Genomic DNA, 71,402 nt, shown 5'->3' with positions numbered 1-71,402 from the left:
CGGTGGAATAGATTCTCTCGAGCTCTAACTCCGGCGAAGGCTCCGGTCGTCACTCGGAATGGATGAAGGAATGAAAAACTCTTAAGAATATCTTCTCACGCTTTTGTCTAGATCACAAGGATCTACCCGAAGGTAGAAGCTCAGAAGCCCTTCAGGCAGGTGACCTTGGATGATTTGAAGTTCTGCTCTGCGAATTCTATTTATAGAGCTTGATCGTCGACAACATTAATGGTCCTTCTTTGAAATTCTGCAACTAACGGTGTGATGGATGTGATGGACCTGCTCTGAATCTCTGCTACCAATGGCATGGTAGGTGAAATGTCAACATCATCTTTTTTATAATCCCAGTGTATGCGTTCATGCTTGCATTCCACCAACCTTGCGTTCATTCCTCTATTATGGTTATACTTTGTAGCCGCAACCTCTATGCGATGGGCGCATGCGGTTAATGGCCACAATATCCATACAGTGAGCACATGCGATCGTGTATGCGACGCCTCTATGATGGCGAGATTCACCGCATGCGATCGATTCCTGAGTTTTCTACACAAACAAACAATTAAATGCATAATAACGCATAATAGTGGGTTAGCCAAGATTCTTAATGTCGATCGATGCAAGCTCATTTTCTCATGAATTCTTAGTATAATCGCTGCATCTTCTACTTAACAGCCCGCATAATTCTAAATAAAAGCCCATTCGTTAATCAAAATCAGTATCTCATACATCAAATCGATTATATCACATATAATCAAAATACCTCTTGTAAAATTTAAAATTTTCAAATTAACACCAAGAACTGATCCTCAACTGAATCCATTGAGCTACTAAAGGGACCTCATGGACCTGTAGCTCGAAGCTCCAACGGTACGTGAATAATTGACTAAACTCTTTAGTCACAGGATCTACTATCTGTTAACTGTCAGGCACTTCACTTAAGACCAACAGCTGAACTCTCCTTACCACAGATATATTATGTGTCCATCTTAACCAATCAGTAGTGCGACAACCCTTCACAGATCGCTCGTAAGTACAGCTGGGCCAGTAACCGTTATGCCCCTGTAGTTACATCTGTCTCTTTAAGTACCACTAATCCCTCTAATGAACATAAGTCACAGTCTTACTATGACTGAGTCTTCTCTTCCAGAGAGAAGTTGTGGCCACTATGTTCAAGCCCCGGAACTAGCCCTTAAGGGAGAAATCTCTCTAATTATCCCTGCTTCGGGAAAGAAGTGAATTCCATCTTGTGGATTAAGTTCCCAGCTCCCAGATTAGACAAGTCCCCAAAAAGGTAAGTATGTTGAGGTGGCAATCTGGCCACTCTCATCCATACTAATCAAAGAACTGCCCTCAAAGGCAAAAGTTCCCAAAACACTCAGGATTGAAGTCGTGTCACCTATGGTCGTTTAGGTGAGATGTAAGTCTCTAGTATCAACAGCGTTATATATAGAGTCTAGTCATCTCGTGGTCTAGGTCTTATACAAACTCTTTGTATAGGACACCCCCGCTCGCATGTCTCCACATGAGTGGTCAGGATCAACCATCTATAGTAGTTTACAATATTTGCAAACCTCTACAAAGCGGGTCATATCCGTAGTGTCACAAGGATCAGGTATCCCACCTTAATCCTTATACTGCAGACCTATTTAGTTTATCACTTAAGGCATGATCCACTTGTATATCACATATACATGCTTAAGTTCACATAAGATAACCAAGGAGCTTTGTTTATTGGATATGGGTAAATGTCAGAATTAAATAACACTTATTTTATTCATTGAACAATGTGTATCTTTACAAAACAACGAGACTCCAGGAGAATTAGGACACCAATCCCAACAATCTTCCACTTGTCCTAATGACTCGGGAGACTAATGTAAAATACAAAATAAAAATGTACAATATACAATAAACTAGGGCATACCCCAGTATCATCTCCCACTTGTCCTAGACAAGATGTCGTATGTCCCGCAGACCTAGACTCTCCAGATGACCCTCGAATATTTTAGCCGTGAGGGCCTTTGTAAAGAGATCAGCAACGTTGTATCCTGTAAGGATTAGATCCTTATCTCCATATACAAGCATGTAGTCCCTCGTTCTCCGAAGATACTTGAGGATCGTCTTGATCGCCGTTCAGTGATCAAATCTGGATTGGACTGATACCGACTGACAATCCTTACTGCATAGCAAATGTCGGGTCTGGTACACAACATTGCATACATCAAGCTTCCTACAGCAGAAGCATAGGGAATCCATCTCATCTCCTCAACTTCTTGACGTGTCTTAGGACATTGATCCTTAGACAGAATGATTTCATGCTTGAAGGGTAACAAACCCCTCTTGGAATCCTACATTCTATATCTGATCGACATTTGATCAATGTACGATGCCCGAGACGGGCTAACCATTTGTTCTTATGATCCTAAATCCTGAGAACATACTGTGTCTTAACCAAATCTTTCATTTGGAACTGGGCAGCCAGCCACTTCTTAATGTCAGTCAGATACCATACATCATTCCCAACGAGTAGGATATCATCCACATACAGTACCAAGAAAGCTACTGAGCTATTGATGATCTTCTTGTAAACACAAGGCTCATTAACGTTCTGGTCAAAGCCAAACGAATTGACAGTAGTGTAAAATCTGATGTTCTAAGATCTAGATGCTTGTTTCAACCCATAAATGGACCTATTAAGCTCGTAAACTCTTTGCTCTTGATCTGGAACTACGAACCCATCTGGTTGAGTCATATAAATGGTCTTCTAAAGCTTACCATTAAGAAAGACAGTCTTGACGTCCATTTTCCATATTTCATAATCATAAAATGTGGCTATGGACAGGAGAATCCTAATAGACTTCAGCATGACAACAGGTGAGAAAGTTTTCTCATAGTCAACTCCTTCAACCTGGGTATAACCCTTTGCCACGAGTCTAGCCTTAAAGGTTTGCACCTTTCCATCTACACCTCTCTTTCGCTTAAAGATCCACTTACACCCAATAGGTCTTACCCCATCAGGTGGATCAACAAGCTTCCAGACGTTATTGAAGTACATAGACTCCATTTCCTGGTTCATGACCTTAACCCATTCATCTTTGTCAACATCCTTCATTGCTTTCTTAAAAGACGACGGATCCTCAACCCCATCATTCGTAATGATGTTTTGGGCTTCAATCAAACCCATGTAGTAATCCGGTGGGTTCATAACCCTCCCACTACGTCGAGGAAATCTCAAATATTGAGCTAGTTGACTAGACGTTCCGACATCAATAACTCTTGTTGATCTATCGGCTTGTTTAACGACTCTTGTTGAACCCTTAGCAGTCTCAATCTCACTTGAGATCTCACATAAAACGAGCTTACTTTGCGGCTTATGATCCCTCGTGTGATCTTCTTCCAAGAAGATAGCATTAGTGGAAAAAAACACTTTGTTCTCACTCGAATCATAGAAGTATCCACCTCTCGTTTCCTTGGGGTAGACTACAAAGACGCAAACCTTCGAACGCAGTTCTAACTTCTTTGGGTTAGTTACTAGCACATGTGCTCGACAGCTTCAAATCCCAAAGTGGCATAAACTACCTTTACGACCTCTCCATAACTCGAAAGGTGTTTCAAGAGGGAATGTTGTCCAGGATATAACATGCAGTCTGCACTGCATAACCCCAAAACGAGTCTGGAAGATGAGCATAACTCATCATAGATCGAACCATGTCCAACAAGGTCCTGTTTCTCCTTTCTTATACATTATTCTGCTGAGGTGTACCAGGGGTCGAGGACGAAATTCCATGTTCTATCATATAGTTCTGGAATTGGAGGTCCATATACTTGATGCTTGATGTCACACCCCACTCCAGATTACTCTCTTAACCTGGATGGAATGGTGACTGCAGCAGTCACCAACCCTTTTACTAGCATTTACCGCCTATCTAACCTATTAAATTTTGCTCAAACCTGAATACATACATATCATCAATATACGAACATATTAACACAAAACTTAACATATTTACATTACAGGTTTCGCAGCATTGTTCATATATGAATATTACAACTTAGTGAGCCCCATCTAAAATACTAGTCACTAGACAGACACATATGTACTAACTAATACAGGTCTTCAATTACGCTTCCTTCAACCTATTTCATTGAGTGGCAGCAGAAAAGTCTTTTGGGAACTGACTGCTACCTGTAAGGAAAAAATTTGAAAACATGAGCTAGAAGCCCAGTGAATGACTTAATAAAAATATAAATCTCATGCTTAAACTAAAAGCTTGAAAACATAATACGGGAACTAAAATATGTCAAGCAAACGTGTACATAAAACCTTTAAAACCATTGTATTTGAAACCTGGATCTTAGTTGAGAATGAACATTCATCGCTCTAATTTCCAATGCCAAGCCATGGCCAGATGAGACCCCTACTTCGATCTCTTCATACTGAACTATGGCTAGGAGAGACCCCTACGTCGATCTCTTTAAATATACCGATGGGCATCTCAAGCAACTTCCTCTAAACATAAACATTAATAACTACTCTTAAACACCATTAAACATCATTATTCCCTAGTTGAGAACGAGCATACATCGCTCTAACTCCCAACATCTGTTATCGGCCAAGAGACCCATACTTCAGCCTCCCTTTGCTGGTATATGGCCTAAGAGACCCATACTTCGGCCTCTCATTCAGAACTACCTACGTGCACGTGGAGTTTTCTATGTACCGTCAACACCTTAGGTACATTTATTCAGATACCTTCCTTACCTTCAGCATCCGGCTCACTTAAGCTATCGAGTTCTCCAAGAGCATTAAAAGAATAGTTCTCAAATATAGCATAGAAAACTCTTTAGGATACCTTCCCTACCTTCAGTATTCCTTTTCATTATGTTTAGGAATGTTAACGCATGTTCTTTGACAACCTTAGGTATTTAAACATAGTACATCAAGCTTCATTCACCCTTAGCTTTAACCCTAACGTATGCTTCATACTTTATAAAATAAGTTGGCTTGAATCATGTTGAACTAGCTTGTAAAAACCATTAGCATGCGTTAGACATGGGAAACATACTTGAAAAAATCATACATTAGTAAACATCATGCGTGGAGCATGCTTTCAACCATAGAAATAAGTTGCTTGGAATCACATAAAATTTAGCATGAGAATAACTTTGCTCAATCCCTCGACGTCGTATTACTTACGTGCACGTGGTTATAACTGAGTACCATCATGCCTTAGGTACTTAACTAGGATACCTTCTCATTGTCCTTCAGTATCCTTAGGATACATTCTCATTGTCCTTCAGTATCCATCGTATAACTAGTCATAAACATTTAGTTGAAAACTAAGGCTTAGTGCTCAAATCATCATACTAGTTCATCATGAAAATGGAGTTACTAAAACATGCTGAAAGTATTTGGACAAGATAACATACTTAAATCATGTCAATTTCCATGGAAAACATGCTTTACTTAGCATGAGAAATAACTTCAAAGAAATCATGGTTTCTAAATCATTAAAACATTAAATCATCACATAGTCACTCACAGCTCGTCAGGGCTCTTAACGGTTTATACGCCTCTCCTAGCTCTTCTTGGCCTGAAAGGACATAATTCCTGGTTAAATTCCTTAGAATTCTTAGCAGAATACCTCAACTAGTTTGTTTACTAATGTAACTTTCCTCAACAAAACAACATTGCATCGAGATAACTATTATGAGTGAATTAATCCTTATGAGTGAGATCCTCATGAGCGAGATCAAGCATATCATTAGCAAAACTTCAACTTAGTGATACTCATCACACCAACGAAATTTAGCCCAAATTTCCAGCGAGATTTCCTTATTGAGTGAGATCTTTAGCACAAAATTAGCGAGATTATAATCCTGAGCGAGATTTTCATCCTCCTTATCTCGCTCTCGCTCTCCACGGTGAGCTGTTTGCTTGTTGTTCCAAAGCAGCTATCTGCTTATGCACAAATTTTCTGCTTCAAATTCAAAAATTCATAACTAAAAGTCCTGAACTCTTTTCAAGAAACTTCCTTTTACAAACTTGTTTAGAATCAAGTTAGCAACATTACACTAATTTCAGCTCAAAATTCTCCATTGTTTGATCTGGAGATTCAAACATTCATTATTGGCCCCAATTCAAGTAGTTGCCTGCTTGTTCAACAATTACCAGTTCAAACTTAAAAAATATATAACTCGATTTCTAGGCCTCATATTAAAAAGTTTCATTCTACAAAGTTGTTTATAACTGAGTTAAAATATTACCTCAAAATTTTAGCTCAAAATGTTTCATAATTCGTCCTGGAGCTTCAATTCTAATGGCCTAGATTCACCCGAGAAACAAACTCTTCGTCTTTATTTTGCCCCTCTGGCCTTATTATGGCGAGTTTTCCCTCCAGCAGCACAGCTACAGAAAATAGACACATAGAGCTTTCGAATGCCACTAGAATTACACAAATAGCCTAAGTAATTTGTCCAAACCGACCCAATGAATTCGACCTTCTTGCTTATATCACCGCCCAAAATCCTGCATGAACCCTCCTTGTGCCACCTTGCCCACTATTGGTGATGAAGGGCTAGGATTTAGCAAATTTTCTTTTGCTAACTACACTCACAATATTACTTCAGCACTACACCTCATTAGATGGCATGGTCTCATCCATATGCTTATTATGCATTCCATCATCAAGCATGACCTTCCTTAGCCTAGCCGAGTTTTGTCCTACTTTTACACTTAGCTACCCAAGAGCTTATTTCTTCTTGCTTCCATCTTCTATCCTTCCTAAGACATGGCTTCATTTAGCTCATTAGAAAACATCACACTACTTACTCTTACTTAAAGTAATTAGGGTTCGTGTTTTACACTTGATTTTATGAAGTGAATTACGGATGATATGCGATGGTGAAATTGCGTTGAGCACTCAAGTTTCCTCAGCGAAATCCAAGTGTAAATTCCACTGAGTTTCCTGGTAAGTCCAGGGTCGAACTCGGGGACTTGTGAAAACAGGTTGCGTTGGTAATTTTTATGAAAACTTTGTGGTAACAGGATAAATAAATAAATTGTTGGGATTATTGTTTGCATTAATGAAAAATAAACAAATGCGGTGGAGTTTGAAAATAGTTGATTAAACGGGAATGCGATCAATATGCGGTGAACGGGTTGAGAAAATTTCGGCTAACACTTCCTAGGATGCGTTCATGCTATGCGATCATGCAACATGCATACAACAGTAAACCACCTCTCGGTGCAAATGCCACGGCTTCTAAGGTTAGAACGCATGCGATATATGCACTAAGTATATAGGACCTACACATAAGCCTCTATTCTTAATTATGCAATGACACACACAAATAAGGCGACCACATAATATCATTCCCATCTCTAGGATGCATGCGATACAGGTTGACAAACAGAGCTTATCTCTAAGTCCCTATCTCTTGTTTATGCAGTTCTAATCTTGCTCTCTCGAGTCCAGATTCTAACCTAACTCTCTCGAGTCATTAGGTTCTTTCTTTAGACTCTCTCTCGAGTAGCTCTAAAGGGTATTTGGCACAGCATTAAACAAGACAATCGCAAGCAATGAACTTCCTAGGTCATGTTAACTTAGTTCTTCTCAACCCATTCGACTAGTTTAGCTACTCATGCGTGTTAAGAGAGCGAACAAGTGTAGAAATAGAACTTCCATTGTGTAAATATAAAGATGAAGTACAAAATAACAATACAAGTATAGAATAAAGGGCCTGGTAGCAATCTCTTGCTACCCAGGCTTTTACACTGTTTTTCTACTCGTGCTCAAAAGATAATCTCGCTCTCTCGAGAGTCGGCCCGCTCTCTACTTCTATGCCTCAAGGTTCTCTCTCGAGTTACCCTAAGCGATCTCCGGCGTCACTACTTTTCTCTTGCTTCGCCTTAAAACGAAAGAAAAACTATAAACAAAGACGAGCTGAGCTCTCAAATTCGTAAACTAGTGAACTGATTAACTGATCAACCGATCAACCTCTTTTCTGAAGGATGCTCTTAGTATTTATAGAGCATCCAGGGTGAAAGGTGGCTTCTCTCTTCTGATTGTACAGATGGGATGGCTTTAATTCTAGACTGATGCGTCAAATAATTGTCATCGAAAAGCTTAATGTACTTGTGATCGTTATCGGCTATCAACTTAATTCGGATTTGACTGTCATCAGCTTTTTGTCCCATCGCGATTAATTAGCCTTTCACCCAGATGTGCTCACCATGTTGCACTAACCAAGTTGTAGCGATCCTTCTCGGGCGAATATTTGCGAACACGATCACCGCAAAGCCTTGCGATAATGCTGCACTCGACCAATGATTTCCTATGATCGCAATTTCCACCTTGCGTCATCACATATTCTGCACAAAAATACAAAAATCAACTGTTCTAATGCGATGAACGCATGCGACCGCAATATTATGAATCTGATGCTTTTTTTATGTAATTTAACATGTTTTATCAACGCAAGCCAACATTGTTTAAGAACTTAACACTATGATAACGTGCATTTCTGCTCATTATCAATACTCACCACCACGATCAAATCGTAGTGTTTTTATCTTCTTACCTAACAAGTTTTCAACTTCAGCCTTATACTCCTTGAACTTGTCAAAGGCTTCAGACTTACGTTGCATTAGGAATAGATACCCAAACCTTGAATAATCATATATAAAAGAGATTAAATATTCATACCCACCTCGAGCTCTAACATTCATGGGACCACAGAGGTCTGAATGTATAAGCTCCAGGGCTTCCTTGGCTCTGTAACCTTTTCCAATAAAAGGTCGTTTGGTCATCTTACCTTCGAGGCATGATTCACATACCGGCAAGGAGTTTTCTTCTAAACTCTTTAGAAGTCCACTTTGCACCAATTTCTCAATCCTATTGAGGTTGATGTGACCTAACCTAAGATGTCAAATATGGGCATTTTCCTTTGGAGAAACCTTTTATCTTTTAGTTGTTGTTGCCATACTGAACATTTCAGTGTTAAATAAGGCTTTTATGACTAACGACCTTAGTACATATAAGTTATTTTCCATTGAACCATAACCAATCTCCATTCCATTCTTGAAAATAAATACTTTATTCTCAAAAAAGGAGACGGTATAGCCTTGTTCAATGAGACAAGAAACTGAGATTAAGTTCCTCTTAATATGAGGAATTACAAAAACATTATCCAGTAATAGATAATGTTTCGTGTCAACAAATAACTTCAGCCTACCTACAGTAACAGCTGAAACAACCTCACCAGTACCGAATCGAAGAGTCATCTCTCCCTGTGGCAACGTTTGCCAGGAACTGAATCCTTGATAAGATGAACTGACATGATTGGTAGCACCTGAATCGAGGATCCAGGCAGAATCCAGACATGTCTCCAAGACCAATAAATCGTATTTACTGTCTTGTCTCCTCTTTTGGAAAGTAGTGGGATCGAGGTTGTTTGCCACGAAATTCGTTTCATATGATTCTTTCCAGAATCGGTCATTTTAAAAGCATTAAACGAAAATACTAATGAGTTGCTGAAAAGAAAAAAAACATTGACCTACATTAGGTTTTAAGCAAATACCCGTTGTAAAACAAAACAACATCCAATAAGGTTTTAGCAAAACTAACATGAACCCCGTGTGACATCTAGTTTCGCAATGACACTTCAAAGGTATAAGACAAAAGTTGCCGAAGGGAGATCAGTTATCCCTCCTCTAAATTGAGAAGTTCTCAACTAGTCATTCATACCAGAACAACTCTTGCTCCTATAACGACTAGCTATCATTGATTTGACCAAGAGATCATTAACTTACTTAACAATCTCCCGTAAGTGTGACCCGTCATTTTAAGCCATAGAGGTCTGTCCCAAAAGGCCAATCCGAAGGGAAAAAATTCGATTGAGGCAAAACCTAAAGCGACCCTATCATTTCTGGAGTTCACCTTGATATTGACCAACTACACAAAACCCATCCGAAGTGGGGATGCTCCGAAGGCGACACGAGGGCGTACAAAATGATCTCACGGTGTGAACCAATGATAAAGACCATAGGACATGTTGACACACACCCTCACCCACTTACTATAAACACTCTCTCCGTTCACCTTGATATTGACTCATGCAAACATCATCCGAAGGGGGATGCATCCTGGGCACCCCGAGGCCAAGCATAAGTCTCACGGTGTGAACATACAAGGAGAAACGTGAGGGAAATCATAGACATATCTGATACGCCTCTTCCTCCCACTGAGTATTTTATACCCTAGGGTTTAGTTTACTTAGAAAAAACACGGCTAAGGATTTTAACTAAGTGACTTTTAGGTTTTCCCAAGAGTAACATTTACCTTGGATAGTTGAAACAACTTTTGATCATCATCCATTAAACTCTTTAATGGAATCTTTGACCAGAACATCGCATGCTTGTTGAAAATCTATCTAATTCACCTTTCCAAGTAGGTTCCCAGGTAGGGGTGTTACGTTTCTGTCAACTTAAGAACCCCAGCCTAGCCAGAACCAACCTTAGAAAAAGGTCTCTTATAGATAGGTTTACAACAAATTTAATCTTTTATTTCAACCAATTTAATCCTATTAAACCAATTTTGAAAGATTAATCTAGGTTACTAAACTCTTTAGAACCATTTGCAGTTAGGTCTATCTCAATTCAATTTTAAAACCTTTTTAAAAACTTGAGTTCACCCTAAGTCCGCATGCAACTCTGAATTATTGATTTTAGGTCTAATTTCCTTTATAACACTTATAAACAGAAACAACCACCACAATGCAAAGCTAAACATGCAAGGCATTCATAACGCTTATAAACAGCCTAAGTGTCATGCTCAATGCATTGTCCATTCATTACTACTTCTTTTATATAACACTCATACAAAACAGCAATAAAACAAGCAAAACATGCTTCCATTCACCCTTAGACTATAACATTTATAAAAAAAAGGATGATGCATGATAATGCTTACTGCATACAAAATATCTCTTATATTTCATGATGCATGCACATGCTTTCAAGTAATTTCTTCATGCAATATTATAACATTTATAATACATGATGCATGAATAATTGCACAACCTAAGGTGGGTTTTAACTATATGATAAACATTTTGACATATAAGCACCATACATCACATGTATAAGCAATAAAAGTTGATGAACCGGGTAAAATTGCCTTAAAAATACAAAAAGAAAGCTAACTATTACAAAGACAAGGAGTTTCCAGTTCTAACAGGCGAATCGGGTCTTGAACCGCTCGGGCAAAGCATCGCTTCTCCAACCATCCATTGTGTACTAAGCGCCCCATGATCGTCTACACGATAAAACAAACTCTTTTCTCTATCGTTTACCAACGCTTCTAGAGCTAACGATCGTTTAGCTGTTACTACACAATCGTATACCTTTACTAAGTGATGAAGCCTGAAGTAAACGATTGTTTAGTGCACTCCGAAAAATGCACGAATTCCACGATCGTCTAAGTGACTACGATACCGTGAAGCACCACCGCCTAAGCGATCGCTTAGCTAGCGCTTCCGTTTTGCATACGCGCGATCGTATAGGTAGTAACTAAGCGATGAACTAGCTAACTACACAATCGTCTAGCGCGCGCCTTCTACTAAACGACGAGCATCACATGCTCCCACTACGATCGTCTACCTCCAGCACTTATGCGTTTGCGCAACCAATGCCACGCGATATGGTAAATGATTTATCCCATTGCTTAACATTAGCTAAACGATCATTTAGAAAATACTGCATGATCGTCTAGAAGAAAATACTAAACGATTGCTTAGTTAAATCCCAACGATCGTTTACTTGAGGCTACATGATCCGACCAATGTTTGGTCTTCTTCTTCGTTGAGAACTGCATCACCATGTGCTGAAGCTTCATCACGAACAACTCAACAAACTCAAACGTTTTGAATTACAGACTCGATAGCCTTGTTAATTTCGCCCAAAAACACATGGGCCCTTACAATTAACACTTTGTAATACCGAAAGCTTTAACAAAATAGGCAATTTAAACCCGAAACTTTTATCAATTCATCCACAAATGCAGAAAACGGTTAACCACAAATGCAGAAACCCACTCGACTAAAAAATGCGTTCAATTCAGATCTGTAATTTGGAATATCAGAGAACCTGACTCTGATATCAATTGAAGAAAATCGGAAGCGAGATTTCCATGAGCAGCAGAAGCAAAATTATTCCAAATCACAATCATGAATGAACAATGCATTTACAGTCGACTTCAAACAAACAGTTATAAAATTCATACAGAAATTACAGCATGAATAACTACAAATGCTAAAAGGGAAAATTGTACGAACATTTGCAGATGCGTCTCCACGCTCCGATGCACACAACCTCTCGAACAACAACAACCTCGAACGCTCGATCTACATGACCACAACACAGAACGAACACATCACGAACACTGCGTTCGTCTTTAACGATCGCCTCGGCCACGAACACCTTAGCAATACGAACAGCCTCCACAGCACCACCAACGGCCTCCAGAAAACCTCGACGGTGTCAAGTTGAGTCTGACACCACCAACAAGATGACCTTGGTATTCTCGGTGTGAGAATCCAGAGGGTGGGCTCATTTCAGACTTGGTATGAGGCAGACGAAGGAGGAAACACCGATTGTGTACACGATTGGGCAAGTGGGAGATGGCGGAGACCTATTGATCGCCAAAAACTTAATGACGAGAAATTAGATGTCGATCACTCAACAATTAAAATCTCATGGACGCAATATGCGATGCATTTTCTTAAAATATGCGTTGATTATCATGCGTCATGATCATGCGTTGGAATGACTTTGCATTAACAAATGTATGCGATGACCATACACCCTGTCACAAGTTTTCTTGTGCTCACCCCAAGTATAACGTGAACGCAAGTTTCTCAGGTGATCCGAGGTCGAACTCAGGGACTTGTAGCTAGATGAATGCAGCAATGTGCATGCGGCGGTTGAATAAAAGAATGAATGAGAGGTTTCTATGCTAACAGTACTCCTACTCCTAAGTAACAGACCGCAGTGAGAATATGAATGAGAGGTAGAGACACGACAGCTATTGACATGGAGTAAATGGATGGAAAAATAGATAAAATGTGGAGATGTCTTTATTGCAACCCTTAAGAGTGACCGCAAGGACAACCTTAATCAACGCAAGCTATGCGATCATGCTAAACACACTTGAGCCTAACTCTAGAACGTATGAGATGTATTTGCGATAGTGCCAGGAAGCCTATGCCTACCTAAACCTCCATAACCTGCTCACGTGCTCTTGTCGCATGAGCATGATAGCTGCATACCACCGTATCCTACTCTCTAGACGCATGCAATATCCTATCCATAGGGTGCATATGCTGTGTGATAGCAAACAGAGCTTATCTCTAGGTTCCCCATTCTTGCCTATGCGTTCCAATCCGCTCTCTCGAGTCTTAGATTTGGGTTTTAGACTACACTCTCAAGTATGCTTAAATGATGAATGATGCGCTCATAAGACAAGGTAACCGCATGAACTTTGCTGACATAAGATTATTCCTATCTCTAGTGAACAATAGCTTATATATTGCTTAATGCGACCAACCACTTACCCTCTCGGGCAGTTAGTTGTTACTGACTTTACTCATAGACAAGCATTGTGTTAGCTTCACAAGCAAATAAGGTTTACTCACACACTCACGCAACGCACACCTCTCGGTGATTTGCTACATGCTTTATATCCCTAATCCACATGACTAAGTGTGCGATACTCTAGCAATCCCACTAAGTGATGCAATGAAGTAATGAATTCTAAGTAAAGAAAGATGGAGATGGAATCGAAGGAAACACATAAATGAATTGAACACATAATGTATTAATTCTTTAATCATAAAATGTAATACAATACAATATAAGAAAAGAAGAGAAAATGAAATGACCAACTGGAAGCAATGATTTGCTTCCAGCAGATGTGCGCCAAGGCTGTCGGTGGTGCCATGATGGGCGGTGGAGCTAACTTTCTCGAGATCTAGCTCCGGTTGTCACTCGGAATGGATGAAGAAGATGAAGAACTCTCAATCTTTCTTCTCACGCATTTTTCTAGATCACAAGGATCCACCCTAAGGTGAACCTCAGGCGAAAACCGTTGGATGAGTTGAAATTCTGCTCATCGGCTTCTTTATATAGAGCTTGGATCGCCAACAGCATTAATGGACTACTCTGATTCTGACATTCGCAGCGCGTTAATCCTTTCTGAATCTCTGTGGCTAACGGCGTGGTAGGTGAAATGTCAACATCAGCTTTTGATTTTTCCGAGATGTACGTTGATGCGTTCATTCCACCAACCTTGCATTGATCCCTCTATTATGCGTTATCGTGTAGCCACAATCATTCAGTGACTGCATTCGCTTAATATTGCAACTTTGACACGATGATCGCAATCGCTTGATGAGCACAACTCTCATGCTATGGATGCATACGGCTGATTACTGCAACATCTATGCGTTGATCGAACATGTTCGCCTTTGAGATGGAGAGTTTCTCCGCATGCTGTCATCTATGCGGTGGTCTGGCTTCCACGTTTGCATCCACTTCCTACGTTAGCTATAAAAATAGAACATTGAACACATAATAACGCATAATAATAGGTTAGCCAAGATTCATCATGTTGAACGACGCAAGCTCATTTTCTCATGAATTCCTAACATAATTGCCGCATATTTTGCTTAACAACCTTCATAATTCTAAATAAAAGGCCTAAGATGACATGCATTTCTGTATGTCATCACCTATCGTATAAGTCGATGCCCAATCATATAGATAAAACTAAGCGATCATCTAGTAAAAGTCATGCGATCGTTTAACTCGGTTTTTCGCCTACACACACTACACGATCGTTTACTTAGGGCAAGCGATTGTCTAGCAAAACTATGTGATCGTTTAGTAAATACTGCACGATCGTTTAGCTCGCCCAACCGTCGTTTAGTACATCTGTATTTACTTGACGACTACCGTGAGATCCCTTTTTGCCGAAAGAAATCTCAAAAACTTTTTTCAACCGTTTGTAAAAACTTCTTTTCAAAATAGGAAAACCATTTTCCTTTTAAATTCACGGCTACCATGATTCTAATAACCATCCACTCACTTGGAGAACGAATTGAGAGAGCTAGCACGAGAAGCCAAGGAACATGCGATGGGCAAACGCAAGGTAACCGCCGCATTACCTAAGAAGACCAAAGGAAGAAATCGCCAGTTTAATGATATCCTTGTAGAGAAATGCTTCTTTCCCGAGCACAACCCACTGCCAGTATACATAATAGAAACAATAAACACAATGGGTTGGGGTCAGTTCTGCGTTGGGCACACAAGAATTTGGCCCAACCTTGTCCACTAGTTCTACAGCAGTGAATTTGACATGGAGAAGAATACAACATTTGTTGATGGGGTATTAGTGCCTTTCTCATTCGATAAGATCAATGAAGTGTTCAACATCAAGAGTAATCTGGACACAGAAGGTAACTGCATCTTGGAGCAACCAACGTCGAGCCAACTTGAAGATGCATTAAGAGTGGTAGCCAAGCCTGGAAGCAAGTGGCAAACATCTAGAAATGGAGCAAAGATGCTAGCTTTCAGGAACTTAAACCCAGACGCGAATCTATGGTATTATCTAATTAAGAGAAGCATTATGCCTTCAACGTATGATGAAACATTGTCGAAAGAACGCGTCTTAACTACCTATTGTATCATGCAGTGCATCCCTTTAGATGTAGGAAGAATAATAAGGGATCAGATCAACGCCATCAAAACCAAACAAAGAGGATAACTGTATTTTCCATGGCTGATCTGTGTATTGTGTGAACGCGGGGGCATCCTTCTGGGGGATGATCATGAAGAGATCAACGGTTTGATGAACATCAAGTTAGTCAGGCGTTTACTTCGCGGTTCACTGCATCAGCCTGCCTTACCTCCCAAATAAGTGGCAACCAGACCTAGATCATCTAAACGCGTCCCCAAAAGAAGACGCGCCCAGATAGTTGAACATAGCGATGAAGCTTTAGAGCACGAAGATTACGAAGCAGAGCTTGAAATTACGAATGAAGAAGCACGGCCAACCCTAAACCTCACTCTTCATGACTCACCAGTGGCCTCGCCAGAAAGGAGTCTTGATCAAACGCATCAAGAACCTACTGATATAGATTAAGACATCTCTTGTTCCCTTCCTTCGCCCTCACCAAGTCCAATTCCTAATTTTGTGCCTCCTTCAACCATCTTTGAACCAACTGGGTTAGGATCGAGTAACGTAGTAAATTTTGAAGACCCAGTTGGAAGAAGTGAAGAGCCAGCACCACCTCAACGTAGCACTGACCTCGAAGAGTTGAAAACTTTCATCAGTGATCAACTTAGACCATTGGCCGTGTCTATCGAAGGTCTTCAGCAACAAAACCGGGTTCTAAGAGATTACTTAAGGCAGCAAACAAGAAGGATGCAAGACCAATTTTTTTATACAACGTAGTACATTAATCAGGTCTTGGTTGGAATGTTTTCCCTGCCTCCACTACCTGCTCATCTTAGAAACCCTTTGCGCTTTATGGATGAAGACCCTGCAGAAGAACGCAGGGATGACGCATCAGCACAATAAAGTTTTGGGGTGTTGGGTTATTTTGTATTTTGATTTATTTGATGATCTTTTGTATTAGTTTGACTTGTTTGTTTATTCCATGAAAATGAATGAGAAATTTCCATCATTTTGTTCCTTGCATTTGACCTTAGCATACTTTTTTTTTGTTCTTTAGCTATTTTCTAGTATTGTGCTTTGTCTGACCTCAACGATATCAACTATATGAAATCTATAAGTATAGAGTAGGCGTTAGGAAAATCAACAAAGCCTAAACTTCTCTAAAAAGACTACATGTTTTCCTTCCAACACATGTAAGCTCTAAATCAAAACTCCTTTCGGACTCTCAAAGCCTTTTCGAAATTTTGTTTCTCTTTTAGCAATGAAGATTTAGCTCATCTCCAAATTTGGGGATGAGCGAAATCCGAGTTGAGATGTATCAAACGAGTACATCATAAGGAAAGAGAACAAAATAGGTTAAATGCAACTCCTCTGTCATTACTTCAAAAGAAAAACCTCAAAGTGACATGAGTTAAAAAGTTGGAACAGGCACTTAGCCGTAGTTGGATGCTCACATGACACCCGTGGGGGCAAACCAAAACAAAGTTAAGTCTCCTAGACCAATGCGTCCCATGGAACTCCTCTATCTAGTCTAAAGAAATTGTATCTTGAAATGCATGAATATTAGATATGAGTTTAGTTGTGAAGGGTTCTCACCTGTAGTTAGATGCTCGCATGACACCCTTGGGGGCAAGCCAAAATGAAAGTGGGATACTTGGAACAACGCATGGGTAATTGAAAATTCATATTTTTTTTCTTTTTATCCGGCATTTATCTTAAAAAGAGCATCTAACGCATTGTTGGTTTAGAAAAAACGGGAATGTTTTAAGAAACGAAAGGAGTTGCTGATAAAAAGGCTTATTTCACCTAAAACTAAACATTATTCCTTTTATAAAAGAGTCAATCTGAGTTACATTTTCCAAACTCTTATCTCAAGCTTATAACAGAATATGATGAGAGGCGAACTCTGCACACTTAAGACAAGAGAGATAACAAAGAATTACTTTGGAATGCTTGAGGACAAGCATTGTTCAAATTTGGGGGTGGTGATAACTTGTAGAAATACAAGTTATTTTTGCTCTTAAGTTGGAACAACTAAGGCTTTTAATGATAAATTCTCCTCATTCTTAGAAGAAACGCATGAAATTACTCAAACATTAGCAAACTCATGCAAAAGAATGTTTATTACTAAATATTGCGACACTAACGCGTTATATTGCAGGATTTCAACAAGAAGCTAACGCATGAGTAAGAAGTGTCGCAGGCAAAAGTTCTAATGCATGGGCCATGCGTCGGAGGGAATTCAACGCAGAGAAGATTCATTGATGCAGGCTGTTTGTGTCAAATCACCACTTGCAAGTATGGGCACCTGTAGCAAGTGGCGTCTGAAAAGCTTCTGAGTGTCAGGTGGCTGACCAGGGCATGGACTTTAATGCTGCCCATCACCAAGCTGGAGATGACCAACGTCTATAAATAGATGAAGTCCCTCCGGATACATACATACACAGAAATTTTCAAGATCCTCACTCTCATAATTAGCATAGTCATAGTTTTAGTTCTTTAGAAGCTGTGTTGTGGTGCCAAGACGATCAGAAGAGTTGAGAACCACCATCACTGCCGTCAGGCAGCGGAGGAAGTTAAGCTTGAGAAAGACACTTCGTCCAACTCCTATACAAGTGATTGTACACAACTAGATTGAGCCAAAGAGATACAAGAGATTGTACTCTGCGGCTTGACTCAGTTTCTTTCATCTCATTTATCGCTTTCATTTCATCTTCTATAAAGACAATCAGCTTCTTTATAAAATTCATATACTTAATCCATCATACTTTGTCATTGTTTATTTCTTGTTTATGTTGAATGCTTCTGTGCTTTATGCAAAATCTCATTTCAAATACTTAAGCCATCTTGATCAATTGGTAAAAGCATCTTTAACTTAGATTATTCGAGAGAATAACTAAGCCGCATCAAGTAGAACGCCTAATACATCTAGAGATGGTGTTTATTGCATTCTGTGTTCAACGCATGCATCCTAGAGATAGGTTTTGTATGTTATTCACATTGAGAAGTGTTGAATAAAGTCTAAACGCATAAACAAAGATAAGCAAATCATCTCATCCACATCACACTCTGGTTTGTGTACATTCGTCTTAGATCGACGCATACCACTTACATTAAAATCTATTTTCGCATGATTCATCACTCACTACTCAACTCTTTTGTATCTTCTTGCACAAGCACAACACTTTAGTGTAAATAACACATTTCTATCATACATCTAGGAAACCCCTACAACAGATACAACGCAAGTTCTGCGTTAGCTTAACTGAATCCCTGAGTTCGACCCTGGACTTACCAGGAACCTAAATTGGATTTATACTTGGGTATGATTTAGGAAAACTTGAACGTCAATAGTAGAAGTGTCGTGCATTCTGTTGCACATCTCTAATGCACCAACGCGTTACAAATACATAAATGCATCAAAGCATCAACGCGTCATTTATAATTAGAACTTATTTTTTCAATTTATTTCATACAATACACTCCCAGCTCGAATCACGATAGCAACAAACAGGATCCTTCCACTGCCACAGTTGAGACGGCGTGCTCGGTGCCTACTCGCATCGTCATCTCACCAGTCTCCAGCTGTCGCCAGGATCTAATCTCCTAAAAAGAAGAATAAACATAATTAGTGACGTCCGAATCAATTATCCAATCAGAATCATCATTCTCCACTAAACAAGTTTCAAGAACAAGTAAATCATATTTACCTTTATCTGCCTTGGCGGTCTTCCTTTCCTTCAGCCAACGAGGGCAGTTCCTCTTCTAGTGTCCATCCTAGTTGTAGTGGAAAAACTTTCCCTTTTCAACCAGTGGTAGACGCCTTTTTTGGGGCGACAGGCGACGGGTTAGCAGGCTCCTTCCCTTTTCCCTTACTACCCTTCTTATTCTTCCCATTTGTAAAGTTAGAAGTAGAAGGTGTAGACTTCGTTCCTAAGGTCGAACCTCTATGGAACGTCCTGGAGGATGAAGCAACATTTGTCTCACTCTTCTTCCTCTCCTTACTTTTCAGTAAAGATTGGTAGGTCTGCAACTCATTGAGGAGAGTGTTAAGGTTATATTTCACTTTGTTAAGAATCGCATTACTAACAAAGGGCAGGAAGCTCTCCGGCAAAGAATGTAGGATTATGCTAACCCGGTTGCCCTCATCGATAGTAGACCCATTCAACTCTGCCACATTGAAGTGGACCATCATATTAAGCACATGTTCACAAACAGAGGTGCCTTCTTCCATTTTGGAGTTGAATATATACTTAAGAGTCTCATGCATAAGCTGTTCAGACGGTTGTCCAAACATCCGTAGGGACTCCATGATCTCACACGCTAAGACCATGGGCTCATGTTTCTTACCCAAGACTTCAGAAAGACTTGCCAAGATGTAGGCTCGGGTCTTCTCATTCGCACATGTCCATCGCTCGTATGCCTCCTAAACATGTCGAGCGGCATTTGGAGCTAGAATAGGAGGACAAACCTCCGTAAGAGCGAACATGAGATCCTCGATGATAAAAATCGTCGTGATCATGTTTTTCCATGTTGAAAAGTTATCACCAATTAATTTTTCGGTGCTAGGTAAAGCTAACGTGGTTGTGGCAATTTTGAAAACTTGTTGCCGAAAATACGAATAAAACTTTATTAGATTTTACTAAATCACGTTTAACCAATTAGTTTTGCAAAACAGTTTCAAGTACCCTAAGTGAATGACTTCTATTTTGCAATGATGCCCCAGTGAGGCAGGACAAACGCCACCGGTGGGGTGATCAGATGCCCCTTTGTTGGGATGAGACATTCTCAACCATTATGCAGAACCAACTTTTTACAAACTACAGGACACGAGACTTTAGGGCATCAACCCCAACAATGAAAAATCAAAATAAGGCATGAAATTGAAAATTTCAAGAGAAAGACACAGAACAAGATACAAATTGAAAATCAAAACAAGACACATAACAGAGAATCAATTGTAAAAAAATTAATCATGGCATAGAAAATCAAAACGGGCATGAAATTGAAAATTAAAAAAAAACACACACACACACACACAGAACAAGATGCAGATTGAAAATCAAAACAAGACACATAACAAAGAATCAATAGGTTGCATGTTTAGAAAAATTAAACATGACATGGAAAATTAAAATAAGGCATGAAATTGAAAATTTCAAGAGAAAGACATAGAATAAGACACAAATTGAAAATCAAAACAAGACATATAACAGAGAAACAATAGGTTGCATGTTTAGAAAACAAGACACATAACAGGGAATCAATAGGTTGCATGTTTAGAAAAATTAATCATGACATAAAAAATCAAAACAATGCATGAAATTGAAAATTTCAAGAGAAATACTCCTCATTGGCCGATCTAGAGTTTAGAAAACGAACCTAAAGTGGACAATGTTCTCCCCCACCAAGTTGCAATTTCTTCAACTAGTCTCTGCCATGCATTCAACGATTGTCGATCGAAGCAACACCGAGAACCAAAAACAAATCATACAATGGGTTATAGGTGAATGGAGGATCGTCAAAGCAGCAAGGACATGGTTGAGAACAAGATTGAAACGACGAGGGAAAAAGGGAAAACACTAGATCTATGAGAAAACAACAAATCTGTGAAGAAACAACATATTTAAAGAATGAAGATGAAAATCCAGACTGAGACTTGTTGAGAGATGAGATATCTTAGGACCTGAGAGGAAGGAGCTAGGGTTCTAGAAGGATGGTTGAGAGAGACGTGAGAGAGAGGACTGTACGGTACACGTGAATTCAAAGGAAAATGAAATGGTGACATACAATACGTATGAACAAAGAAGGAAAATGAAACGATGACATATGATACGCGTGAGGAAAATGAAATGGTGAGATATGAAACGCGTGAAGGAAAATGGGCCCTCCAAACACTTAGAAGTTGGTGAGATAGGATAATGGGTCCCCAAACACTGAGATGATATATCATTTCATGTTGGGCCCCCAAACAGCCCCTCAGAGATGTACCACAAATTGTAGTTGAAAATTTGTTTAAAATGTTGCAAATGTACCTGAATTAGTGGAGAAATGTACTATATGTATATTTGAAGTCGAAGGGACAAAATGGAGAAATCAAGTTTAGTGATTGGCCGTCAATACAAGCTAATAACCATAAACCATCCATTTGAAAAACTGGCCAAAATTCAAAACTGGCATCTATTTCTGGCGTACAATCTCAAATTTAATTGTAATACTCGTAGTCATCCCTACTCACCTTTTCTTTGATTGATATAATTTTTTTTTAAGTATTTACTTCATTATTATCTTACCATATTATATAATTTCTAACATATTTCTGTTAGACATATAGTTAAAAATGAAATGGGTTTACGATGTAAAATATCATATTTATCAAATTATTAACTATTTGAAAAAGATGTAATCCTGCATTTTTAATGTTCGAATTTAAATTTTGGACGTACATATATATATAAGTATTGGTTAAGAACGTCTAATATGTGTATCACATCATAATAATAATAATAATAAATAAATAAATAATAATAATAATAATAATATAGTCCATTTAAATGAATTGAAAACATTCCACTTCTAGCCATAATAATAAAAAATATTGAAATAGTTATCAACATAACGGTTTCCTTTTAGTACTAATATTGAAAATAAGTAGTAAATTTGTAACGCTATATAAGAATTTATTCTCTAGGTTGATATCAATAATTTTTTTTTCTTCTTAATAATAGATGATATTATTATACAACAACAAAGAGGATCCCACAACTCAGGATTAAGGCATCAAATCAACAAAGAATAAGTAAAGCATCAAATCAAAAAGAATAAGCAAAGACAAGACAATAAAACCACCACCAAAGAAGGCAGAGAGAATAACCCAAAACCCTACCAACTAGTGGCTACAGCAAAACAGAAAACAATTTGAAACAGCAAAATAGATATCAAGAATTTATTTATACGGATAATTAATTAATCAATTTAATGGCATTTATAATGATCAATAATTAATTAATTTAATTTTGACATTTAAAATCAACTCTCAACGGTTTATTTTGTAAATATATAAGAATAATTAGTAAATTTGTAACTGCCACTTAAGAATTTATTAAAAATGTTAATTACTAATTGCCAACAGTATTTTTAGAATTATACAAATTAGAGAAGGGAGATAATTATCTTAAAAATGTTTTTCACTAGATTTCAATTTTTTTAAATATATATTATAGATTTAATTAATCAATTTAATTTTACTACAATAATTAATTTTAATGGTATATTTTATTTCAAAAAAATTGTTAATGGTATATTTTGTAGATATCAAATTAAAAAAGACTGTCATATGATATTTTCCACAGATTCCAGTCTTTGAATGAAGCAGGGAAGAAATAGAAGAAATGGAAGAAATGGACACGTGATATGTGTGTGATATGAAAAATATAGAGTAAATAGAGTTGGTGGAAAGATGCATAACTGACACGTGGCAAAGAGAGATGGAATGGAAAATTATGATGATAGAATGGAATGAGTATATGTTGGTATGGAATGAGGCAAGGTTTAGTATAATATGTGTTTGAAATGATGATGAAAACTTTGTGTAAATTGAAAGTTAATAAAAGAAGACTAAATTAGTTGTTGAAATTATAAAAAATGATAAAGAAAAGTCGATGTAAATAAAGAAGGTATTGGAAATATGAACTTACTTGAATTGTTTAGGAGAAATGAAGAACTTTTTTATTTTATAACACAAGATACAAGTTCTCTTGATTTTCTCTCTCGAGGCAAAAACTAAAAAGATGCGGAAGGAAAAACTTGTGCCCCTAGATTCATACTAAGCCTCATTTATAGAGATAGAAAACTTACCATGCATTACATTGGGTGGACACATTATAGGACACATGACACCTAAAGTCTAAAAACCAAACATTTGTACAATACATTGAGACTTAAGTTTGACACGCGTACAACGTTTTGTCTTCAATTGGATTTTATCGTCTATTTATTTGATTGAGTTGGCGTGTAGATGTGATGCATAAAATTTGCAAATTTGTTGTCATCATCTTCTTCTTGAATTGATATATTTTCTTCTTGGCTGGTAGTGGATGGCAACGAAATTTATTGAAGAATAATATTGAGTTATTCTTCATTTGATACTTGTGCCATTGCAGGCATCAGTCTTGATTTTTGAGTAAAAAATTGTTGATTCTTTTGTAGATTTGGCTTCATGTTGTAGGGATAGATGGAAAACCATTTCTCCACCACATTTTTTGAAGCAACAACTGTATTGAATTTGTCCCACCACTTGATTCGATATGATCGAGATAGGTGGGAGATACCATTTGATTCTGTAATAGAATAATCTAACAAGAGATCCATGCTAGATGAAAGTGATTTGAAAAACGTAGAGTTTCAAAAGAATTTGAGAAAATATTATTTAAACTTTCAAGAATTGGGTATGGTAGAATAGCCTCATTAAAGTCAAATATATCCCACCAATCATTAAACCATAATGGAAAGTTTTGAATACATGTTTTGTCACTTCGGAACACATTCGGTAGGCTGTGTTCCTTCGACACTCTGTTCAGCAGCATTTTCTGGATCACCAGCCGACTCAGAACCAACTTCAGTAATTTGCTCGGAAACATTATGAATCAAGAATGATTAAAATTGTTTAACCAAAAATATATTGTACCAAGCATTTTGATAATCGATGTATGAATAAGTTTGTGGAGAAAATTGACGAGCAAATCTTTTTTCGGTATAAATACTTTGATTCCATTTTGTTGGAGTTAGAACATGAAGAATTCTAACTTTTGAAAAGGCAATTCTATTGGGGTTGTCTTTATTCTTGTTATGGGTGATTTCAATTAAGTCGGTATCAACAAGAATGAATTCATAGAATAGACGAGTTTTTTTGTTGATGGTTTGGAATAAAATGGAAATTTGACGGAAATCTTTTTTGAATTGTTTCAAGCATAGATTTACCTATGAATTCTGGCTCAAGAGTTGTAATATATGAGGTATGGATTTTATTATAGTAGATGAAGATATCGATAATTAAAAGTTTTGTTTGTAATGGCTTGGATGTAAGTGGTTGGAGTAGTGGATGACTCCTCAATCTTGATAGGAGAAAAGTTGATTGTTAAGGCATAAGGCCTTGAAGGGATGGAAGATCCCAAAATTTGAAATTTATTTGATAACGGCAACGTTTGAGAAGTTTTCCCTTTTCGATCCTCCATTATCGTGATGATTTTCCTTTGAGAAATTGATACGCTTGAGAGTATGATGCTTTGGTTTGTGGAGGTATTGATTGTTGTTGTTGTTCTTGATCACTATCATGTTTTTCTTCTTTCTTGCAAGTGGAATTCATTTATTCTTTTCTTTCTCTCTTTCACTCTCATCTTTAATCTTACCTTGAAGAAATTCTCGAGTGAGGTACTCAGGAAGAGAGTTTGCACTTCCTTGTATAGCTTCAATTTTGAAATCAAAACAAGAAAGCATTGTTTGCCATCTGACAAAAATTTGTCGAGAAACCATATTTTAAAATCATTTTGTAAAACATTTGTAGCTGCTTTGCAATCCACGCGTATTAAAAAACTCTTGTTGTTAAATCACTTTGGAATTTGTTGGTACATAAAACGATTAATAAAATCTATTTTTTTTATGGTTGAATAATTTTTTTGAGATACTAGTCAGATACCTGAATGATATCTAACTAGTTGCTCTTATCATTGATGGATTGTTTGAGAATGCCTCCATATCATATTAATAAAAGAAAATGAATCAACTTATTTAAAAATATAATTAAATATCATTGTTCGGTGATAGAACAATTTATCCTTTAGTTATAAAAGCCTATCGCAGTCTATTATTAATAAACAATAACATTTTACTATACTTGAAAATATTCTTGACCCTTTTATAATTTAAAATAATTATCTTATTTTTAAGGGGTGTTTTCAAATATAGAAAAAATAACAAAAATATAATAAAATTTTAGAATTATCAATTATAGACGCTGATAGTAAATATTTTCAATAGTTTTATCATTTGAAATAATTTTTCTATTTTTAAAATCTAAAAAAACGATGTATATTTTTAATGGAAAAAGGTATTTGGATACGGCCCTTGAATACAGATACAATACCTGTCCAACTCGGCAACTCCCAGAAAATCTGAAGTCAAAGAGTCAAAGGCGCGCCTTTTATTTTCCCGTCAAAAGGATCAACGGCCAGATTTGAAGTAGCGGATCTTAGAGAACTGGGCAAAATCTGGGGCACGCTATAAAAGGGTCTACAAAAAGGGTTTCGCTCTATTTTTCTATAGTTTCATTCACTCTCTCGATTTCCCGCCAGACGAATTGGCGCGAAACTGGAGCCCCTCTCTACTACTTCTTATCTGTTCGCAGAACTAGCCCTAGATCTCCCTCCCGCCTTTTTTCTACCACTGGAGTGACCTGCTTCGCCTTCTACTCGTTGATCGTTCTACTTCTCCGTCGTTTCTCAACCTCGCCGCCGGCGATTCAGAGATTCTTATCATTGGTTAGTCGATCTCTGCTTTTACTCATCTGGTGCTGTTGTTCAATCGGTGGAGGTCGATTCCTTGATCAGATTTGCATATATTCCCTTTTATTTTAATCTTCTGCTGAATTTGCTTATTTATTTTATCAGTTTATTTTGAGATCTATGCTCTTGGACGAAACCCTGGGCGTTAGATCTGTTGATTATTCTTGTATCTAGATTCAGGCGTTTTAGTTGATCGGAATATATTTCTCTAACGTCTACGGTTGTAGTTCTCTAATGTCCATGGTTAAGTAGAGTAATGTTAATGTCGAGATCTGGATTTAGCAATTCTATATTTAAGAGTATATAGTAAATTATGAATGTGTCTTGCGGAGGATTTACTTGCGATTACTGATAGTTTTATGAACAGCGATCTTTCTTTAACGGACTGCTTTGTATTTTTCACGCATTTTCTAGTTACCTGGTCACCGACTTATCTTTCTGCACAAACACGTCGATTCTTTTGTTCATCAATAATTTGAGTAATGAGTCATGAGGTCAAAAGGTTTTCAACTATGTTAGACTTGACTGTAACAACATTCTCAGTTTGGAGCAGTTTTATCGAATTTTTTCTTGCATCTGAAGGTCGATAAGGCTTTTGGGTGGCGAACCTACATTATTTTGATCCTCAATTTTCCCTTCCATGATTGGAATCATGCCGTCTTGACTAATTCATTTCTACCATTACTTAATAAGTATTTTGCACCGCAGGAGAAGCATTATCTTGGTTCAATAAGGGGAAGAATTATACTTATCGAATGGAGTTGCGAAGTTTCTGTCATTTGCACTATATCCATGCCACTAAAGGCGGTGTGTTAACAAAAGTTCTGAACATCAACCGTGGAAAGCCGGAAGTCGTATTTAAGAAGCTTACTGACATATATAGATCTATAGATGACAAAGCTCAAGAACCACTCCCAACACGAGGGTCAAGAGAAGGTTTGGGAGAAAATATTCTTCACGGACTTGAGTTCAAGGTGGAAACCCAAGTTCCTTACGCAGAAAGAAAACTATTCAATGATGAGCCTGAGGTTTCTGATTCTCACAGTAAAGGCGATAGTGACGGGCAAGAGAGTGATTTAGAAGTTGATAGCATGACTTTAAAACAGATAATGGAAGGTTGCAAGAAAAGAAAGTTGAGCCAGTCAAGATCTGTTGACTCAAGTGAGGAAAAACTGAGGACATGTTCCAAGCGAGAACTTAATCAATCATGCTTGTTACCTGAGGAGGATGATAGTGATCTTAATGTAGCTCTTAGCATCTGGAAGTCCAAACTTTCAAAACGCAGAAAATTGAAAACCAAATGTGAAGAAAGCAGAATATCTATCAGTTCACAGTGCGTCCAAACAGTTGGAAATTCTGACCCAATCAATAGTGATCAAGGTCTGCTTCCAAACTTTCAAAATACAGACTGTCTACGTGAAGAAAGCAGAATTTCTACTAGTTCACAGTGCGTCCAAACAATTGGAAATTCTGGCCCAATCAATAGTGATCAAGGTCTGCTTTCATCTGGTTCAGACCTACCCCTCCCAACAGTTGTTAAAGTTGAAACACCTGAAACGGATGTGGCAGAAATCCAGAACACAAACTACGTTGATACGTGGTCTCTATTTTGTGATGAAAATATAAACTTGTGTTTGAGTTATGATCATGTTGGACCTGATGATTTAAATTTAGATATAGGATCGACGACATCTGAGAAAGAAGCTGAATATTGTGTTCTAAACAGTGCATGGTATGAAGGTTTGGAAGGCAATGAACCTGAAACTCTTCAGAGGGTAGGGGAATCCAGCGCCGACTGGATGAATGAAGATAAGCTGAAGGTACACAAATCCCATCATTCAGATTTTTCTGCATCAGAGAGCATGAAGGGACAACACACCCCAAGTTATGTATCCAATTATAGTATGTCAGAAGCTATTCCCCTGACTAAGGAACAGTGCTCTGGCACTTATACTTCCCTAAATAATTCTATTACAAACGAGGTCATATGTCAGAATAACAGTGAAGGTACTTCAGAAGCAATCGCCTTGACAGAGGAAAAGTGCTGTGATGCTTATATTTCAGAAGGTGAACCCTTTGCACACGAGGCCACGTGTCTGAATAATGGTGAAGGCTTCACTCATTTGCATGCAATGACTAATCTGAACGGCCTCCAAGTCCCAGAGATGAGTCCTGGAGCTGAAGTATGTTTAACTGAGAATAGTTATAAAGATGGGTTGGCATTTGATCATGAAAGAAGTATTCCAACTGAATCTACCAGTGATAGTAACTCAAGCCCTGATCATGGAAAATGTATTTCAACAAATTCTATCAGTGATCGTAACTCAGGATCTGATCAGCATTTGATATTTGTTGATGAATGTACAGCTAAGGAGAGACAACCACAAATTTCTGATTATTCTGATTCAGAAAGAATTACTTCACCAGATTCTCATCTCGATGGTTCTGTGGACAAATTTAATCAATTTGAAGAACCTAAACGCCATCCGACAAGGCTGTTATCAACGAGAACAGTAAGTTGAATCTAATTGATTTAATATTTGGTTTAAAACTATGCGGAAGTTGCTTATATTGTGCTTTCACTTTCAGACTATTTCCCCAATATCTCAGGAAAGATTGTCCAAGGCTATGAAGTCCATGCGGTTACATGACAAAGAATGCAAAAGTAAGTTCCTGAAGTTAAAAATTAGTTAGTAGGGAACGTGGTTTTGATATTATCCCATATTCATCCTTTTTTTGTAATATATATATTTTTTCTATTATTTGTATGATAAAAATAGAAAAAGTTGTTTTTATTGCCTTAATATGAAGTTATTAACCCCATGAATAGAATGTAAAAACATTTTCTTGACCAGAAAATGCCAAGGCTAGCACAGTCCTTGCTCCTTGGAAAAGGCTAAGTATGAACTACTCAAAAGCTTTGCAAGTCTAAACTCTCTCCCTTTTCGGCTGGGCTTCTGTTTTTATTATATGTGAATGAAAAAGGTCAATGGAATACAACACTTTTTTTTTACCAGGGGAGCCTTGGCACTAATATGTGAAAAAAATGTAAATTGTGGGTTCATTTGGTAATTATTTTATTTTATAAGCATATTTGAAATCCTCGTGACATCCTAGGAATACAATTATGATAAGTTATAATGGTTTGGGAACAGTTTCTTCACTTTTCATATTCTATTTTCCTAATTGTTTTCTCTTTTCATTTTAGCATGTGGTGCCAAACCATATTTCAAGCAAAACAAGTACAAGGTCGGCACAGCTGAAGAATGTGACCAGATGAAACCAGTGTATTCTGATATATATCAGGAGCAAAATATAAGGAAATCAAAGAAGAGAAGTTCCCATTCAGCGAGCACCACTAAAGTTCCTCAAGCTACGGTCCAAAATTGTTCAGAGAGTGCAATTGCATTCACACAAAGGCAAATGCAGGACATAGAATGTCTTGCTCTGAAACTTACCAATCAGTTAAAGTCAATGAAAGCAATTGTAGAAGACAGACTTCATGTTGAAGGCAACAAAGCTACAAGTTTCAAGTTTAACACGGATGAGGTAACTAAACATATATGGGAATATCTTAACTGACAACTTGATTACTGTTACCTTATTGCAGATGCCTCCATCTTTATTGAACTTATACACAGCTTGCTTTAGCTTTCTTAGAATGTTGAGAAATTGAATTTTCCACGTACCCTTACACTTTCCATGTTTGACAAACCTACTTCGTCTAATAATTGCATTTGGCATTAATTAGCATATAGGAATGTGTTTTGTAAAGCTTTTAATCCCTTCCCCCTTTCCCTTGGTGTTTGTGTCACCTAGGATGTATGGAGATGATAGTTTCAATCCTACGCCTTGAGTGTTTAACCAAGTCATTCAGTTCTTCCTAGGAGAAATTATTTTTACACTTACTCTCAAGCTTTTTACTCCTAGGAGAAATTATTCAATAGAATTCACCCTATAACCTTTTGCCAGCATCGTTAGGATGGTAACTCTGTGAAAGATAAAGATGCCTTGTTGGAATAAAAGGGTTAATTGGGTACTGCTTATGTCAGCTAAGGACATTGTTCATTCCTGTAAAAACTTGTTGGAGAACTTGCCACTCACTAAACACACATTATGCAGAATGATTAACTTATATTGTTGCTTAGATGTTGGTATGTCAGGAATTAGCACCTGAACTTCCATGCAACTTGTAATCAGTGCAAATATTTGATATTTATAGACTTAATAGTAACATTATGCTGATGTATTATTCTGTACTTTGGCAGGTGAGAACAGCCATTGCTGATGCCACAAAAGCGGAAATGCGTGCGAAGAAATGGCTTTTGATTATGTCAAGGGACTGCAACCGCTTTTGTAAAATAATGGTTCGTACCTCACCCTAATCTCGTTAAAGAAACAGAAGAAAACCATTGATATTTCTTCCCTAACTGTCTAATAATTAACTGCAGAATACGACCGAACAGAATTCAAATGCTTCTCCAACTGCAATCCAGAAGGTGAAGAGGAAGGTTACATTTGCTGATGAAGCTGGTGGAAAGCTTTGTGAAGTTAGGTTGATCGAGGACGATGTCAATGCCGAGTCTTTTGTCGAAATGCGGCCAGAAAATTGTGAAACAGTCTAATAACATTTGGAAAAAGCCTACCTACTCGTATACTAATTACTAACTTATACTGAATCATTGTTCTCTTTTGAGATGTTCATTTGTAAATTCTCACGTCACGTTTAAAAGAGAGTGCCGGAATTGGATTCTGACGAGGAAGTGATAATTCCTTACCGTTCCTTTTCCCTCATATTTAAACCAAAATCGAGAAATTTAAATTAACACGTTTGCTACTGCAATATATTTGTGAATGCTTGAGATTGGTTAAGATATCCAATTATAAGAGTGCAGTTTTTATATCTGATACTATCGGTTTTTATTTTGTGTCTATTTTGATATTCCCTTACCTCCACACATTTTTGTATTTTGTATTATGTTTAAGATGATTTAAAAAGTCTTCTTATTGTGTAGATAGCTAATTTGTGTAAGACGTTTTCTTCTTTGATTATTTGCTCGTCGATTCTTTCTAACATCTTCATTACTTATTACAAATATAAATTTGGAAACTATGTTATTGTAGTGGGAATTAAGTTATTTGTCTGATACATCTATTAGAAAAATTATTTAACGAAGCGATCACAATTTGGCTGTTTCATCACAACCATTAGATATGAATTAAAAAATCTGTAATACTCATAGTAACCATTGATTATTAAACTGGACTCTTGCAAATCTAACAATAATAAAACCGTGCCAGTTTCATTCAATAATTTCTTTCACTTGTTCGAGTGGGAATCATAGAATAGAAACTCCCAAACCTCAGAAAAAGCTCTGACGATAACCCGATGATACTCCGGTGAGTTCAACGCCAAATAACACTGCAAAAGCTCCTCCAATCCCTTCGCCTCAAAAATCTCCTTCTCCAATATCATCTGTACCATCGACCTCTTGAAATCTTCTTGTGGTTCCTTCGATCTCTTCACCTGCACAAAGCTCTTCCCCATTTTCCCTTCCAATTTCCTCAGGCACGACGCTCTTTTGCTTCTCGTCACCGGCGATGCATCGTCGGAGAAACTTATCGAAGAGTTCACCAACGCCTCCGTTCCTTTGCCTTCCTCTCCCCCGTACCCATTCGCTATGAATGACTTGCTTTTAATCCCCGTTCTCTTTAATTTCATCTTGATCTTTGACGTCTTTCTGGAAATCCAAGAAAATGGAGAAGAACGCCGATTCTCTTCGCCGTAAATTTCATGGTCGGTTCCGGCTCCGTTTTCTTTCACTTGTAGTAGTCCGTTTTCTCGAGCGTATGATTTCAATTTGCAGTTAATGCAGACTGATGTGGACTTTTCCGCTGAAGGGTCGGCGAAGAAATCCACCGGCGTTGACGGCGGTGGCGACGGTGGATTGGGATAACAGCTGTAGCAGGATCTGGGGTTGGCCGGAATTTGCTTCTTGTTGTGGAAATTTTCCGGCGAAGGAGTTTTGGGGAATGTTAAAGCATGTAGGTGTTTGGGGCGGCAGAATCGCAAAGAGGAGATGAAGAGACGGAATTTGAGCTTGAAGCTTCTGGCCATGGAGAGAAGGGAGGATGATGGCCGGCAAATTGTTCTGTTTCTCTGCGTATAAATAATTGTGATAAGATACTGGCCGGCCGGCAGCGAAGTTGAGCCAATGGGGTTGTGGTTTTGACCAAATGCCAAGTGATGAAGAGAGACTCATTGATGCATAATCATGTGGAACTTTTCATATTAAGTGCAGTCGTCTGATGAATAATTGAATAATTTGTGAAAATTACATTTTGATAATAGAATTGGGGTAGGGAATAGATGACCCAAAACCGGGAGAAAATGAAATATATTCTACTTTTCAAAATGGAGGTTTTCTTTGATTTTTTGCAATCATATTCGTGTGAAATTTTCAAAACTAAACCACACGAATGGAGATTGACCTCTCACTCTCCCTCGCTCTCATTCTCATGTCTTCCTCTCTCTTTCGTTTTCGTTCTCGCTCTCACTCACTCTCTCGATCCCTTCACTCTCACCAACTCTCTCTTGATCTCTTCACTCTCTCACTCTCGGTCTTCTCTCTCTTTGTTCTCCTCTTTCTCACTCTATCGCACTCTCTCTTGGTCTCCTCTCTCTCATTCATTCTTGGTCTTCTCGCTCTTGCACCGTGTCGCTCTCTCACTCCAATGCATTTGACGTTTCGATAGCCAATGATGGTACTTCTACAACGTTTTGATAGTCCATGACGAATGGAGAAAAAAAAAATAGAGAATGTTGGCACTTATAGAATAAAGAAAATCGAGAAGAAGAAGAGGGGAAAAAAAAAGACATTAAGAGTGATTGATGATGTGAGTAAGGGGGCAAAATTCTTAACTTTCAAAAAATGGTCGAAAACCATTTTGGAGTTATTGGATCTATTATACAATTATATCTAATTGAATCAGTATAGTCGTTCTTTTGTTTTTAATATTAGCATGTATCCATCAATATAAATAGTTTTTTTAAAATCTTGGAGCAACTTTCTAGCTATGAGATCATCTAATGATATAGAGCGGTTTTGAAATTTTTAAAAATTCTAAATTAAGAACCATTTTATTTTTTCTATCCGTTTTTTAGTAGAAAAATGCATGATGTGGGAGAATTTTCACAGGGATAAAAAGGAGAAAATGAAGAATCTGACAGAATCATCGGAATTCAGATTCAACTTTTTGAGTTGCTTTTTAATCTCTTTTTTCTGATTGCAAAAACTAGTGTCTTCAACTTCAAGATGAATGGAACCCAATTGCCCCTTTTCTCCTGTTTGCAATAATGCTATTCATAACCACCGTGGCTCTCTCATGCTGCCATTTGACCTCAGAATCATTGCTTATAATCCCCACATATATCATGCCAAAGAAGAACATGATACTGATCGAAATAAGTTGTCCATATTGAAAATAAAAAGTTTTCTAGCAGGGAGATTCAAACGTCTGAACTAAACTTACCCAAACAAGCAAGAACACCAACATACCATGACTTAATTTCGGAAATGTTGCGTATAATAACGTCTGATTTCTTTTTATTTCTATCTGATATACAGTTTCATATCACATAAAGAATTTGAATTTAACTTAAGACTTGAGCTTTGAGGTTAAACATCGAGCAAGCATGATGGAATCTTACTGAGTAGACGTAGACTACAAAGGGGAACAACAATTTGAAGATGAATATTGCATAATTTCACTATTTTTTTTTTCTTTTTCCTTTGCATGTAACTACAAAACAGAGATATAGATATATTGCGAGATCAAACGTGTTTATACCAACCAGCAAACAATCAGGAAAAAAAGAAAAAGTAATCAGGCTTCAGGAACTTGAAACTCTTTGAAGCTATCAGGAAAAAATGAAAAAGTAGTCAGGACTCGGGAACTTGAAACTCTTTCTAGCTGATACCTACTTCTCTTTTAACTGCTTTCATCCACCATCTGATTAACCACCTGATTGTTTGCAAATAGAGGCTCCCGTCGTTTCGGAAATCCTGGAGGTTCTAAAGGTGATCCCCTGAATTTTAGCTCTGAAGCTGCTCTATAACTTGGATCAACTGCAGCCGGTCTCGAGCTATGGTCACTTGTTGTAGGTGGCCTAAAGGAACTTGTTGCCCCACCTGGATACCCTGTAGGAGAACCATAATGTCGTGGTGGTCCTCTTATGCCACCACCGCCTCTGAGATCCATCATATCGGTACTTCTCGAAGGAGTGTCTATGAAAGATGCTCGCTCGCTGGATCCAGTTCCCAGTGGAACTCCAGTAGTTGGTGAAGTGGCAGTAAAAGGATCATCGGGTCCCCATGAAGTGAGCGCCTCCTTCTTCTTGGCAAAGAATTGCCAAGCTCCAAAGAGAAAGAGTATGAAAAACAGAACAGGGCTTGTCCAGAGCATTGAATTGAACTCTCCTTTAAAAATTGGAAGATTAGAGCGATACATTCCTACATATCCACCCCCAAGTCCAAGAACCACAAGCTTTTCATGATCGCTAGATATTAAGGGTATAAATTTTCCTTCAGACTCTAAATTCAAATTCTGGTAATTTAAGAAAGATGACCTGATCTCATCTAGACCAGCAGAAAATAGAAGCCTTGGTGCAGCGACTCTAACATAATGTTGAGACGACACATTGAAAACATGAACCTTCTCATTGCTGATCACAAGCAAATAACCCTTAATTGCCTGAAAGACAAGCGGTTCATCAAGCTCAAACTTCCTTTTAGATCTGACCCTACATTTAAAGTTCATTATATCTCCCAACAACAAAACGTGAATTAGATCACCATCTGATGTAAAACCATAGGCTTTAGATCGCTCTGTGGCATCAAATACGTAGTTCCGAGCAAGAGAATAATTCAATCCCTCACATCCAGCCTCCCTAAGTTTCATGCTTCTCAAATCCAATGAGCCAGCGCCACTTTCTGTCAAGAACAAAAGCCTCTGCTTCAAGAATGCTATTGGCCTACTCATCAGCGTGACAGAACCATAAACCGTACCATCTTCTTTGAAAACCTTGATCTTTCCCCTGAAATCTGAAGACAGAATGTACCTAGTCCTCCCAACATGATGCACTTCCAATATGGAAATCGGCGAGTCGTCCTCCCGACTGTCAGTGGCAACAAATTCCACAACATGTTCCATGAAAATGGAATTCAACTCCTCCCCATTCAATCCCTCCCAAATCCGATGCATCAAGATCGCCCCATTATTGTGCCCAGTAACAAGAAGTGTCTCGTTCTTATAAATGGACGTATATGACAGCATTGCTGTAATGGGTGATTCAGACACCGTAGGAAGCTCAATCGCAACATCTCCATTTCTAACAAACACATAAATTCTCCCTTTCTCATCTCCAACCGCAACATACTTGCTATGCCCCTCAAAATCCCTAATAGGCAAGACATTGATACAAGTAGCATCAGACTCCAGTTTCACAGCAGACAAAAAGTGGAACCTCTCAGACCAAAATGGACTGTATTTGGTCACTGAAACAGCTCTCATTCTACCTCCATCTTGAATTTTATTGTCCAAACCGCCATCTCCACCATCATTCAGACCATCTTCTTTCCCTTTCCGTTTTACCCCGCCTAACCCAACCACCTCAGACACTACCCGTCTCGAAGCATCAGTATTCAGTTTATCTTTATGCACCGCCGTGGGAATATCAGATAACCTCAACTCCAACTTAGAAACTACATCGCTAAGGTTTCTCACTAACTCTTCAAGATTTTTTAGTAGATTATACTGTTTAATTTCAAAAGGGACTTCGATTTCAGATTGATTCAGCTCAAAGGAGCTGGAACTACATACAAAAACCCTAGAAACATGGGGAAAAGAAAAAACGAATAGAAAATAGATGAAAAGGAGCTTGCCTTTCCGCAGATTCGCCATTCAAGAAGCTGGGGAGAAGCTATTCAATGGCCTGCCATTCAAAGTGAACTTAAATCGAGGATCTCTGATCCCGTTCGGATCTGGGAACAGGGGAGAAGCTCTTCAATGGCTTTTTTTGAGGAATCTGTGAGAAGTTATTAGAGATTAAGAAAGAATAAAGTGCAATTAAAAAAGAGAGAAAACATCAAAGATGGAGAGTGTGTCAGGACCGGTATGTAGGGGTTTTGAAAATGGTGGGTCGTGATCTCAGGCGAAATAGTGTCAAAATGTTTCGGTCAAGTTCTTGTTTCCGACCATTTCCGTTGAACAAATGAGAAGGGAACGGAAGGGGTTTTACCTTGGTCAAGCTAACTATTTTTTTTCTCTCTCTATAATTTAATTCAAAACAATATATCGTGTGTATTATTGATATAATTTATTATAAATTAATTTTGTTATATTTGTAATTATTAAAAAATATTGCTATATACTTAATTATCATCTTTAAAAGTGCTATCCAATGTAATTACTCTTAATAATATTATAAATTAAATAGAAAAAAATATTTAAATAACATTACTATGTGAAAAGTAAATAAGAAGTATGAACACTCTGAAACACTATGAAAAAAGATATTGTTATGGAGTATAGAAATAACTCATTTTTGTTGGTAAATATAAGTATATCAAAGTTACTTTGTTTAGTTTCTAATAATTTTTATACTAAAGCTTGCAGGATCAGGGTATTTAGGTGGTTAGTGCATCTAAGTTTTTGTCTTGGTGCTGGCGAAATATCCTTCATATTCGGGATAATTTGAGGTTCTTGGTTCGCTATTTTGTTTGTGATAGATGATGTTGTTTGGTTTGGTTTGACTCTTGACTAGAAAGGGACTTTATCTGCAGTCTGTAGTTATTTTAGATGTAGATAGTTCATTTCATACTAAAGTGTGTGTGCACTCTGATGAGATCGTTAATCTTTTTAATGTTCTTTTAGTAAGGTCGTTTGTGGGAACATGATTTTGTTGGGGAGATGGTCTCTCAGAATCTCACATCGAGATATGGAACTCAATTAAATTTGTCATTTTAACTTAGGTAATTGACTAACGTAAGGTTTATTGAGTTACTTCTATTATTTATTATATGTATCCATATGATTAGTCTTGGTTTGAGGTTTTTATTAGTGGCTTGGGGCTTCACTTGTAGGCACCCAAGCGGCTTATCACCTTGGAATATTTTCTCTTGAGTTATGTGTGATCTATATTTTTCTGTTTGATTTTTTTTTTTTATCATTATTTATCTTCTTGTTTTTGTGGTGTTTTATTTGTGTCTTGACCTCGGATAGTAAAGTTCTGATCTTTTTTTTTAGTAATTCAATACTTTTGCAATATAATTTAATGTTTAATTTTTTTTTCTTGAATCCATTTTCATCTTTCTTAGTTCAATTTGGGAAATGTTTTGAATTTCTTATATCAATCTTAGATGAAACATTAAACAAATTATTAGAAGAAACAAAAATGAAATTTATATACAATGTTATACACACACATTGACAAATTAAAAAGCGACGCATATATGTTGACGTTAAAAAACACAAAAAATAAAGGCGAATCAAGATGTCTCTGACTCTCTACACAATTTACTTGAAATAAATTTACATTTCACTTGACAATTGTAAAAGAAATATCATCCTACAGTTAATGAAACTTCTATAGATATGAGTTATTTGACACATGCATTTTATGCTCTCCAAGGATGTGGTTGGTGTGTAATAAAAGTAGAGAGTTGAGTTGAGTTGATTGGTAATTATTATCTGGAAAGATAAATTATCTGGGGAATTAAATTGTCTATGTTTGTTTGCAGAGTTGATAATTATTGTCTGTGTTTGTTGTACAGAGTTAAGTTGGGGATCTGCAGTTTTTTGTGAATGAGATTATTTCTATTTTTTCTGTTTGTTTTTTATTTCATTCTTTTATTTTTTTAGTTTCATGCTTTGCTATTGTTGATTAATTTTCAAATATACACGTATTTTCTCAAATCATTTATGACATAAACTGGAAAATCTCAATTTTTTTCTCAATTTGTAGAACATAATAGATTGTTTTTCATATATTCTTTTCAAAAACTATAATAATTCTAATTCTCTTCAATCGGTAAAACATATCAACAAAATATATTTCATATTACTGCTCAATTAATTAGTATATTGTATATTGTATGTATATATTGAATGTTTGTATATATATTGAAGGTAATTATCCCAATTACTAATTGGTATATTGTATGTATATATATTGAATCTTGCTAACTTAACTTTATTATTTCACATATAATATAGTCTATTTTTATATAATATGGATAGTATATTTGGAATTGAAATTGTACATAAGACAATTACCTTTCATTTGATTATGATGGTGAGAATGTGATATAGTACAGTAATATTTTTCATAAGATCACAAAAATAATATGAACCGACCGAACATGTGGCCGTTTCCAAAAAAAAATCACAAAATATATGTTCTTTTCGATACTTATAATATCCGTGTCATAATACAAACGCAAATTTTCATGGTTAAGAAAGAATAGCAAACGATGTCAAGCGTCGGTATTGGGTATCTTTGGTTATAGTTTAGATTTATGGTGCTATTTCCCAATGTACCTATAATAATCTAAAAATACATGTGTTTCAAGGACTTAATGGGATTTTTTTACTAAGGATAGGGTTGAGGGTATTTTAGTTAAGTCTTTTGAAGGGCCTAGTGGGTTTTTTTTTCTCTCTTTCTTATTCTTCTTATTTTTTTTTCCCTATATTGGTTTATGAACAATTTGTATCAGCTTCTAAAAACTTGTCATACTCCTAGTACCTAGGACAACAAATTTTCACCGAAAGATATGTTATAACGATGTATATAGAAAAAAATATGCATTTTTCCATACTTTCAAAACTTGGTGAACCGATTGTATGAATATTGGTGTACAATATTTTTTTAATTCTTATGTCACCGATTAAAAACTATATTTTTCAAAATTAAATATTGGTTATACTATTAATACCATCGTTTCATTACAATTACATAATTTAAAAAAAAATCAATTTTGATTGTGAAGCGATAGTAAGACATACTAAAATTAATTCTGAAACTAGCTTAATAATAACACACCAAAATGTATAGAATATGTTCTTATTGAAGTTGAAAAAAAAAATTGAAATGAACGTATTATTAGATAAAAAAAAAATTACATAATAATACTATTTCACCCATAATTCATAAAAAAAATTGAGAAGTATCAGATTAAAAAATATAATGTCACCAACCATTAATAAAAAAATTTGTGAACTAGTATTCCAAAAAAATGTGACCAACAATCAACAAATAACATATTTCCATAAAAAAAAATAATAATAATAAGTCCTAAAAAGAGATACTCCGAACCTCAAAATAACAAACCTCCTCAAATTAATTAGGAATAATTTGTGCAATTTGTTAAAAAAAATAAATTGAACGGATAGCCAACAAAAGCATACCTTTTTTAAGGTTTAACACCCATAATGGAGAAAAACCGTGGAAATATAAAAAAGTATGAGTGGGAAGTCATCTATAAATAAAAGAGGGAGAAATAAGTGGTTGTTGGAGAGAGTTGGGTGCATTTATTAAAGAGTGAAATTAATTTAACCTCATTAATTAAAGAGTGAAATTAATTTGAATGTTAGTTGAAAGTAAGTAGCAGCCACGTTGGTAGTAAAGTTAAGTAAATACAAATATTAAAGTCAAGTAAATAGAAATACTAAAAAAACAATGAACCAAATATGACAAATATGGCAGTAGAATGAACCAAATATGACAGTAGAATGAACCAACAAAAATGACCGTAGAATGAATTTGAACATATAAGATAAGATCGGTCCTTGGAAGAATCCAACAAAAACAATGAACCAAATCATCATATCAAATTTTTGTAAAACTAAAAAGTAAGCTATGGACTGAAAAAAAAATATATTTATGTAATATAACACAAAAACTCTATTAAATTAGCTACCAAATTTGAAATGAAAATCAGATTAGGATGAGCGAGATCCTCGTGAGCGAGATCAAGCATTTCTTTAACAAACTGTCTTCGATATTCACCTTACCAGATTTAGCCCACATTTCTAGCGAGATTCCCTTCTAGAGCGAGATCCTCATCACAAAATTAGAGATCTTCATCACAAAATTAGCGAGATTTCACTTGTATGTCGAAACTTCAACCTTCGACAACCCTTTATACATATTGTTTCCAAGTTTTTATTTGTTTGTCGAGTTCTCAACGTTCGACCTATGTATGTCGAAACTTCAACCTTCGACAACCCTAATAAACATATTGTTTCCAAGTTTTTCTTTGTCGGTCGAGTTCTCAACGTTCGACCTCTACATTAATTGAATCCAACCCTCGACTTCTAGCAAAACAACAATATTTCTCTAATAAGTTTCAAAACAACCTTATTTCCCTAATAAGTTTTGAAAACAATCATATTAATATAAAAGATCCTAGAGTTTTGAGTGGGTAAAAAAACGTTTTAATAATCCATAGGTTTTCTTTATAGGCTTAACAAACATGGGTAATAAATACCCACCCAACTCAATAACTCATACCCATTTATCAAACACCTCCTTATTTTTTTGAAACATTTTCAAGATGGAAGATATTTAGAAGCAAGGAAAAGAACTAATTTATATCAAGCATTTTAAAAGTAGAAAAAATAGTTTTTAAAAAAAGAGAGAGATCTACCATTCTTTTTTCTAATTTTTGCAATACAATAAACAAAAAATAATAAAAATTAAGAAAAAAAAAACTCTTGATTAACAATATCTATATATATATAAGTCACCAAGTTTTCGGTCTAATTTTTATTTGGTCCTTAGTTTCAAAATATTATACGTTTAGTCCATTTGGTTCTTGGTTTTAATTTGGTCCATAAGTTTCAAAATTTACACTCTTAACCTCCATTTTTTTACTAATTACTCATCTTCAATCTTTAGTGTTAATGACTATTGATTAATTTAAAAAATTAAAAGAAATATAGTTAATTATGTAACATCCCGAATTTTAAGAAAATTTAAGTTAATTATCTAAAATTATTGAGTTTAAATTGCCATTTTATTTGAAAAATTGGGATTAAATTGAAATAATTGAAAATACTTTTATTGGTTAAATTGAATTTAATTGATTAGATATTCGAATTGATTATTTTGAAAATATTGAATTTTGCTTCCTTTTGATTTTGGATTTTAGGGCCAACTTAAAAAAAAAATTAAAGAGATAATTAATTTCATGTGGTTTTGAATTGATTTAAATATTTGGAAGGATTTAATTTGTATCAAATGGATCTTATACCTTTAATTTTGGTTTTTGAAGCCTAAATTAAGATAATTTGAAAAGTTAATTGATTTCTAAGTTTAATAGAATCTTTGAAGATTTTGGAGATATTGTGATAAAATATTTTATTTATTTTTTAAAAAATTAAAAAAATAAAATAAAAGAATTGAGATTTTTTCGAAATTAAATGAGAGTGAAAATATGCCAAAAATTGGGGAGAAAACAATTCGATTTGAAGTCGATTGTTGGATTTTGAACCGTTGGATCGTGCTCAAATTTGATCAGTCTATTTGAGACATATAGAGTTTCATTTTGAACGGTTGGATCGTTGTTTGAAGCTTTGGTTTGTTCATAGCCGCTTCTGAATAAAATCTGTAAAACTTAAAATTCTCCTTCTCTCTCACCCTCGCAAACCCTCCCCATGCAAGACTCTCCCTACCCACGCTAGATATGCGTGAGTTGACAGTTTTATGTTCATGTTTGACGGTGTGCCTACAGACCGCTAGACATGCGTCAGCCGACAGTTTTACGTTCATGTTATTTTTCATGCTTGACGGTGTGCTTACGGGCTACAGACATGCGTGAGTCGATATGTTTACGTTCATGTTATTTTTTTCTACGGGCTACAGACATGCGTGAGTCGATATGTTTACGTTCATGTTATTTTTTTCATGTTTCATGTTTGATGGTGTGCCTAGTCGCTAGACATGCGTGAACCGACAGGTTTACATTCATGTTATTTTCATGTTTGACAGTGTGTCTACAGGCCACTAGACATTCATGAGTCGACGGGTTCACATTCATGTTATTTTCATATTTGACGCTAGACATGCGTATCCAGGCAAGACAGTACGTCTTTTGGTTCCCTTTCATCATAAAAAACCGATAACCTTGATCAAAATTTTATTTGTTTAAGTTATTTTTTCTTCATTATTTTAGGGTCTCCAGACAAAGGTTTTTCTTATTTGCTATTTATTTTGGAAAATTGTCTTTATTATTTTAATGAAAATTTATTTTTCTTAATGGTCAAAATGTTTTGAATGTAAATGTGTAATTATGAGTAACGACCTTACTCAAAAGGTCGGTCGTTACAAATTAAATTTCATTAATTTCTTATCAATATTAAAATTAATTCCAAAGTTTCACTTAATAATTATTTAAAATTATTGATAGACACTAACACTAAAGATGAACCTTTTTATAAAGTGATTCTAAAATGGTCAAAATCATTCTAAAATATGTTTTCAGTCATTCAAAAACCAATTCCGATGATAGAAAAATTATTGTGAAATTAAATATTAAATCAACTTCGAGAGATTAAAAGTGCATTTGGAGTGATATTAAACACCAATTTCAAAATCACTTTCAAAACATTAGGATTGAAACAAAAAATCGAAAATCGAAAAACTGAAAAACCAAACCAAATCAAATCCATCCATTGATCTGGGGTTTGGATTTTTAGTAAAAAGAACTTTATTCTTAGGTCCATTCAAGTATTGTAATTATCAGCAATTGCACGAATGTTTGTTATTTAGAAAAAATATCCATTTTGATCCATAAAATAGGAAATAAGGCCAATTTTAGTTAGAAAATACAAAAGAAAAAACCACAATAAAAGCATAAAAAAACGGAAAATGGGAAGAAAAAATCGATAATTAAACCAATAATAAATTGAATTCCGAACCAATCTATTGATTTTGTTCTATACTAGATATCGGTTTGAAACCCTTTTTTATAAAATTGAGCGTCAAGATTTGATTTTTGATTGGTCAAAAATCAATAAAATCGAACAGACTTTCCTCCTTATCAAATATAAGCATGGTATTTTAATAAAAAAATATGATTAAAAGTATAAAATTTGAAATTTAAAGATAGATTAAAACAGAATTCAAATTTCAAAATCAAAATCTGTAACATTGTGAAACCTATTTGGCTAAAACTTGAACAAGAGAGTGTCATTACGTTCCAACCAAGTGGGTCCCTCACCCCATTCCTCTGGGCTCTGCGTCGGCAAATTGTAGAAGCTCTGTTCAATATCCATGGCGTTGGCCCCATTCCCCACACTCCACCACTCATAAATTCACTATAAAAACACTTCCATTTACATTACAAATCCCCCTCCCCCACCAACAACAAAACCCTCCATTAATTTCTCATCATTCTCCTCTTTTTATCATTCAGAACAACCCCCAGTTTCTCCCCCAAAAATGAAATCGGAGCTTTCACCGACAATGGCGGCCCTCAAGAAGGACACCCCATCAGAAACTGGTCTCTCCTTCTTCCTCTCAAGAAAAGCTCGCTACAAGTTCTGGGCCTTGGCCGCCATTCTCCTCCTCGCCTTTTGGTCCATGTTCACCGGCTCTGTTTCCCTTAAATGGTCCGCCAGAACCTTCGCTAGATTCTATGACGGTCCTCTCAAGTCGATCTTCGACGATCTTGACATTCTGGTGAACCTTTTTAGCCATTTCCATGGTGGGTTCTTGTTTTTACTGTTGGTATTGGTGTTTTAGGGTTTTTTTTTCCTTTTTTTTTTGGTTGAAAATTAGGAAGTTGAAGAGCGGGAGAGGGATGTCCGGCACATGTGGAATCTGTATACTCACGGCGGCGGCGGCCGGTTGCCGCGATTCTGGTCGGAGGCTTTTGAAGCGGCGTACGAGGATTTGATCGGCGATGTTCCCGCCGTTCGAGATGCTGCGCTTTTGGAGATCGCTAGAATGTCTCTGCAATCTGTTCATGTTGATGTTGACCCAATTCCGATTAAATCGAAGGTTAGCCGTCGTATCTGTGATTGAAATTTCTTGCTCACGAATGTTTCTGTATTCGATCGAAAAGAAGAAAAAAATTCAAGTTTTTTTAAAAATAATTCTCAAGATTTTATGAGCCTAATTTCTCTAGGTTTTTTTTTTTTTTTTTTTTCCAAAACGTTTAGAATATTATTTAGAACAAGATCTACGCGGTTTTCTACCCCCCACTATTTTATTTTATTTAAAAAGAAAAAGAAAAAAGAAAAGATAATTATGAAAAATTTTCAAAAAAAAAATATAAAACTATTTATAGAAATAAAAAAAAAAATAATAATGTTAAACTTCTATTAGATCGTCATAGACTTCTATCAATCTAATATTAAAATTTTATTATTTTGTGCAAATAACTTCTGTTATTTTTCTATTTTTTAAAATTCTCCCAGAAGTATTGCCTTTTTAATCCATAATTCGCATAATTTTTTTGTGGAGAAAATACTTTTTTGGTCCCCAACATTAAGTATCCGGTCATTAAGTAAATGGTTTCAAAATGTTGCAATATTATTGTTGAGTTTTGAATTTTGTTCAATTTAATCCTCAAGTTTAAAGATTTTTCCTCTTGAATATATGTCTATTAATTAATTTAAAATAATTATAACTAATTAAGTTTTATTATTTTTTTATTATTATTAAAATTAAATTAATTTTTTTTTATTTTAAAATAATTCATAGACATTAACCTGACTAAAGTGAGTATTTAATAAAAAATTAAGCTTAAATTAAAGCGTAGGGATTAAATTGAAATAATATTCTATTCTTAATGATAAAATTGTAACATTCTGAAATTTAGAGACTAAATTAAAATCAAATTCAAAACTTAAGAGCTAAAAATGTCATATTTCGAAATATAGTAGACCAAAAAAATGTATTCCTTTATTATTATTATTATTATTATTTGTGGAAATTATGTGGTTTGTTTAATCCATTTTAGTATTTTCAATTATTGAAATATAGTTGATGTCAATAAATCTTGAATTTAGTTTTTCAAACGTTTTTTTTTTTAAGAAATTAGTTTAATAATAGTAATAATTCGTATGTAAGAAAATGTATTGCAGGAATATATTTCTAAAATGAATAAAGGAGTATATAGTATTTATTTTCTAAAAAAATCAATAACAAATTAATAATATTGACCATTTTTAAGATTTATGGAAGGCAAGTGACTTCTGTTTTGCAAGGTCGCGTTATATGTGTTTATCAAAGTAAAACTGCCGTAAAATGGTTTATTAGAAACCAAATTGAATGTGAGTTGTGATCTGCAGAGAGAGAGCAAATTGAAGAACTCAAAACAAAAGCAAATGGCTGAGTAGCTGTGGTGCTGTGCTAAGGCCCAAGGGGTTGTGTTTATTTGAAGGAATCTTTGAACTTGTTTAGCTACATGTTCTATACTACATTAAGAACAATGAATGTACAAAATTTACCACACCAATCTAATATCAATATTTTTCGAATGAGCACCGCGGTAAGATTCATTGTTGTACTCTTTTTTTTAGGTTGAAGATTTCATGCTCTCATACATCTACTTTTGTTGTTAAAGGAGAAAAAAAGGCTCAATATTATATTTTTCTATTCATGAGTTTTCAGAAATAAGTTTTTTTGTCATGAGATTCTAAAATCTACTATTTAGTTTTTGAGTTTTCAAGAATAAATTTAAAAATTTAAATAATCTCTTACAGAGCTTTTCTCTTTTCTCTGCTACCGTTTATTTTCTTAATTACTGATATGGCATTTGAGATTTGAAAAATAAAATGGAACTCTCTCCTCTCTCTTCTCCTACTATCTATTTTATTTATTCTAACTTTGAATACCAGATCAATAGTTTCCGAAAAATTACTAGAATAGAGAAAATAATGTGAGATTTTGTACACATTTTAGATATTCCTAAAAATTCAAGGACCAAGAAGTATATTTTTAAAAACTTGAGGGGCCCAAAGAATTTATTCCTACAAATTCGAGCACCAAAAAGATAATTCTCTTTCCCTATTTCTTCTCTCTCATGTACATTTAATTGTTATAAAAGTTGCACCTACTTTTTTTGGCCACATGCAACCATTTAATTCTCTTTTTTCTTTTTTCATATTTTTGAATTTCGAGAACCATTATTTGTCCGACTCGATTTTCAGATCTTGTATTGCCTACTTTATGACCGAATAATATGAAGATAGTCAACAAGTTAAGATTAAATAGTGAAGAATATATGCCAAATACAATGTAATTCTCTTCATACCGCCATCACAAATTTGTAGTCACATCGTTCTAATTTAAAATTATGTTTGACCTACTAAATAGAATAATGTTAGTGAAGTAGAAAGGAATTGTAACAGTTGGGAGTGGTAGAAGTGAGCAAATTATTTGATGAATGTGCCCAACTTAAACTAGCACCTTTTAAGTTCATTTTCACGCTTGACCAAGTTTCTTAGGTAACATTCGAATTTATAATTTTATAAGTATAGAAAAAAAGAACTTTCAGGTTTGCCAGTTAAAGAGTTTTTTTTTCTCTTTTTTTTTTTTTTGTTTAATGAAATAGAAAAATCAAACAAACGCAACTAACCTTATCAAATCAACACATGGTTGAATTGAGTTATGTATCCAACTAAAATCATTTAACATGTAAAAATTGATGAAGCCTAGAATGTCTTGGTTGTATCGAAACACCCAACTCAAAGCTCAAACCAACAGGCTCCGGATACCCCATCCCTACTAAGCAAAGGCTCTTTACACAACCTAACAAGTGACCTTTTTATTTAATAACAGGCAGCATTGGCATTAGGCATCCAGTTCAACAAACACCATCAAGTATGGCCTTTTTGCTAACAGCCAGCGGGCATTTAAGCCCCTCGCAACAATCAATAGACTGGGCCGGGCTATAAAAAAGGGGCACCGTTTCTTACTCTGTTGACCCAATTAACAGACTACAAAAGGGCATTTGACAATGCCAGTCAAAAGAGATGAGAGGCAGGCCAGTAAGTAAGAACTTAAAAGTCCTGTCATCAGCCATCAGGGATTGGTTTTGTTCTACAGGAGATATTACAGAGACAGAAAAAGGAGCAGCATCACTAAGAAGTCAAAGAATTGAATTTGCATGCTGAAACATTGTGAACATACCGGGTGGGTACTGATGCACTCATCTTCGCAGTCGTCGATACGTCTTGGGGCCAATAATGCACGAGTAGAAATTTACTGTGAAATGCCAATGAATTCCCATCTCCAGACAGAAGACCAACAAAAGGAAGTGAAACACAAGAATAAATTACCTCGGTTAGGTTAAATCCAACTCAAAAATGTTTGTAACAGACACAATAACAACAAACCTAGGAAGACAGGACAGTTAATTGTCAAAATCGTCGAGCAGACGGACAAAAATAGTCACTGCTGCTGCATCTCTGTGATGTTTTTTCCGGGGGGGGGGGGTGTTGAGGTACAAAAAAATCCATTTACAGAAAGTTGGATGTCATGTATTTACATTTGCCTCCAAAGCTGCTCTCTCTCTCTCTCTCTCTCTCTCTCTCCTAATCTTCAACCGTCTGAATCTCACCCATCATGATTCGGTTACTAACTACATTGAAACCCAAAACTGATGGACTAACCTTCTTCCCTTTCTTTCCTTTCTTCTTTCCTCCACTCTTTGCGGACCCATCACGGCCAAGAGGGACATCAGGGTCCACATCCCCACCAGCATTGCCAGAATTTACTTCTCGGGAAGCTATAGCAGATACCTTCCTATCGTTGCGACTTTGAAATGCAATTTCAAGAACATCTGCTGGGAGCAACTCCTTGTAATTGAGGAATTGATCGATGAAGTCATGGTCAGGATCATATGATCCAAGGTTCTCTATCAAAAAAAGCTCTGCCTCGGATCTTGATTGCTTCAAGCAGAATTCCAGAAAACTTGTGTCTGGAACAAAGTGTTCATACTCCATTAATAAAAGATAAAACAGTTCTTGATAACCACAAAAATTATATACACATATAATTTAACAATAGCCAAGCTAGATTTTCTATTTTTCATAAATCAAGACATATTAAACTATATATTTTAAAATAATTCCTGATCTTTACACGCTCAAGTATTCATATGCACAAAAGGTTGCAATTTTAAACATGATACATGCATTTAATATATAAAATAATAAGAATGAGGGTCCAACAGAAAGTTTGAAAAACTGAAAAAGCAAGTTGGATGTTTCTAGTGATGCAAATCTTCACTACAAAGATTTAAGAATAAAACCGTAAATTTGTTTCCCAATGATTAGGCATCACGTAATAAAAGAATGAGACGAAAAACTATATGTAACCAATGTTTTATTGTCAAAAATAAGTTCCTAGTTTTCTCAAATATCGACAACATTGTCCAGACCATAAGCATCCACGCATCATAGGACCATTTTTTTTAAAGATAGAAACAAACGATAATGCATTCACATCCATGCCTCATTGGACTTGCATTCACAAGCAAAATGTTTCTCTTCAACCAGGCAAGAAAAAGATACCTTTTGTCCCAATGAGCCGTACACATTCACTCTCACACCAATCACGGAAGCCCATAGCTTCTACAAGGTGAGGAAAAACTTAATCAGTATATGTGCCCAAATAAGCTTTTGACAAGAAAAAGTAATGGGGAAGAAACCCGAACCCTTCCTCATTTCCTTGAGGTAAAAAAGGACCATAAAAACTAACCTGAGTGCTTGGTAACTGGATCTTGTTTGCCTTTCTGAGACGACTGTGCAGGTGAGGATGAAAGATAGTCAGCTTTGCCACCAGATGATTTTTGCCGGCTTAACAACCCAGTTGATGCTACTGCTTTTGCAGAGGCGCTCCTATTTCCCCAGCTGCCGTGGCTCCCAAGGCGGACATCAACCCTGAAAGTAAAAAACATGGATTTGTTCCCCTTGGTTACCAAGATTATACTGCAGAATGGCGGCTACAGTAGACAAAATCTACAGTGTTACCAAGTATACACAGAAATTATAACCCTGACCCCCAAAAGAGGTGGGTAGACAGAAAAGTTCAAAACTGCATGGACTATGATACTAAAATAGGTAGCAATAATGTCATTGACTCATTAGTAGCATGGAAACTGATAAAAAGTAAAGTTGGCAAACAAGGAAAACCATACTGCTGATTTTCTTGCTTTGCCTCAATGGGGCCCCAAAATAAGTCATCATCGCCTCCATGTTTTGACTGAGTAGGAATATTCTGAAGGGGGGATGATGCAGCCTTTGATGGAGAAGATGCCGAGAGAGCCCAGGAAGGAGTACTGGTGCTGCTGCTACGACCAGCCTGAGTAGGCTGAGCCTTCTGGGGAGTAGGGTTTTGATGAGAATGCTGAGCAGCAGAGATTTTTCTTCCCTGCTCCTTCTGAATATCCCTCAAAGATGTGGGTTTTGGGACCTTCCCAGAGTCACTGGACCATGCTGGAGGAGGGGCCACGTTAGCAGTTTCTCCCTTCCACAGAACAAAATCACCAAAAGAAGGTCCAGAAGGAATGGCAGGCATTGCTTCCTTCTCCTGCTGGGTCTGGCGGGAGATTTTCCCTTTCTCAATAGGACTTGAAGCAACCACATCAGCAGAAGGGACTGCAGGGGTGGCCTTGGTACCAACGCCCTTAGCCTTAGCGGACTTCTTGCGGCTCTTTTTGGTGTCTTTTGCCTCAATAAAATTGTCATCCAATGGTTCTGCTTGTGTGGCCATGACACGAGGAGAAGAAGCAATCTGTACAGAGTCAGAAACACGAACATCGCCTGCAGTTGACTTTTCCATATCATCTTCCGCCAGCAGATCATGCAATTGGCTCTTTCTACTCCTTGAAGTCAATAAATTTTCATGTTTCTCACTTGATTCTGAAATCCCAGAATCTTTATGAATTTCTCTGGAAGTTTTAGGGTCTGAACTGCTCACGATCCCAGCCCAAGGAGTCGATAAACTCATAGAGTTGATAGAAGTGGAAATGTCTGATACAGCAGTTTCTGTATGTGCCCTTTTCTGCTCTTCCTCCTGAATTTCCAATAACGACTTTGGCTTGAAACTCGAAGCAACTTTCCAAGCTCTTTGGCCAGATTGCGTTTGTGAGTTAAGCACAGAGTCAGACCCAACTAGTCTGGCATCATCCTTCATTTGAATAGTTTCACCATCATTCCAGGTATTTATAGCAGAGGCAGAGCTTTGAACTGGCTGACTATCCACAACAGAAGTTTTGCCATCCCCATCTCTGATCTTCCGAGGAGAGGAAGAAGTATCACTTGATTTTCCTACAATATTATCTGCCTTCAATTTCAAATCATTTTCTGATTTCCCACTTTTTGATTGTTTTAACTGCTGAATAGCAGAACTCTTAGAATCCTTTGCCTGGTCTGAGGAAAGCAACTTCGAAGATTTTTGCTTCTTCGTCTTCTTATCAGAAGATTTTCTAGGTTCTTGTACTTCAACATTTTTCAGTTCTGTCTCCAAGGAGGTCTCATCTTTGCATACATCCCTTTCAAGTTTTTCCACGGGCATACTAGCTTCTTGAACCTTCAAAGCAGGTACACTATCGGGAATGGAAATTTCAAAATCGTGAACTTCTGCTGGTTGTATGGCAACAGAGATTTCAGCAGTCTTGAGAGGAAGAGGTTCTACCAAAGCATCAGATGCAAGAGATGTGACAGTTGCATCCAGCCTTGGTACATCCTCTGCTATCTGCTCCAAAGCTTTACTAGTGTGGCTGTCAGATGACTTTGGCACAAGATTCACATCCTCGTTTGATTGGGCAGTCAACCCAGGAAAAAGTGAGCCCTCGGCAACTTTAGATCCAGGTAACATATCATTTGGACAAGTATCATTAAGCTGCTCTGAGAGTGCAGGAGTCCAACTCTTCTGCTGAACAACATTTCCAAACATTTGATGTGGAAGAGCAAGCGGCGGGTCTTCTAAATTAACATTGTAACTGGCTCCCTGGGTAACTTGCAAAGCCATATTTCCGAAGGGAGCTGCACGATCAGTTACGACATTTAGGGGCTTCTGTGAACCAATTTGAAACTTCTCTCGTGATTGCTGGACTTGAGCTGGATCAGTAGATGCATTTCCAATAGGCATAGGAGCACCTTGTAACTGTCCAAAAGATGGATCAATAAAATGCTGTCGTGACTGATGCTCTGATAGAACCTGCGAGAGCAACTGCTGTTGCTGTAATAACTGTTGTTGCTCCTCTTGTTTTTGCTGCTGCTTAAGTAATAAAAGTTTGTCCAACAATGACATTTGTTGTGCGGAGAAAGGCACTTGAGAATGCAACTGCAACAGGTGTTGTTGTTGCAATTTACTTATTAGTTGTGGGTCTTGAGATAAGCTGGAAGGAAGAAACTTATCTGGAGTTAAGGTAGGATTATCAGTAGCTTGAGCAAGTAAATTTGTCAAGGAAGGCTGTGGTTGCAATCTCTGTTGTTGGAAACCAAATGGTGCCTGCGAAGACAAGTTAAGATCATGGTGCAAGTCAAGTTTACTTTGGAGAGGATCAGGAGCACACTGAGCAAATTTTGACCAGCCAGCAACGTCATTAATGCCAGGAGGTGCTTTGTCAGATAAGCCTTGTAGAATGGCTGACATGTCAGCACCTTGAGAATGAGAAGTTTGACGAGAATGGTCTATGATTGAAGACAAGAGTTTGGCTTGCTGAATTGGATCATCTAAGCCAATATCCGGCTTAGAAACCTTGGATGTAGCATCTATTCCAGGCCAAAATGCATAAGGGTTAGACAAAGACCTTTGTCGTTCTAGTTCCATTCTTTTGGCCAACAAGAAAAGGTTGTTTCCATTGTCTATTCCCAACGAAGACAGACTACTAGAATTATTTCCAAAATATCCTGGCACACCTACACAGTAAGCATCAGTATCAATTTAGATTCCACTACAATATTATAACAAAAATTCTAACAATGCAAAAGAAAACTAAAGGAAGAGGATATAACAATTTTCTTAGTCGCAAACAAAAACAAACCTTCAGAAAAGGCATTTTTCTCGAGAGGTGAAGAACCTATATTACCAGACATAAGTGACTCCAAAAATCTGTTTTCAGCTTCCACCGTTGAGCCATGTTTATGCCTTGTCTCATTCCTCATAGTATCTATCTCATTCAAGCCAGTATGAAGCTTTCCTAAGCTACCATAACTAGCGTTACCTAATGAATCTGCAAATTCATTCTGCTTTGGTCCACTAAATCCTGGTGGTGGCTTGGCTTTAGATCGTAAATGAGGCATAACATCACCAAGTGCTGCAAATGGCAAGTCATTTGGTGCATTTACGGGACGGACAGGCAAATCTAAACCAAAATACCCACCCTCAAACCACTGAATAATGTCAGCCCCACTAAAAGGGCCCTGAATTGCACCAGAAGGATCGATGTAATGAAGTTGCAAATCCTCTGGAGCAGATTGAACAGTTTTCCTTGCTAGTTGTTCCTTGTCCAAAATCCCTGAAAGCTGTCTTCTGATGATAGACTCTTCACCGGTCTGCCATTTGGGATTATCCTTCGGATAAGATGGAGTAGCTGTGTTACTTCCCCACCCATCATTAAGATTCTTTGAAGACTGTAGCCAACCCTTGTCAGGAGTTCCTGAGCTAATATTATTAGGATTTTCTCTCCGATCAGGCAAGGATGTATTCAGGGGTTGCTCAAGTGATGAGGCATCCCACGTGCTGCCAGGATGAACATTGGTACCCCCCTTGACACTTGATTCCCTATTGACAGGCACCTCATCTGTTTTTCTCATAGCATTGTTATCTTCTCTGAAAGCTGCATACATACAGCCATAGTTCAAACAACCTCAGAGATAAAAGAGAGAAAGGTCCATGCAAAAAAAATGAATGTTGAAAAACAAGGATAACATTCCATGACTGAAACAGATATATCCCGAAAAACCAACTAAATTGAAAAAACTAGGCAAGATGGAGCATTAAAATGTTAAAGAAAGAAATGTGACTTGAATTCACTCTTCCCCCCCTGAAAAAGTAGCCCCAAAAAAGCTTAGGAAAATCTCTTCCGACATAGATCTTTCCTACAATGGATGGATCTTAAACAATATGATAAAATAGAACTTCAACTGAGAGAAATTAAAGAAACACTAAAAACATTTCTGCCTCCATCAATCAAACAATGGGTAGCAAGAGTAAATTTTCTGAACTTTATATATTCTCCAGTTAAGGTGTAACTTGCCTTCAGATTTGAAGGTGCTACTAGTATGCGTCATGTGTTCCTGAATGGCTTCAATTTTTGACTGGGGCCTGTGATAAGGCACCTGCCTCTCAGTAGAGACCTCTGAATAGTTTGTGTGACCAGGTTTAGTGGTGCCGTCATCCTTATCATCGTTGTAATCATCAACAAAGCCATGAGGTAAATCCTCTCTACTGCCTGCTTACACAAACGGGGTCCAAGGTAGTGAATTCCCCACTAACTTTTTTAATTCGAACACAAAAACAAGCACCATAATCAAACAATTAAAGGGAAGCATTTCAAACCTAAGGAAGGTGAAACGCTCAGTTTTGTTCGTCTTGTTTGCATAAATTCTGATGAGTTTCGACCATCCTTTGACACTTGAGGTGCACCACTACTGACAATTTCCCCTTTATCAATCCCCTTCAAGAAAGTCTAAAAAAAGAAATTGTTTCTTATAAAAATAAAAATAAAAAATCATCATTTAAACAACTAGAATGCATACTTAACATGACAGTAGATAACAGTATTTTACCATTTCTTCCGTAGTTGGTGCACAAAGAGCAAGAGGCTCCAAAGGTTCATCCAGCGTAAGAGTAGGCACGGGCACAAATCCATCTTTTGGAGTTTGCTGTGATGTCAGATTGGTAGTCCGGAAAACATCAAGCAACTTTGTTCTGCTATATTTGTAGTGGTAAGGCTCTCTTCCAGATTTCTCAGAAGAAGCTCCAAGATAATTAGAAGATGAATAAATACTATTGGTAGGATTTACACCAGAACTGATGATTCCACGACCTAAAGAGAAGGTAGGAGGTGTGTTGTCTCCACGTCCACGATGGGAAAATGCAGGGACTTGTTTAATTGGAGTTTGGGATTGATGGTGAGGAGGATCTCCCTTACCTCGAACCTGCGAGGAATTAGACCTCCATGGGCGATAATGATCTCCATCTCTGTCATTTTTCCCATAATTGGACACATGAGATAAATTTTTGTCAAGATGCAAATCACCATCTCTTCCAGAGTCCAGCCGCTTCTCACGAAAGCCTTCAGTTTCCTTATCATCAGGGCCCCAACGTGTATTCCATTTGCTCTCACGGCGTTGATCATAATGGACATTATCCCGATTGTTTGAATCAGACCATCGTTCGGATGGGCCTCGACGAGATTCTCTAAAGACTCTTGTGGATGAGTCTTCATTCCAACGATCCATCTTGCGACTATCACCCATCTCTTTCTCACCATCCCTCCAACGATCTTTACGCATTGAAGAATTATTTTCTCTTTCTTCATCATGCCAACGGTCACGCCTACCAATTTCAGAATCGGTCAGGGATGGCCTAAAAACTTCTTTTTTCTTCTGTATGTCATTTATATCCTCATAATTCTCAGATCCCTTCATCGTGTCCATGCGATTCCCATAAGCAGGTTGATGACTGAAATGGTTCTCCTGCATATAATATAACAATTTAAGAAGGACCAGAATAACATCAAGAATTAAAGGGAATGAATTTACAGTTAACATATTATGACTGACTAAAAGTGGATTCACTATAAAACTGAAAGCTCAAATGTCCCTCTTTAGTTAAGTATCACAAACATATGGTGGTATAGATAAATTGTAGGGTCTAAGTTCAGATAACACACCCCAGTTCCAATTCCATGCTTACTCTCCCCTGGCTTAGGCAGAAGCCACTGTGGTGAAAGAGGAATTGGATTTTCAGATCCCTGAACATCTGCAAAAAAATATTAAAGATAAGTAACCCTGCAACTTTACGTCCGTAGTTGCTAAACAGAAATAGTCGTGACATTTAATTTAAGGAAAAAAAATTATAAAAGATTTTTAACTTTAAATTGGTCCAGGGGCCATGTGATATAGCTTCCATGCAATAGAAATAGCTACAGATACAAATACGTTCCATCAAAATCATTTTCACGAATTCTAGAAACAAATTTTAATCAGTAAAAAGGGTCAGCTAATGGCCTAACAGTAGCATAATCTGTCATAAAGAGGTGTTCAGTGACAGCAGGCAGATGTATCAACAGTTCGAGTTTGGGTAAGTGATGGACTCCAAATCATTCAAATAGAATCATGCGCAACATCATCCAAATAAATACATTTTAAAACTAAGTTTACCACATCAAAGAAGGTAGAAAAACAAAGAAACACATCAAAGTGCAAGAGACGAGCTTTTAGTCGAGCGTTTTACCGTTCCAATTCCAACTGATAAGGATAGCAAGGAGGGACAAAAAAGAACAGGTCCTTCAGAAAACAAAAGGAACGCAGGTTCTCAACTGATAACCAATTGATCATTATTAACTCAAATTATGTGCTCATCGTGTATTGTCAAATAGCTTTAGAAAGGCAGTACCTTCCAACTTCAATGAAGAAATAAAATTAACTCAAGCACTCGGAGACCAACATTTCATTAACCTCAAAAGAAAAACATATATATATATATATATATATATAGAGAGAGAGAGAGAGATGAAATGGCCAAGAGCCACATTAGCCAAACCTCGAAATTAACAAGGGCCAGTGGCATTCAAACTTGTTCTTTCATTCGCCAGCAAAACAATAAGAAAATCCACGAGCCAAATTAAGAATGCAACCCAAAAATTCGAGACCCATTATCGAAGTACCCAAAAACCCTAACTCTAAGAGAGATAAACATCAGCGCAGTCAAACGAGGCGACACCCACAAACCACGATTAAACCGAAAACATCCAGCCAGAGAAAGACCCCTCAGCTAGGTTAAGCTAAACAGTACAAAACCCCAAGAACAGCGATCAAAACGGGTAACGAGAAAGGGGGAAAAAAGAGTGTCGGAGCTTAAAGTGAGTAGAAACAGATAAAGAAAAATACCATTGGCAGCATGGAGAGGACTGGAGACAGAGAGATTGGGACGAGAACCAAAGTCGAAACGGCCGGCCATGGATGATCTCGTAGAGAGTTGCAGAGAGAGAGAGAGAGAGCGGGATAGATAGAACAAAGAAAACCCTTTTTCTTGTGCTTCGGTTGATGATTGCGCTTAGGATGATGTGAGAGTCGAGAAATGGGGTTACGGTGAGAATATATAAAACGAGAAACAATAGATAAACAGAGAATTTTCAAAACGGCGTTAGGTTTAAGTAAAAACGACACGTCGTCCCACGACACCTTAGTTCCTCTTCTTATGATCATGTCCCTCCCTCTCCTCTTTAAATCCTTTTTTGCTCTCACTCGGTTGTGGAGCGTGACCTACACGCGTTATGTATCGACACGTCGTGAGAGTTTGTGAGTCCAAACATAACGGGCGCACGTAAAAGCCACGATATATGGTATATGAGCAAAGTGATTAATTGTGTGATCTTTTCTTTTAATTATTTACCTAAATTTTATTAATTTCAACATGCATGATTTCACTCACCATAATGTCATTAGGTCAACTCAAGACGGTTAAATATTCGAGTGGTTTAAAATTTTAATTTACAATTATTAAATTTTTTTATGGACTTTGTCCTAAAAGCATCCTTTATTCAATGTATTTATCGTAACGTGTGGAATAGCGTAACATATACGCGACGACGTGGAAGATAGTGAGTTTATGAGTTAAAATGGATTGGCACGTGGAGTTCATGCCAATAGGAAAAATATATATAGAATGTAGGCAAAGTAGTCAATTTTGTTAATGGAATGGAGTGTTCACGCTACTTAGGCTTATTGGTATTAATTACAAAAGTTTATTATTTTAGAGATGATTCTTTCACTTGCCCTAATGTGATCATTTGGTCCATCCACAACATATAAAAGTCAATGATTGATTTAATTTTTCAACTTTATAAACTTTAATGTTTATGAACTTCTATCTTAAAAATATCATTTACTTAAAATAAATTGTTTCATCAGATGTATGAGTATGATATGCATACATCGAAATGAATGAGTGTGAGTTTGTGAATTCAATAAAGATTCATGCATGGGAGTTGCACCAATTGAGAAAAGGAGTTTTTATGATGTGAACAAAGATTTTTCATTTTTTGTATAAGAATGCAAAATTCATTAAAAAGGATCACCCCTTGGCGGGTTACAAAACTGAGCATTAAACTCAATGGTCAACCTCAACCACATAGGTACATTAAATACCCGTTGGCCACCATCAACATTAGAAGACGATCTAGCTGAAGAATGAGCAACCATGTTACAATATTGAGAAATAAAAGAAAAACTCGTAATATGGACTATGCTTGTCCACTCTCTGAGCCCATCCTTTGTAACACCCGATCCTTCACATGATTCATTGGGTGGAGAGAAGAGCTCAGAATTCAAGCCTTAGAAAGGAAAAGTTTAACTAATACTTAAAACTATGCATTGGAAAGAAGAAAAGTTCCAAAGTGTTTAAGGCATAGTAGTTTAGAGTCAAAATTTGGTTAAGTGTCCAAACTATGCTATGAGAATAAGAGTTGGATTCATAGCATAAGAGAGGATGGAGAATATTGGTTGAATTCAACACACGGTGTAGTAGATGAAGTAGGCCATAGCAAGGTATGTTGAATGCAAAGTAGTTGCATCCAAAGGGAGATTTGGGACAAACTTTGGATGTTTAGGGCATGTTGGAAGCTATGCTATGAGATTATACCACGAGTCTTGGAAGCTATGCTACGAACAGAGGAGACTATGCAATGAAAGCATGATGGGCACATAGGGTATTCAAAGGAGAGATTTGGCTAAGTATTGGACAACATGGGACAGTACAAGTGGAGGAAACCCTAAAGAATAAAGTGTTGGTTGCATAGATGGCCATGTGGACACTTGTTTTGGAGGTGAAGCAAGATAGATAGGACAAATGGTTATGCCTTTGAGTTTGAAGGAGAAAGCTATGTTTTAAGAAGAAGTAGAAACCAGGGAAGAAGGAAGTAAAGGAAGGTTGGACTCATAGGGGACTTTGTGGGTTCTATTTTGGATCTATGTAGAGTAAGATGGAAGCACAAGACAACCCCTTGGGAAAGAGGTATACCAAGGAAGCACCATAACCCTAGTTGGATGCATACATAGGAGGAAAAATGTAGGATGGGTGCACACCTTAGCTATGAGCCAAAGAATGAGCTATGTTATGAGATGGGAGACAAGTTGATAATAACATAGTTAGGGAACCATGCGTTGAAACGCCATGTGGGTGCATAGGAAGAGATGTTGGACCCATATAAGGTGGTAGGTGAAGCGACCATGCCCCCAACATATGTAACCATGCGTTAACTTGAAAACTTTGGGAGCAAGGTTGGAATGATGACAATGTGTGGTATGTGGCTCAACCAAATGAAGTCTTGGCCAAGCCAAGGATGAGGTGGTGCATAATAAGACATGAAAAGGGTTTAGAATGATACCTCAAGGTCAACTATGCATTGGCTTATGCATGGTGAGGACATCAAAGCTTTGTATGCAAGTAGAATATGTCAAGGTGGTTGCGTTGGGCATTGCTATAAGTTTCCCATGCACTGTAGGTTTCATGCGTTGAAAGCATGGGATAAGTGACTAAGACACTCTTGAAAACCTATGAATACCCCGGAGGAGCTTTATTCTAGCTCACAACACAAATTTCCTTTAAAGAATACTCACAAGGAGAGATTTGAAGAGAATTAGGGTTTTGGGGAAGGGTCTATGCATTAAATAGGAGTGCCCATGCGTCGAACTTGCTGACCATGCACCTAACTTAAGTCTGTGCGTTGATCAGAGGGAATCCATGTGTCCAGAGGTGTTGTCATGCGCCCAACTACCTAAGGAGAACCTACCCTGCGCCCAATTGCTATCCATAAGAGTTTTAAGACATAGTTTCATATCATTTGGAATTGTCTCGAGATCCACAAAGAAACTATGGGAAATTAGGGACTCGGAGGAAAAAGGGAGATCCCTAGGATTAAACCATGAGTGGTATTCTCTAAAGGTTTCTTGTGAGTTTTATAGTTATAGATGTATGTGTAACTTGTTATGATGATGAGAACATGTGGCACGAGATGGTTAGAAGGTCAAAGAACCTAGTTCCTAAGCTCGTGGCAAAATCTCACGGGATGGTCGGGGGGTCATTGGACCTAGTTCCTGAGCCTGCAAGGGGAACCTCATATGGGATAGTCAGATGACCGACGAGTCCAATTTTTTAGCCCGTAAGAGGGGAATCTATGTGCATATAGTAATAAGAGGAATACGTTTAATATCTATCGTGTGTATAGGTATAACAGGGTACAGACTCACTTAAGATTGAAGTTTGAGTAGTAACATCGCCACGTGAAGATGTGATCCGAGCTATTTGTCTCTTAGGATTGAAAAATACCTTGTAAGTTGTTTACCACTCACTGGGCTCCTAGCTCATTCTTTTCTTTTCTGTATTCCTTCGCAGGTAGCTGAAAAGTTTGGGTTGCTGCAAGAAAAAAAAGGTTTACCACGAGTTAAAATGTTAATCATGGTAGTTGTTGAATGGGTTGGACAAATGTTTTATAAAAACCTTTTAAGTTGTATGGAACTTAATTATGTTAAATCAAACACGAAGTTAATTTTATTCATGGTTAAGATGAGTTAAAGTTAATTCAGTTGGTTGAGTTCAACGCATGGTGTAGTAGAAAAAGTAGGTCATAGTATAGTAAGTCACATCGGGTATGTTAGACGCATAGTAGGTGCACCCAATGGGAGATTTTGGACAAACTTTGGATGTTTAGGGGATGTTGGAAGCTATTTTATGAGATTATGCCATGAGTCTTGGGAGCTATGTTAATAACAAAGGAGACTATGCAGTGAAAGCATGATGAGTGCATAGGGTAAGCATGATGGGTGCATAGAGTATTTAGAGGAGAGATTTGGACTAATTATTGGACAACAGAAGACACTACAAGTGGATGAAACCCTAAAGAATGGGGTGTTGGTCGCATAAATGGCCATATTGTTAGGGTTGATGCCCTAAATCTCATGGGTTCCGTAGTTTGTAATTGTAATGTACAAACAATTTTATTTATTTAATAAAATATGAAATATTTTATTCGACATTTAGTAGCATTAATCCACGAACCAATAAACTAACATTCAATGTTATCTTTTGTGACTTAAACGTGTATGTAGAGACATACAAGTGAATCATATTTAAGTGATGATCTAAATGGTCTGTAGTAGATGGATAAGGTTGGGTACTTTATCCTTGTGACACTACGAATGCGGACCGTTTTTTAGATGTTCAATTGTTATAAAGTACTACAAATGATCTAATCCCGATCATTCATGTAGAGACATGTGAGCGGGAATATTCTATACAAAGGAGTTTGTATAAGACCAGACCATGAAATGAATAGTCTCATTATATAACACTATTCATAATAAAAACTTACATTTCACCGGGACGACCATAGGTGACATGACTTGAATCCTGAGTGAGTTGTGAACTCTTGTCATAAAGGCAGTCATTTGATTTGTATGGGTGAGAGTAGCCAAATCGCCGACTCAATAAGCCTACCATTATGGGAAGTTGGGAATATAGCTACATAAGATGGAATTCACTCATTCCCTAACATCTGGGTAAGTAGATAAATTGCTCTACTTAAGGCTGATTTTAGGACTTTAATAATGTAGCGCCACACCCTCTCTTGGCACGATAGGGGTTTGGTCATAGTTGGACTATGACTTATTGTTCATTAGAGGGATCAGTGATATTTAAGAAGTTAAATGTAATTACAAGGGCAAAATGATAATTTTGGCCAAGCTGTACCTATGAGCAATTTGTAAAGGGTCATTGTTGGGAATGTCCTAAAACTCGCAGTTCGTAATATATGAAATACATTTTATTTTTCAATAAAAGTATTAATGAAATTGCATTCTATCATAAAATACAATAAACGAACTCATGACTATAGTATGAATACTTTAACTTTATGTAGACACATAAAAGAGGATCAAGTTATAGTATATAGCCTAAAAGGTCTATAAACATATTGATGAGATTGGGTACCTCATCCTGGGGACACTATAGATGCGATCCACTTTGTATATTGATATAAATGATATGATCTTGAAATCGTTCATGTGGAGACCTACAAGGGGGACATCCTATGCAAAAGACGTTTGCATAAGACCGAACCATAAAATAGTCATTTTTTCTTTATAACAACCGTTCACTGTTAAAACTGACTATTTCAATTCGATGATCTAGGGTAACTCAATCTTAATCTTGAGCTAACTATGAACTCCTGTTTATTTGGGATTATCCTTTGATCTACATAGGTGAGAGTAGTTCAACAACACTGCTCAATAAACCTCCCATTTTAGAGATAAAATCGGATAGATAGTTGGAGACATAGTTCTGCAAGAAGGAATTCACTCCTACCCAATTTAGGGTTAGCAGATAGGTTGTTCTCTTAAGTACTGATTCATGGTCTTGAACAAAGGGGTCTCGCCCTCTCATAGAAAGAGACATGGTTTATTAGTTGGACTATAAACCAATTGTTCAACAGAGGATTAGTAGTGACTTAAAGAGCAAGATGTATTTACAAGGGTAAGACTGTAATTTTGACCTAGTTGTAAATACTAAGACTTGTAAAGGATCGACTTACCGATTATGGTTAAATCAAGAAGAAAAAATATCTACAGTGAGGAAAGTGCAATTATTGAGCTATAGTGTTATATCTTGATAGTTAACGAATATTGATTAATTCGGTTTAGAGAGTTTAGCCAAATAATCTCAAATCATTGAAGCTCATGATCTGTGGGTCCATAAGAACCCTCTACTAGCTTGTAAAAGATCAAATCTTTAAATTAAATAAGTATGTGCATATTGTATGCCACATATATTTAAAATCATAGGAAAACATGTTTCATGCACTAATATATGTTATAAATTGGTTATAATATATATAGTATGGATGATTAAGGTTTCATAAGTTTCATATAATTATTATATTAATGTATGGAATGCCTAAGTATACATTATGACATGTATATAATTTTATAAGAATTATAAAATGAATTAGACATTTAAAATCTATAACAGAGATAAGATGCATGCTCACTTAGATTTAATAACAACTTGTTTTAATAGTTAAAATAGGTTGTTATCTTATAAAACAAGGTTACAAACTCAATCGGTATATAATACTGTCTAAGGTTGAAGGTACTTAAGTTGACGGTTTACATAACACCTACTACCTGAGGATTATAGCCAAAATACCGAGCGTTGTTAATCGATTTTATGAGCATGCATGAGTAGTGTGAGGTAATAAAATGGTTTCATCACTTAGCCATTTTGGGTTAAATTCAAATATAAATGTTATACTTGGATAAACCACATAGACTTAAGGTGTTTTTTTTAGCTGAAATATACCTAAGTACGAGAGATACCCAAACAATTAGAAAACTTCAGTGGGAGATTAATTATATATACGATATATTATTTTTAACTCTCGTGTCCTAAGAGTTCACACCATGAGATCCATGCTCGGATTCGTGTCGTTTTTACTACGACTGGCTCCATTTGTAAAATGTTTGCATGGGTCAACTACAAGGTGAATAGGGGAAGTAGTTCATAGTAAGTGGGTGCAGGAAATGTGTCAACATATCCTATAGCCTTTTCCATTAGTTTAAATCATGAGATTCTCATGTTGTGTCTGCTGTCATTTTTAGGCGACACTAGCTAGTTGTTTTTACGTTGATGTCCTCAGAAACATAGGATTCGGAACAACCCAAACTTCATAAATGAATAGGGTTTCTTGGTTTCGGCTTGAACATTGTCTTCCAATTCGGGGGAATATACATACCGTTCTATGAAATCTAAAAATAGAAGGTCATATTTACAAGAGTTACTAAGTGATAGTAAGTTCTTGATCGAAAACGATAACTAGATGACTATAGGAATAAAAGTTATTCTGGATATAGTATCTAGTCAATAATATCTTGCTTTAGTAAAAGAGTATTTGATTGCCCCTCGGTGGCATCTATTCTAACTCACTAAACTATCGTTGCAAATAAATAAAGAAATACAGGTACTTTATTACTTTTGCTAAAATTGAATTTAGATGCAATTTTCTCATAGAATTTGTTTATGTTTCAGCATGTCGAACTCGATTATACAACTCTCAGCCTCCGAAAAGTTCAATGGAGAGGATTATTCAAATTGGAAGTCAAACATAAACATGATACTAATAGTTGATGACCTAAGATTCGTTTTAACAGAGGAACGTCCTTCTCTTCCCAATCCTAATGCAACCCAAAATATTCAGGATGCTTATGACAGATGAGTCCGAGCTAATGAAAAAGCCAGAGCCTATGTTTTAGCAAACATATATGATGTGCTTACTAAAAAGCATGAATCCATGGTCATTTCTAAAGAGATCAAGGAGTCGTTGCAATGGATGTTTGGACAGTCATCCTCATCAATACGACATGATGCTATAAAATACGTTTACAATTCGCGTATGAAGTAGGGGACTTCTGTTAGAGAACATGTCCTGGACATGATGGTCCACTTCAACATGGCAGAAGCAAATAGTGTTGTCATAGACGAGAGGAGTCAAGTGAGTATGATAATGGAATCTCTTTCGAAGAGTTTTCTAACATTTCGTACAAAAGCTGTAATTAAGATTGATTACAACTTGACAACCCTCTTGAATGAACTCTAGACTTATCGATCTTTAGTGAAAAATAAAGAAGGGGAAACAAATATTGTTTTCCAAAGGAATTTTCAGAAGGGTTCATTATCTAGTTCAAAACCCTCTGAAAAGAAGTCTGGATCTTCAAAGGATAAAAGTATCCAAATGAAGAAAAAGGGAAAAGGGAAGAAACAAACTCTTGCTACTACGAGCAGGACTAAAATCGAAAAAGAAAAACTATTTCCATTGTAACCAGGCACTAGAAACACAATTGCCCTAAGTATCTTACGGAAAAGAAAACTGAGAAGGCAAATCAAGGTAAATTTGATTTACTTGTAATGGAAACATGTTTAGTGAAAATTTTTCACTTAACCTGAATACTAGATTTAGGCGTCACTAATCATATTTGCACTTTCATTCATGAAACTAGTTCTTGGACACAGCTATCAGAAAACAAAATGACTTTCAAGGTGGGAACGGGTGAAGTCATTTCAACATAAGCAGTGGGAAACATCAAGTTATGTTTTGAAGATTCTTACATTTTCCAATAAAATGTATATTTTGTTCCTAAAATGAAAATGAACTTAATCTTTGTATCTTATTTACTGGAACATATGTATAAAGTCACTTTTGATGTAAATGAAGTGTTCACTAGTTCAAAAGGTGTTCGCATGTGTACAGGTAAACTTGAAAATAATTTGTATGTGTTAAAACCAATTGAGGCAAAAGCTATTTTAAATATAGAGATGTTTAAAACAGCAGAAACTCATAATAAGAAAAGAAAGATTTCTCTTAATGCCTATCTTTGACATTTAAGACTTGATCACATAAATCTCAACCTGATTGAGAGATTGATAAAAAAAATAGTCATCTAAACAAGTTATAAGACAGATCTTTACCTCCATGTGAATCATATCTTGAGGGAAAAATGACTAAAAGATCTTTTCTAGGAAAAAGATCTTAGAGCCAAATAACCTTTAGAACTTATACCACTACTACAGAAATTGGATTACTTAAACGTTTTTCCAATGTCAAGTAAAAGGTATACTTGATACTTATAAAAGCGTCAACCATTCGAGTGTCAAGTATAGTGTGATAACTTGACACTGTAAAAACGTCAAGAAAAATAATTCTTGACACAATTTTCATATCAAGAAATATAATATACGTGACACTAATAATAGGTCAAGTGTATTAATTATTGGCACTTATTATTGTGATTATTCTTGACATTTTTTATTTGTCAAATATATTTTGATCTTGACACGAAATAATGGTAAACTAATCTAATTCTTGACACATTTCCAATGTCATCTATGTTTTTTTTTTTTCCAAATTAAACATTCAAATTTAATTTCCATTTCTCATTTCATGCATTACATTTGTTCCAATAAGACAATTCCATCAACTAAACAGTTGCACATATACTTTAGGTTTACATATCAGCCCAATACATCCAACATAAAAATTGAAAATACTAAAATAAACAATTCCATTCTTCTATTCTACGTGAACGATTTCAAAATTTACAAGACGAATCATATAACAGTACGATAATTCCAAAAATTTACATTACTCTATCAACCCACCCCAATATATGATGATTCCACAATTGTAAGACCAATCTATATGTGTTATGTATTTCAAAAATCACAAGACTAAAATTCTATCCTCTACCACACATTTCTTTGAAGTATATAACCTATAATGGCTGAACAAAACATTTACACAATTTTTTTTTTTTGGCATTCCCATGTAGCCACATACACAATTTATAGGAAGTCCATCAAATATAGCGACCTAAATATTCAGCCCATTCCATGCGTACTTCATCCAATTCAAGTTGCGAGTACGAGCTCCTCGTATCAATCTATAAAACATAGAAAGTGAGATATACATATTTATTTACTATTTACACTATCTATAATGTTACAATATATATATAAGTAGTTTAAAGACATACCGTATCTGTTATAATATTCTTCTTTTTAGTCAAGAATTCTCGCATATATCTCATAACGTAATACCCACATTCGACAGTTCCCACTTGTAAAGGACACTACAATACAAAATCAATAATTATTACACATATCATACAGATGCATTAAATAAATATCATTCTATTAATTTTTTCAATACTCTTATACTTACCTTTACTGTTTTCCAGAATGTGGTTTTTCGAGTCCTTTGCAATTTTTTTGAGATTGGAAAATGGTCATTGTCCTACATTCGTCAAAGAGTATAGTATAATATTTAGAATGAAATAAACTTTACACAAAAAAAAAAAAAAAAAAAAAGTTAGCTTACATATTTGTTATGTGTTTGATATCTTCTTGTGAACTTGTTCTCAATGAGTATAGTACACCACATCATCATACGCCTTGATAACAATTAACGACCAATGATCACTAAATAAAATACACAACTAATTAGTATAGAACTTGAAGGTAGCTCATTATATCAAGGTAGAGCAGAGTACAAAAAACTTTCAAGTACAATGATCCCAACACATTTATGGAATTGTACCCTTGCAAAACCCATACAGAGGCATAAAATTAACTACCACCACCCTATTACAATTTAGATGATAAACTCACTCCCTTATTTTAGAAAGATCACCAGTGAGTTCATAGCTGAGGGAGTAATAGAAGTAGAGCCTGTATGCTAAAACGTCGACTGTTCTCCTATTAAGGTTCTTAAGCCGTGCAATGCTTGCTGAGGCACAAGCCTTAGCCTGAAATGTTCAGTAAGTGTAAGGATAGACAGCCAAAAGTTAAAGGGAAAAATAAGAAAAACACTATTTTTTTAAAAGAAAAAGGAAAGATATAAGTTAATAAAATCATGAGTTTCAAATGCAACTTGACACAATCTCGATCTTGCACAGAACACAAACAATAAATCATTAATAGAATGTGAGTTTGACAGTACTAATATATGAAAACAAAGTGAAGATAATAGAAAAGAGTTCCAGTGGGGGGAGGCTAAATAGTGTCATTCAGAGATAAGAGAAAAACACTAATTCATTTGCATAAAATCTTACATCGTCATATTTCTTCTGATTAATCAAAAGTATTAGCACAATTAAGTAGCAAAATATCTCTATCTCGGGCAAAGGGTGTTTGGCAGGAGCTTGTGTTGCGGTGTCAACATCCATTTCACAGTCATCCTCCTAAGCAATTATGCAATAATTAGAAGACTCGGAACACTACCACCATGAACCATAACTTACACTGATCATACCCACTCAGTAACAAAAGAACAAACTAGCTAATGATTTCTAAGTACCTTTGGAAGAAATGATGATAACCTAGTGTGAACCTCGGACCCAGAGGGGAGAACAAGATTCATAAATTGAGAAAGGACAGAAGCCTTCAACTTCCGCCTCAATGCCATAGTTAGACGAATGGCACGAACAATGCGCCAAACCTCCTGGGCATAGGCACGGGTCTCAATGAGGTACACAATCTCTTTCAAATCTGTTTGACAAATGAAATCACGAATAAATCTCAACACAAAGAACTCTAAAGAATTGAATGATTCTCTAAAGACTAAACATCTAATATATTGAAAGATATCCCAATCCCTAAAACACCAGTAAAGAGTCGCATTCAAATAAACAACGCAGAAAAGCAAGAATGAGAAAATATGGGTAAAATTTACTTACTCTGTAGAGTTGAGGGGGAAGCTGAAGAGGAAGGAGACGACAATGGAGCAGGAAGATCTTTCATCTCGGCGTCTTGGGTCATCTTCGCGAATTCTGTAAGAAAATCCCACAAACTACAAAAGTAAATCAACAAAAATTTTGGTGGAGTAACGAAAAGGAAGAAGAAAATTGATAGTTCTGATGGACCTGACCTCAAATCGAGAGAAAGAACAAGATCTTTGCTGTGCAAAGGTGAAAAAGCAAGGGTTTTCTGCAAATTTCTTCTTCGACAAGACAAATCCTCGGTGAAACTGAGAAGAGGGGAGAAATGGGAAAGAAAGCGAGAATAAAACATTTAAATGACATCGCCTTGACTTTTACCGGGTTAATTTAGAAAACATTGTTTTGTATATATTTTAAATTATAATTAAAAAAACAATATTTCCCCCTAAAAAATAATTGTGTTACCTTATTCCACATTTTTTTTAGTTCATAACCTATTAATAATACATATATTGTTCGATGAGATTTTTGGAGAAATTGAGTTCGTGGAATTTAAACTTTGTATTCGTATTAATTTCTTTAGTATAGTGAGTACAATCTCTAATACATAGTCTTCTTCATTTTCCTGAATATCTCATCGGCTTCTGGAGGACAACGTGCCAAAAGTTACCTCGATTATCTTGTCGGCAGTCATCTCCAACCTAAAACGAAGAAAATCGAATGACACCACCAGCAGCGGACGATCATGGGCGACAACACTGACGGACTAGAAAAATGCGGGCGGTGGCGACTAGGAGAAATGCGGACGACCAAGAGTTTGGGGAAGGAGAGAAATGAAGAAAATGAAATTATAAATTTAGGGCTTTTCATTAAAGTAAGAAAACAAATATTATTAGGTGATTTTTTTTTTTTTAATATTTTACTTGACACTAAAAAATGTCAATTAAGAGCTTTTTATACTTGACATGTTTCACGTGTCAAGTAAGATCTTATATTACTTGACAGGAAAATCGTGTCAAGTAAAGATTCGCGTGAAAATATTCGAAATATTCCGTCAATCTCTGTTTTTTTAACCATTTTACTTGACACGAAAAAAATGTCAAGTAAGAGCTTTTTATACTTGACACGTGAAACGTGTCAAGTAAGATCTTATATTATTTGACACGAAAATCGTGTCAAGTAAAGGTTTGCGTGAAAATATCCGAAATATTCCGTCAATCTCCGCTTTTTTAACCCTTTTACTTGACATTTTTTTGTCCAAAATCATATTACTTGACGCTTTTTCCATAGAAACGTCAAATAATTAAAAACTACAAGTGTCAAGTAATGTAGATTTTGTAGTAGTGTACATGACAAATTTTGTGGTCCGATGAGTGTTAAAGCTCGGGGAGGATCTATATATTACGTCAGTTTTATTGATGATTATTCTAGATATGACCATGTTTACCTAATGCATCATAAGTTTGGGACTCTTGGAAAATTCAAAGAGTATAAGACTAAGGTTAATAACCTATTAGGTAAAAGGATTAAAACACTACAATCAGATCATGGTGGTGAGTATATGAATTCCATAACTATTTGGTAGAACATGGAATTCAATGCTAGCTCATAACACCTGGTACACCACAACATAATGATGTAGCAGAAAGGAGAAATCAAACCTTATTAGACATGGTTTGTTTAATGATGAATTATGCCCAGTTACCCCAGTCCTTTTGGGGGGTATACAGTACAAGCTGCTATACATATACTGAACGTGGTTCCCTAAAAAAGTGTTTTAGAAACACCGTATGAGTTATGGAAAGGATGTAAAGGTAGTTTACGTCATTTCAGAATTTGGGGATGCCCCACATACGTGTTGGTGCAAAACCCTAAGAAATTGGAACGATGTTAAAAAATATGCCTATTTGTAGGATACACTAGAGAAATGAAACATGGTCTATTTTATGATCCTCAATAAGATAAAATATTTATAAATGCTACATCCTTAGAAGAAGATCACATAAGAAATCATCAACCTCACAGTAAACTAGTATTAGACGAGATGTCCAAATAATCTACAGATAAATCAACAAGAGTTGTTGATGAAGCTAGTCCTTCAACAAAAGTTGTTGATCCATCACATTCTTCTCATGGTTAAGAATGCCTCGACGTAGTGGGAAGGTTATTCGATAGCTTGACCGCTATATGGGTTCAACAGAAACTCAGGTTATCATACCCGACGATGGCTTAGAGGATCAATTGACCTTTAAACAGGCAATGGAAGATGTAGATTAAGATCAATGGATAAAAGCCATGGACCTAGAAATGAAGTCAATATACTTCAATTATGTCTAGGGACTTGTAGATCAACTAGATGGGGTAAAACCTATTGATTGCAAATAGATCTACAAGAGAAAGCGAGACTAAACTGGTAAGGTGCAAACCTACAAAGTTAGACTCGTGGCAAAAGGTTTTACCCAAAAAGATGGTGTAGATTATGAATAAACTTTTTATCCTATTGCTATATCCATTGCTACTTTCTATGATTATGAAATCTGGCAAATGGATGTCAAGACAACTTTTTTTAATGGTCATCTTGACAAAAGTATTTATATGTCTCAACCAGAAGAGTTTATTGAATAGGGTAGGGAGCAAAAAGTTTGCAAGCTTAATAGACCTATTTATGGATTAAAACAAGCATCTCGATCCTGGAATATAAGGTTTGACACTGCGATCAAATCTTATGGCTTTGAATAGAATGTTGACAAACCTTGTGTTTACAAGAAAATAGTCAAAATTGTAGCTTGCTTGGTAAGTTATGTTGATGATATCATGTTCATTGGGAATGACACCAGATTCATTGCTGATGTAAAGACTTGGCTAGCATCACAATTTCAAATGAAAGAACTGGGAAATGCACAATATGTTCTTGGAACCCAAATTGTTCGGAATCGCAAGAACAGAACGCTAGCGCTATCTCAACCATCTTATATTGACAAAATGTTTTCAAGACATAACATGCAAAATTCCAAGAAGGGCATGCTACCTTTTAGACATGAAATTCATTTGTCCAAGGAACAATATTCTAAGACATATCAAGAAGTTGAGGAAATGAAAAGAATTCCTAATGCATTAGCAATCGGGAGCTTGATGTACGCTATGTTATGTACACATCCCGACATATGCTTTGCAGTTGGAATTGTTAACAGATTCCAGTCCAACATTGGTGATAGCCATTAGACTACTGTTTAGAGCGTCCTCAAGTATCTTCAGAGAACGAGGGACTATATGCTCGTGTATGGTTCTAGAGATTTGATCCTTATGGGATACACTGATTCTGATTTTGAGACTGGTGTAGATTATAGGAAATTCACTTCAAGACAAGTATTCACTCTAAATGAATGAGCTATAGTGTGGAAAAACATAAAAAAGAATTGTATTGCTGAGTCCACTATGGAAGCTGAATATGTAGCTGCATGTGAAGTAGCTAAAGAAGCGGTATGGCTAAAAAAATTCCCGATAAATTTGGAAGTGATTCCCAATATGCATCTATCGATCACCCTATATTGTGATAATAGTGAAGCAGTTACCAACTCAAAGGAATCTA

At 36.4% G+C, this 71,402-nt stretch overlaps 6 protein-coding genes across 11 annotated transcripts; 2 read left to right on the top strand and 4 right to left on the bottom strand.

Moving 5' to 3' along the window:
- The first annotated feature begins 25,995 nt into the window (after nt 1-25,995).
- On the top strand, nt 25,996-31,206 carry LOC120076846 (uncharacterized). The gene is made up of 6 exons (XM_039030789.2): nt 25,996-26,272; nt 27,005-28,809; nt 28,886-28,961; nt 29,505-29,845; nt 30,565-30,663; nt 30,748-31,206. Exons 2-6 carry the CDS (start codon nt 27,052-27,054, stop codon nt 30,919-30,921), a joined length of 2,448 nt encoding a protein of 815 aa, XP_038886717.1. The 5' UTR covers nt 25,996-26,272; nt 27,005-27,051; the 3' UTR covers nt 30,922-31,206.
- Nucleotides 31,207-31,515: 309 nt separating this feature from the next.
- LOC120076036 (uncharacterized) lies at nt 31,516-32,730 on the bottom strand. The gene has a single exon (XM_039029819.2). It carries the CDS (start codon nt 32,412-32,414, stop codon nt 31,617-31,619), a length of 798 nt encoding a protein of 265 aa, XP_038885747.1. The 5' UTR covers nt 32,415-32,730; the 3' UTR covers nt 31,516-31,616.
- Nucleotides 32,731-34,040: 1,310 nt separating this feature from the next.
- LOC120075846 (putative membrane protein At1g75140) lies at nt 34,041-36,651 on the bottom strand. Of its 2 annotated transcripts, XM_090312868.1 has the most exons (3): nt 36,469-36,648; nt 36,241-36,383; nt 34,041-36,112 (listed from the first exon to the last, which is right to left on the bottom strand). In XM_090312868.1, the coding sequence occupies exon 3, from the start codon at nt 35,867-35,869 to the stop codon at nt 34,289-34,291; it is 1,581 nt and encodes a 526-aa protein (XP_090168994.1). In that variant the 5' UTR covers nt 35,870-36,112; nt 36,241-36,383; nt 36,469-36,648; the 3' UTR covers nt 34,041-34,288. The 2 variants fall into 2 exon arrangements, with proteins under 2 accessions (XP_090168994.1, XP_038885478.1); XM_039029550.2 differs by having other exon boundaries at nt 34,041-36,383; nt 36,469-36,651.
- A 6,858-nt stretch (nt 36,652-43,509) lies between these two features.
- LOC120075891 (uncharacterized) lies at nt 43,510-45,859 on the top strand. Its single transcript, XM_039029630.2, has 3 exons — nt 43,510-44,039; nt 44,139-44,360; nt 45,656-45,859. The coding sequence occupies exons 1-3, from the start codon at nt 43,800-43,802 to the stop codon at nt 45,701-45,703; spliced, it is 510 nt and encodes a 169-aa protein (XP_038885558.1). The 5' UTR covers nt 43,510-43,799; the 3' UTR covers nt 45,704-45,859.
- Nucleotides 45,860-47,622: 1,763 nt separating this feature from the next.
- On the bottom strand, nt 47,623-56,628 carry LOC120075794 (GYF domain-containing protein). 2 transcript variants are annotated; one of them, XM_039029468.2, is made up of 10 exons: nt 56,438-56,628; nt 55,219-55,307; nt 54,110-55,021; nt 53,880-54,009; nt 53,578-53,772; nt 52,363-53,157; nt 49,510-52,237; nt 49,071-49,252; nt 48,884-48,943; nt 47,623-48,288 (listed from the first exon to the last, which is right to left on the bottom strand). In XM_039029468.2, exons 1-10 carry the CDS (start codon nt 56,505-56,507, stop codon nt 47,903-47,905), a joined length of 5,547 nt encoding a protein of 1,848 aa, XP_038885396.1. In that variant the 5' UTR covers nt 56,508-56,628; the 3' UTR covers nt 47,623-47,902. The 2 variants fall into 2 exon arrangements, with proteins under 2 accessions (XP_038885396.1, XP_038885397.1); XM_039029469.2 differs by having other exon boundaries at nt 49,510-52,228.
- Nucleotides 56,629-65,642: 9,014 nt separating this feature from the next.
- Nucleotides 65,643-68,288, bottom strand: LOC120074997 (putative 26S proteasome non-ATPase regulatory subunit 3). 4 transcript variants are annotated; one of them, XM_039028127.2, is made up of 9 exons: nt 68,023-68,288; nt 67,832-67,924; nt 67,453-67,643; nt 67,208-67,336; nt 66,787-66,901; nt 66,475-66,575; nt 66,319-66,390; nt 66,131-66,226; nt 65,643-66,037 (listed from the first exon to the last, which is right to left on the bottom strand). In XM_039028127.2, the coding sequence occupies exons 2-6, from the start codon at nt 67,911-67,913 to the stop codon at nt 66,559-66,561; spliced, it is 534 nt and encodes a 177-aa protein (XP_038884055.1). In that variant the 5' UTR covers nt 67,914-67,924; nt 68,023-68,288; the 3' UTR covers nt 65,643-66,037; nt 66,131-66,226; nt 66,319-66,390; nt 66,475-66,558. The 4 variants fall into 4 exon arrangements, with proteins under 4 accessions (XP_038884055.1, XP_038884054.1, XP_090168707.1 ...); XM_039028126.2 differs by having other exon boundaries at nt 66,765-66,901; nt 68,023-68,190; XM_090312581.1 differs by lacking the exon at nt 67,208-67,336 and having other exon boundaries at nt 66,765-66,901; nt 68,023-68,190.
- Between the last annotated feature and the right edge of the window lie 3,114 nt (nt 68,289-71,402).

The sequence above is a fragment of the Benincasa hispida genome, chromosome 4, assembly GCF_027475165.1.
Source record: "Benincasa hispida cultivar pf3 chromosome 4, pf3_genome.v1.1, whole genome shotgun sequence".
Lineage (NCBI taxonomy): Eukaryota > Viridiplantae > Streptophyta > Magnoliopsida > Cucurbitales > Cucurbitaceae > Benincasa > Benincasa hispida.
Note: the sequence above shows the minus strand (reverse complement) of the source record. Positions and strands in the feature narration are given on the sequence as shown.

Excerpts from the sequence above, each read along its gene's own strand:
- LOC120076036 (XM_039029819.2), bottom strand. The coding sequence starts at position 32,414 with ATGGCCAGAAGCTTCAAGCTCAAATTCCGTCTCTTCATCTCCTCTTTG.
- LOC120075846 (XM_039029550.2), bottom strand. The coding sequence starts at position 36,259 with ATGGCGAATCTGCGGAAAGGCAAGCTCCTTTTCATCTATTTTCTATTC.
- LOC120076846 (XM_039030789.2), top strand. The coding sequence starts at position 27,052 with ATGGAGTTGCGAAGTTTCTGTCATTTGCACTATATCCATGCCACTAAA. Across the intron at positions 29,846-30,564 it reads TCAAGTTTAACACGGATGAG|GTGAGAACAGCCATTGCTGA; the intron begins GTAACTAAACAT and ends GTACTTTGGCAG. Across the intron at positions 30,664-30,747 it reads ACCGCTTTTGTAAAATAATG|AATACGACCGAACAGAATTC; the intron begins GTTCGTACCTCA and ends AATTAACTGCAG.
- LOC120075794 (XM_039029468.2), bottom strand. The coding sequence starts at position 56,507 with ATGGCCGGCCGTTTCGACTTTGGTTCTCGTCCCAATCTCTCTGTCTCC. Across the intron at positions 53,158-53,577 it reads TAGCACCTTCAAATCTGAAG|CTTTCAGAGAAGATAACAAT; the intron begins GCAAGTTACACC and ends GTATGTATGCAG. Across the intron at positions 52,238-52,362 it reads GAAAAATGCCTTTTCTGAAG|GTGTGCCAGGATATTTTGGA; the intron begins GTTTGTTTTTGT and ends CTTACTGTGTAG.
- LOC120075891 (XM_039029630.2), top strand. The coding sequence starts at position 43,800 with ATGAAATCGGAGCTTTCACCGACAATGGCGGCCCTCAAGAAGGACACC. Across the intron at positions 44,040-44,138 it reads TCGACGATCTTGACATTCTG|GAAGTTGAAGAGCGGGAGAG; the intron begins GTGAACCTTTTT and ends GTTGAAAATTAG. Across the intron at positions 44,361-45,655 it reads CAATTCCGATTAAATCGAAG|AGAGAGAGCAAATTGAAGAA; the intron begins GTTAGCCGTCGT and ends TGTGATCTGCAG.
- LOC120074997 (XM_039028126.2), bottom strand. The coding sequence starts at position 67,913 with ATGACCCAAGACGCCGAGATGAAAGATCTTCCTGCTCCATTGTCGTCT. Across the intron at positions 67,644-67,831 it reads TTCCCCCTCAACTCTACAGA|ATTTGAAAGAGATTGTGTAC; the intron begins GTAAGTAAATTT and ends TTTGTCAAACAG. Across the intron at positions 66,576-66,764 it reads GATCTTTCTAAAATAAGGGA|TGATCATTGGTCGTTAATTG; the intron begins GTGAGTTTATCA and ends TATTTTATTTAG.